General features: G+C 36.9%; 2 protein-coding genes, 3 long non-coding RNA genes and 3 pseudogenes across 12 annotated transcripts in view; 5 read left to right on the forward strand and 3 right to left on the reverse strand.

Moving 5' to 3' along the window:
• Positions 1-11,975: 11,975 nt before the first annotated feature.
• On the reverse strand, positions 11,976-15,278 carry LOC148768544 (uncharacterized). 2 transcript variants are annotated; one of them, XR_016033144.1, is made up of 4 exons: positions 14,955-15,278; positions 14,182-14,341; positions 13,358-13,454; positions 11,976-12,320 (listed from the first exon to the last, which is right to left on the reverse strand). It is a non-coding gene; the product is annotated as an uncharacterized LOC148768544 (long non-coding RNA). The 2 variants fall into 2 exon arrangements; XR_016033143.1 differs by having other exon boundaries at positions 14,932-15,278.
• A 2,332-nt stretch (positions 15,279-17,610) lies between these two features.
• LOC148768545 (uncharacterized) lies at positions 17,611-21,222 on the forward strand. 5 transcript variants are annotated; one of them, XR_016033148.1, is made up of 5 exons: positions 17,611-17,830; positions 17,948-18,098; positions 18,206-18,406; positions 20,299-20,369; positions 20,918-21,222. It is a non-coding gene; the product is annotated as an uncharacterized LOC148768545 (long non-coding RNA). The 5 variants fall into 5 exon arrangements; XR_016033149.1 differs by having other exon boundaries at positions 18,267-18,406; positions 20,918-21,221; XR_016033146.1 differs by having other exon boundaries at positions 17,948-18,406; positions 20,270-20,369.
• Positions 18,675-19,175, reverse strand: LOC148768546 (uncharacterized). Its single transcript, XR_016033150.1, has 2 exons — positions 18,920-19,175; positions 18,675-18,856 (listed from the first exon to the last, which is right to left on the reverse strand). It is a non-coding gene; the product is annotated as an uncharacterized LOC148768546 (long non-coding RNA).
• A 1,905-nt stretch (positions 21,223-23,127) lies between the features above and the next one.
• On the forward strand, positions 23,128-24,661 carry LOC105969596 (uncharacterized; annotated as a pseudogene). Its single transcript, XR_016033151.1, has 3 exons — positions 23,128-23,550; positions 23,773-23,838; positions 24,004-24,661. The product of XR_016033151.1 is annotated as an uncharacterized LOC105969596 (transcript).
• Positions 24,662-25,284: 623 nt separating this feature from the next.
• On the forward strand, positions 25,285-28,828 carry LOC105969595 (F-box protein At2g35280). The gene is made up of 3 exons (XM_088821911.1): positions 25,285-27,715; positions 28,026-28,191; positions 28,301-28,828. The coding sequence occupies exons 1-3, from the start codon at positions 27,573-27,575 to the stop codon at positions 28,697-28,699; spliced, it is 708 nt and encodes a 235-aa protein (XP_088678037.1). The 5' UTR covers positions 25,285-27,572; the 3' UTR covers positions 28,700-28,828.
• Positions 28,829-30,360: 1,532 nt separating this feature from the next.
• Positions 30,361-33,511, forward strand: LOC148768547 (conserved oligomeric Golgi complex subunit 7-like; annotated as a pseudogene). The gene is made up of 6 exons (XR_016032973.1): positions 30,361-30,532; positions 32,273-32,361; positions 32,433-32,563; positions 32,621-32,722; positions 32,796-32,969; positions 33,296-33,511. The product of XR_016032973.1 is annotated as a conserved oligomeric Golgi complex subunit 7-like (transcript).
• A 31,497-nt stretch (positions 33,512-65,008) lies between these two features.
• LOC148768548 (uncharacterized) lies at positions 65,009-69,266 on the reverse strand (annotated as a pseudogene).
• A 2,284-nt stretch (positions 69,267-71,550) lies between these two features.
• The window catches only part of LOC148768549 (uncharacterized), a 1,014-nt gene continuing 475 nt past the window's right edge, over positions 71,551-72,089 (forward strand). Inside the window, exons 1-2 of the mRNA XM_088821256.1 lie at positions 71,551-71,919; positions 72,040-72,089. The exon at positions 72,040-72,089 is cut by the window's right edge and continues 475 nt beyond it. Coding sequence (XP_088677382.1) covers positions 71,551-71,919; positions 72,040-72,089 — 419 coding nt within the window. The remainder of the gene's footprint in view (positions 71,920-72,039) is intronic.

The raw sequence follows: 72,089 nt of genomic DNA on the forward strand, positions 1-72,089 counted from the left end.
ACTAAAGAAGCGTTTGACCACCGCTCCAATTCTGTCACTACCAACGGGATCGGGAGGATTTGTGATTTACAGCGACGCATCCAAACTCGGACTAGGTGCCGTACTCATGCAAAATGGAAAAGTGATAGCTTACGCGTCCCGCCAGCTCAAGGAATACGAGAAAAATTATCCAACTCACGATCTGGAGCTCGCAGCAGTAGTCTTTGCACTTAAAATCTGGCGTCACTACCTATACGGCGATAAGTGCACCGTTTACACCGACCACAAAAGCCTGAAGTATTTCTTCACACAGAAGGAACTAAACATGAGGCAGCGAAGATGGCTCGATCTAGTTAAAGACTATGACTGCGAATTCCTATATCACCCCGGGAAGGCGAATGTCGTAGCAGATGCTCTTAGCCGGAAATCAATGAACGCCCTAGTAGTTGAATCAGATTTCCGAGACCGCGTGAGGACAGCTCAAGATCAGGACCCCCAACTTCAGAAAATTCGCACAAATCTCGAAGCAAACCCAAATTTCCGAATTTCCAAAGACGGATTTCTCCTATTCCAAAACCGCACTTGCATTCCCGACGATGCCGAAATTAAACGACTCATATTAGCCGAGGCACATCAGACCACATATACATGTCACCCCGGGTCAACCAAAATGTACCAAGACCTGAAGAAACTATATTGGTGGCCGAGAATGAAGAATGATATAGCTCGATTCGTTGCTCAATGCCTCACCTGCCAACAAATCAAGACTGAACACCAACGACCCGGAGGATTACTTCAATCGAACCAAATTCCCGAATGGAAATGGGAAGTGATAACGATGGACTTTGTTCAAGGATTCCCAAAGACCCAGCGCGGATCCGACTCGATTTGGGTAATCATCGATCGGCTAACCAAATCAGCCCATTTTCTTCCAATCCGCAAGACGTTTAGCCTAGATAAACTCGCAGAACTCTATATGCGAGAAATCGTCCGACTCCATGGAATTCCGACGGCTATTATTTCGGATCGAGACCCACGGTTCACCTCAAAGTTCTGGAAAAGTTTGCACGGAACTCTTGGAACCAAGTTATCGTTCAGCACAGCCTTTCATCCTCAAACCGATGGCCAGTCGGAACGCACGATTAAAACCCTCGAGGACCTACTTCGAGCCTGTATACTCGACTTTGGAGGCAACTTGGAATCTCGACTACCGTTGATCGAATTTGCATATAATAATAGCTTCCAATCATCAATCGGAATGGCGCCCTACGAAGCACTTTATGGACGCAAGTGCCGATCTCCCCTTTACTGGGATGAAGTTGGGGAGAGAAAACTTCTCGGACCCGATTTAGTTCAACAAACGGTGAATCTAGTTCGAGACATCCGAGAAAATATGCGAGTTGCCCAAAATCGACAACAAAGCTACGCTAATAATAGGAGGCGAGATTTGGAATTCGAAGTCGGAAGTTTAGTATTCCTAAAAGTAGCCCCTTTTAAAGGAATTTTGCGATTCGGAAATCGAGGCAAACTATCTCCGCGATATATCGGACCGTTCGAAATACTCGAAAGAATAGGCAGTCGCGCTTACCGTCTAGCACTTCCGCCTAACCTATCCCGAATCCATAACGTATTCCACGTCTCCATGCTTCGCAAATACATTCCTAGCCCCGAACACGTTCTCAAGACCGAACCTATTGAGCTAAATCCGAACCTTTCCTACGAAGAAAAACCCCTCCGAATTCTCGACTCCAAGACCAAGACACTCCGGAACCGCGAGATTCACCTAGTCAAAGTGCAGTGGCTCAACCACACACCCGAAGAAGCTACATGGGAACGCGAATCAGAAATGAGAAGTCTCTATCCCGAATTATTCGGGACAGGTAACAAATTTTGGGGACAAAATTTTTAAAGGGGGGAAGATTGTAACACCCCACGTGTTCAAAACACGATAATAAAACCTCTAGTCACGTAAATGCCAGATTTTCCAAAATAGGGCTATACGTGAATTATTGATATCCGAATTATTAGATATCAAATTTATTACGTGACCTTATGTGCCTATGTGTTTCGGCTATTATGCATGCACATTAGGAATTATCATACTATATAATATATATGTATATATATATGTGTGTGCCGTGTATGTGTATATAATTAGGGGTGGATTATAAATTAATTTGAAAATAAATAAATGATTAACCTAAAGCCTAGCCTAACCCCTATTAAGACCACTCCTACACTCCATGTCTAGCATGCCTACTTAGAAGGCCAAGAGTCCCTTCTCCCTCACCATTTCGGCTGCAACATACCCCCTCTCTCTCTCCATTTTTGCCTTTCTTTCTTCACCTCCGAAACCACCATTCCCACCGGCACCACCAAGCTTGAACCCCTCTTCAAACTCAGCAAGATATTTATCAAACCAACCATGAGAATTCCCTATCTCACCCTTGCACTTGAATACTCAAAAAATACTATAAATACATGGTGCCCCTTCACAAATGAAAACACTTCTCACCTAGAAATCTACACGGTATCTTTCCACATTAAGGTAGCTTGGTTAAATCTGCAAGCTTGAAGAAGGTAAGACTCCGCCATTTTCAAGTTCTCCCACTTCTTCTTCTTCTTCGTTTTTCCCTTTCTAACTTTCGGTTTTTCCTTGAAGGCTCCCAAGAACCTTTCCCTTTTCATCTAGCCTTTATTTCTTTTCTATTTTTGAGGTAAGGAATCGAAATCCTTGCTGCAAATGGAGGTATCAAAGTATCAAGAACAAATTTCGAAATTAATTAAAAGACACCCCTAATTCTTGTTTTTGTGTTAATTCTTGTATTTACTTGTTCCTTTTCGTTAGTTCATATGATTTATGCTATTGCATGTATGATCAGAGGTCTTAAATGGAAGATTGAGTCGATTACCTTCATAGATGTTTCGGTTCTTTCGAAAAATTGTGAAAAAAAAATTGAATTTGGAAAAGTTTTGGGGTTGCATGTGTAAATCGGCATATTTTCGGGTCAGATCTGTAATTTGTGAGAAGTCAGATTCATATAAGTTTCAAAAATGATTTTTAGCATTTATTGAACTGAAATTTCAGAATTGGGGAAAATTTTTAAGAAAAGAGTAATTTTTGAACTCTAGTGGTCTTGCATGTGTGGATCTAAAAATTTTGGGGTGAAAAATGGAATTTTCAAAGTTGCTGCATAAGTTAATATCTTAACTTCGTTTTCTGCATATTTTGAATAAAGATTTCGAATTTTTGGGGGATTTTCATGAAAAGGTGGATTTTGAAATCATAGTGTGGATGCATGTGTAATTTGAAAGAGTTTTGGGGTAAATCTGTAATTTTCGAAGAATTGGTTTCACTTAGAATTCCAGGTTTGTTTTCCAGCATTTGGTAAAGGGTAATATTCAGTTTTAAAGGGGTTTTACTAAAAAGGGAATTTGTGCATTTTAGAGGTCTTGCATGTCTAGATCTAGAAAAGCTAGGGTGAGTTATGTAATTTCCGGAAATCTTGCATCAAATCAATTATAACTGAGTTTTTCTGCATTAATCTGAATATAAGTCAAGTTAAGAGTCGATTTTCATGAAAGTATGAATTTTTGGAACTTTAGGGTATATTGCATGTGTGAGTCTTGAACTTTGGGGGCAGAACTGTAATTTTCAGAAGTTCAGGGGTGTTGTGCTGAAAACCGAGACCTCCAAAATTAATATGGTTCCTTGATCGTAGAATTTAATTGAAATTAAGTAGCTTAAGGAAAGATAGAAGATAGGTTGATCCTTAATAAGTTTGTGTTATATTCTTTGATGAATATGTGTGAATACACAATTTGATCATGGTTAGTCTTTTGTGAATTATGCGTTTAATTGTCACTTGATTGATATTTGTGATGTTTTGTGACTTCTATATTCTTATGGGCTATTGTGGAATATTGATAACTTTATGCACTCAACCGAATTTCTTAATACTTCGGCCGTGCCATTTTGTAATTAAATGAAATAAATTGGGGAATTAATGAAATACTTAGAAAAGATGAGAAAGGATACGGGGGGCCGGTATTCCAACCATAGATACTATAGTTGAGTGGTTTGATTCCACCAAAACGGGCTCAGAATAATCTTCTCGTGTTCTAAGTAAAGAAGTTGATTTCTCATCGGATCCGATAAAATGAAGATTTCTTATGTTTCTATAGCTAATGAATTATATGTACTTGAAATGTAAATTGTGTTCATTATTGTTGCACTCGTGCTATTATTATATAGTATATGTAGTACGACTATATTTTTAAATTCTTGGTATCTTTCGATAACCTTACTGAGCTTTGTTAGCTCATATAGATATTCTCCGTTTGCAGGTACTAGTACTACTCACTCCACCGGATTGGACTAGTCGACGTTTCGAGAGGACGATTTCCGGGTTTTTGGTTCGTATGGAGGATCTACTTATAATGCTTGTAGTGCTATCTTTTGTGTACATTGTCCTTAGGACAATTACTATTTCTATAGTAGCTCATGTGTATTATTATCCGTGGTAGAGGAGACTAAATGCTCCGAGTGTGTGGGCCCCTTTTTGTTAAACTATGGTCCACTTATTAATATGTAGTTTTAATTATGGACTTTAACTCTTTTCCTATGTTTTATCAAGGTGACACCACATAGAAGTCTATATTACGAAATTATTGGGTAATTAGACGTATACTCCACCATCCCACTAAATCACTTCGCCGAAACATTTTTCCGAAGCCGTCTCCATCTTTAAATCCCGAACCTCAAAGAAAATAGTAATACTATGAAATCGGTTTTCTAAACCCCTTACCCACATACCCAATTACTTATATAATACCTTCAAAGCTTCCGTGCATGGCAAACCCTCTCGGTTTGCTATACGTATACTAGGGGGTGTCACAGACATGGTATCAGAGCAAAATTTGTAGAAACTTTATACGAGCATCGAACCGGAATTCGGAAACCTCGAAACGAGAAGACTCATCCAGTCCGGTAATTATGTGCATATTTGTGTTATATATTATTTTCTGTTGTTCTAAAAATATTTTGCAACACACACACTAAGACATGGCAGGAAGACCATCTCGGAACACCGCCGCCACAAATAATCTCCCAGACACCGCTAACGTTATTCTCGGTCTTTCCAACCTTATCCGCGAACAAGCGCAGAATCATCACGATCAGATTCAACAACTCCTTCAAAGCCGACAAGCCCCACCTACGCCTCAAGCAAATCCCCAAAGTCTGTACGAACGATTCCTTCGCATGAAACCCTCTGAGTTCCACGGTGGTCCCGACCCGGTCGTAGCCGAGGAGTGGATCAAATCCTTGGAGGTGATCTTCGATTACATGCAAATGGATGACCGTGAACGAGTGCACTGTGCCCTCTTTTTACTTCGCAACGAAGCCCGGAACTGGTGGGAAGGAGCTAAAGAAGGCGTTGAACTCGAGAACTTGTCATGGGAAGCATTCAAAATTCAGTTCTTCGAGAAGTACTTTTCCAAGGACGTTCGGGCCAACAAACTCAAGGAATTCTTGGAGCTCCGCCAAGGGAATCTTACCATGACCGAATACGTTCGATTATTCGAGCGAGGGTGCTTGTACGCCCCATTCATCGCCAAGGACGCCGAAGAAAAGAAAAACCACTTCACAAGGGGGCTACAACCTGAAATCCGAAGGGATATCCGCATGTCCGACGCCACTACCTTTCGCCAAATGGTGGACAAAGCACTAACCGCCGCTCAAGACGAAAGTGAAATTCAACAAGGGAAGCGACCCCAGCCACCCACGCCACGACCTTGGAAGAAGGCCAATTTTGGAAATCAAAAATTCAAGGGAAAGAAGGTCCAGGATTCGAGCCCTAAACCAGTAGCATCAACAACCAAGCCAACCTGCTCGAACTGCGGAAAGGCTCACTTTGGGATCTGCGTAAGGGATACCGAGCTGTGCTTTCGATGCAAAAAGCCCGGACATAAGGCGAGAGACTGCCCCAACGCTCAAACGCGAGTCCCAGGCCGTACGTTTGCCATGACCCGGGAACAAGTGCGTCAAGATCCGACGATGATCGCAGGTACCGTCCTTATACTTGGAGAACCCGTGTATGCTTTGATTGATTCTGGTTCTACACACTCCTTTATTTCCACCAATGTGTGCGTACGTCCTGGATTAATACCAACTCGAGTGAGCCACGAATATCGCATCTCTATGCCCTCGGGCGAAGAAATGATCACCGACAAAATAGTGAAGGATTGCCCTATTCAAATTCAATCTCAACCCATGAGGTTCGATCTCATCGTACTAACAATCGAAAACTTCGACCTCATAATGGGAATGGATTGGTTGACCAAATTCAAGGCCCAAATCAACTGCGCCCTAAGGACCGTAAGCTTTTCTCTTCCAAATAACACCCTATTAGAATTTCAAAGCGACGCCGAAATTCAAATTCCCATAATATCCGCAATCAAAGCCACCAAACTCATCAACAAAGGACATATCGGCTACCTAGTCGACCTTCTGGAGACTAGCTCAAAACCTCAACCGGTGATGTCCGAACTTCCCGTTGTCCAAAAATTTCCCGACGTTTTCCCCGATGATCTACCCGGGCTACCGCCCGATCGCGAAATCGAATTCGAAATTCATCTTATTCCGGGAACAGAACCAATCTCAAAGGCTCCGTACCGCATGGCTCCGGTGGAACTCAAAGAATTGAAGAATCAAGTTCAAGAGTTACTCGATAAGGGTTACATCCGCCCCAGTCACTCTCCATGGGGAGCCCCGGTACTATTCGTTAAGAAGAAAGACGGATCTTTCCGCCTTTGCATCGACTATCGAGAGCTGAATAAGGTGACCATAAAGAATAAATATCCGCTACCCCGCATCGACGATCTATTTGACCAACTTCAAGGGTCGTCCGTCTTCTCCAAAATCGACCTCCGGTCAGGTTACCACCAGCTGAAAGTCAAAGAAACAGACATTCCGAAGACTGCTTTCCGAACGCGGTACGGCCATTATGAATTCGTAGTAATGCCGTTCGGGTTAACCAACGCACCAGCCGCTTTCATGGACCTTATGAATCGAGTTTTTCATCAGTACCTCGACAAGTTTGTCATCGTGTTTATCGATGATATTCTTATATACTCCAAGACCCAAGAAGAACATGCCTCTCAATTACGAATAGTACTCCAAACACTCCAAGATCATCAGCTCTACGCCAAGTTCAGTAAATGTGAATTTTGGCTATCCCGAGTCACTTTCCTTGGCCACATCATCTCCGTTTGCAGGTACTAGTACTACTCACTCCACCGGATTGGACTAGTCGACGTTTCGAGAGGACGATTTCCGGGTTTTTGGTTCGTATGGAGGATCTACTTATAATGCTTGTAGTGCTATCTTTTGTGTACATTGTCCTTAGGACAATTACTATTTCTATAGTAGCTCATGTGTATTATTATCCGTGGTAGAGGAGACTAAATGCTCCGAGTGTGTGGGCCCCTTTTTGTTAAACTATGGTCCACTTATTAATATGTAGTTTTAATTATGGACTTTAACTCTTTTCCTATGTTTTATCAAGGTGACACCACATAGAAGTCTATATTACGAAATTATTGGGTAATTAGACGTATACTCCACCATCCCACTAAATCACTTCGCCGAAACATTTTTCCGAAGCCGTCTCCATCTTTAAATCCCGAACCTCAAAGAAAATAGTAATACTATGAAATCGGTTTTCTAAACCCCTTACCCACATACCCAATTACTTATATAATACCTTCAAAGCTTCCGTGCATGGCAAACCCTCTCGGTTTGCTATACGTATACTAGGGGGTGTCACACACACACACTTTGAATATATTGAAAGTAGTTGACGATTGATTGTACGAAGGACACGTGTCAAGTACATTCATAATAAGGAAGCTTGTTTACTTCTTTTCTCGTGTATTCTTGTAATACTGTTTATATAAGTATTTCACCTTTGAAGCCGGTCCACAAGTATTTACTTGCCAGATATCAAATTTTGTGTTTACTATGTCAAGTGTTATTTCACCCCATACGACATCTTTGTTTTTTTCTTTCTCTTTTTTAATTACGTACTACGAATTCAGAGTCATTAATTATTTCAAAGTAAACTCCGAGGACAAGAAAAAGTTAACCTCAAGTATTAATCATGATGAAAAAATTATTTGAACATAATGTATATATATTCATAATAAGTAATTTTATAAAAAATCACATGTGGGACAATTTTGGTATCTTTAAAAGTTTCAATGGGCATAGTTGGAACAATAGAATTTTGAACTTCGAAGGTTAGATCTATTGAATTTATTGTCAAAATTTTGAGGTTTAACGATTTCTTTTATTATTTTTTAAAATAATTAAAAGTCAAGTAATTTTAATACCAACAAAAAAAAAAATAGTAGTAGTATTAGAAGAACAAGAAACACCGCACACAAATTTCAATCCTAAATCAACAAGGTAAGTACATATATTCGTTCTAGTAAATAAGGAAAATAAATAATTAAGGCGTGCCCAACATGGAAGTATTGTGACACATGCAAAATCCTACCATATATATATTTGCATATATGGTAAATTACCAATTAATAACTATTTTATTTCCTAATTAGTTCAGGTCTCTATCTCTGAATCATCTATATAAACACCTTCAACTTCTATCATAATAAATCACGAAAAAGAAGAAAGAAGAGAGAAAAAAAAACTATAATCAATCACACGCCTTAAGGATTATTAATCCAACAATCATAAACACCATGACAAAAAATCCGAAGAACAAGAAGAGAAACACTAAAGCTGTTTCGAGTATGTTCGATAGCATTCCCCATGAATTGGTTTCCGAAGCTTTAAGCCGAGTTGCATCGTCTTCCATCAAGGACATCTTCAATGCCAAATTAAGGTACGTTAATATAATTAACTTCAAGAAACTTACAACTGCTTGTCTTTACAACGACTTGGGGTTTTCGGATTGTAGGCACGTATTCAAGAACGTTACTTGTTCTTGGCTTATAGGTTTCCATGGTATGATTGGAACCTCGTCTAGCGATACATGTTGATACACGTACATATCTTCGGCGATTTCATTCAACATCTTGCAGCTGTGCCCAAAAAAAATTATGTTTAGAAAAATTAAGTATCTAAGGTATCGAAGATGATAATTACACGCACAAACACACACCGCTCACGATTATATCAATTGATAATTAATAATCGAAAACTCGATAACCCACATAATATCTGGATTTAAAATTTCAGTTTATAAGAATTGGTTGAGATCGAAAAAAAATTTAAACATCTAAAAAAAAAAAAAAACAGGGAATAGAAACGAAACGAACGAAAATAAATCAACGGTCGTAAAACCATAATCATGCAAGAACATGTTTCTTGAAGTTAATTATATTAACGTACCTTAATTTGGCATTGAAGATGTCCTTGATGGAAGACGATGCAACTCGGCTTAAAACTTCGGAAACCAATTCATGGGGAATGCTATCGAACATACTCGAAACAGCTTTAGTGTTTCTCTTCTTGTTCTTCGGATTTCTTGTCATGGTGTTTATGATTGTTGGATTAATAATCCTTCAGGCGTGTGATTGATTATAGTTTTTTTTCTCTCTTCTTTCTTCTTTTTCGTGATTTATTATGATAGAAGTTGAAGGTGTTTATATAGATGATTCAGAGATAGAGACCTGAACTAATTAGGAAATAAAATAGTTATTAATTGGTAATTTACCATATATGCAAATATATATATGGTAGGATTTTGCATGTGTCACAATACTTCCATGTTGGGCACGCCTTATTTATTTATTTTCCTTATTTACTAATACGAATATATGTACTTACCTTGTTGATTTAGGATTGAAATTTGTGTGCGGTGTTTCTTGTTCTTCTAATACTACTACTATTTTTTTTTTGGTATTAAAATTACTTGACTTTTAATTATTTTAAAAAATAATAAAAGAAATCGTTAAACCTCAAAATTTTGACGATAAATTCAATAGATCTAACCTTCGAAGTTCAAAATTCTATTGTTCCAACTATGCCCATTGAAACTTATAAAGATACCAAAATTGTCCCACATGTGATTTTTTATAAAATTACTTACTATGAATATATATACATTATGTTCAAATAATTTTTTCATCATGATTAATACTTGAGGTTAACTTTTTCTTGTCCTCGGAGTTTACTTTGAAATAATTAATGACTCTGAATTCGTAGTACGTAATTAAAAAAGAGAAAGAAAAAAACAAAGATGTCGTATGGGGTGAAATAACACTTGACATAGTAAACACAAAATTTGATATCTGGCAAGTAAATACTTGTGGACCGGCTTCAAAGGTGAAATACTTATATAAATAGTATTACAAGAATACACGAGAAAAGAAGTAAACAAGCTTCCTTATTATGAATGTATTTGACACGTGTCCTTCGTACAATCAATCGTCAACTACTTTCAATATATTCAAAATGTGTGTGTGTGTGAGAGAGAGATTGTTAAAAACCATGATGTATCCGAGGCAATAAATCTTCCATTACATCTTCCAATCTTGATTGAATGGATGCCTTCTCCCCTTTATTAATCCCAGTGCTAATTTCCTCCAACACCTTCACTACTTCAAACATCCTAGGCCTTCCTTCCGGTGAAAAAGCAACGCATTCCAGCGCTATCTGCAGCAACTGTACTATTGCCTCATCAACATTTTTATACCTCAGAATCTCCACATCAAACACTTCGTCACTCCATTCTTCACGAACAACCAATTGAACCCACCTAACCAGTGAGACGACATCACCTTCTTCATTCGTGTGCTGAGCTGGCCTTCCCGTGGCAAGTTCAAGCAGCAAAACCCCAAAACTATACACATCGCAAGCTTATGACACGTTGCTCGTGTCATTCACTTCTGGGGCAAATTGTCCTAAATTTCGCACAACTGACCTTCTGATAGGCTCCACCAGTTTTGCCAATCCAGCATTCGCTACAAGCCCGTATTTTTTACTGTTTAGGAATATGTTTGACGATTTTATATTTCCATGCACAAATGAAATCAACAGATATTCAAAAAAGATAAATATTATCATTTGATTGAGAATTGTAACATATTCGTAACCTTGACATTCAAAAAAGATAAATATTATCATTTGATTGAGAATTGTGACATATTCTTAACCTTGACAGGGCCAAGTACAATCGACCATGTCTAAAAACAGTCATGGGAACAGTCATGGGAAGGTATGGTCCGACATGTGAGATAGTTTGAAAATTTGAATAAATTTCTAGATTCTCAAAATTTTAGAATTAGAATCGGAATCAGTTTTGTACTTCCGAAAAGAATAATTATTCTTTTGGAAAAGGTTAATTATGATCCATAACATCTGTCTTTCATCCCTAAGAGCATATGTTGTATCAACTACCAAATTAAAAAAAAAAAATTGCATTCAGACTATAATCTAAAATTACAATTTGAGTAAAAATTAGAACAAATCTCCAACCGTTGAGAGTAAATTACCAATCGAGGTAGACCATGTGGTTTTGTAAATGAGTATTTTCTTGAATCTGACGGCTCTCTTACTGAAAGGAAACTAAAGATCAAGAAACTGAATTTTTCATCGTCAAGTTAAGAAAACTCCACCTTTTGAAAGAAAACGACTTCCAAATGCGCCTCTGGTTGCCGTCGTTTTTTGTAACAAACTTTCCCCCCCCTAAAATCCACACCAATGAATCAAAGAAGACCAAGCAGCCCTCTACATTTCTACCATTCTTCCATTTGAAACATTAGGCAAGAAGTGGAGTTGAGAACCGTTCCTATATCTAATTCATAGAAACTATATAATTATGATTCACACAACACATAAACATACTACTCCGGTACTCCCTGAAAAGCAAACACCAATCCAACTTCAATATAAGTATCATTATTCAGCTAACGTATTGAGAAAGTAAAAAATATCAATCTATAAATACAATATACAAATACTGTGATGGCAAACACCAATCGAACTTCAATATCAAAACCAAAACACATTCTGATTAGTGTGTTATGAAGAGGAAACAAATTAAGTAAGGACTACCATAAACCAATATTTAGAGTTGTATCATATAAGCGACTATTACATACCTTACATTCATAAAATAGGTTTAAAATTATCAATGTCATAATACACACACACACACACAAAAAAAAAAAAAAAGGAAACAAAAATAGGATCATGTCTATTCAGTTCTTCTCAAGTTTGATATTCTTCACTACCTTAGTAGTCGACATTTGCGTAGCTCCACCATCTGACAAATTGCAGGAATCGTGGTATCATCATCACATATAAAACCCTAAACAATGAATAGAAGTAATGTTAAGTTCATAAAAAATTTGCATAAAAAAATACATATATTGATTTAAATACATATATTTGGAGATTTAACATAGAAACTCAATGCCAAATGATAGTAGCAGGAGAAAATAATGTTAAATGCATGGTTTGGAAATGACAAAAGAGGCATCACAATCACCAGGTTTGTGAAAAAAAAAAAAAAAAAACAAATGATGGATGCCCAACAAATACAATACAATTTGGAATCTTTTCGTAAACAAAAATTTCGTTAAAAAAACATGTTTTCCAAAAGCTTTAAATTGTTATTCTCTTTTAAACGAACACGAAGATGAGATCAAAGAATTGTGCGGACAATATTATAGAAATAAACATAGAAGTCAAGATTTTTTGCCTTTGAAATGTTTTTATTGTTAAAATGAGAGAAAACTCAAACAGACTCACACAAATATGACCTCTCTACAAACCGGCCACGGAGGAAAAAAAAACACACACCCATAAGAGACCGAGAGAGATAAAAGAGAGACAAATACAGAGACAGTCAAAAATAAATTTAAATACATCAATGAAGTTAATGAAAACTGGATCAATGTACACTTTATAATAACTCAATTAACCCCTGCATTGAACGTTATTTATCACCATCGCTAGTAAAATCGTAACATCACCACACAATCCATGAACCATTTGAATTCACACAATTAGTCTGAAGTGAAAAAAGCACAATATATATATATATATATATATATATATATATATATATATATATATATATATATATATATATATATATATATATATATATATATATATATATATATATATATATATATATATATATATATATATTATATTGGATGTAGAAAAACCTGAAGATGCTTAAGTCCATACAAAATGTTAAATAACAAAAATGCATATTCTTGAACGTAAAGATAAGATGTGCATGTGTAAAACTTATGAATGGGGAACAGTTTTAACAACTGAAGTTGTGTCAATGAAGTCGTTACCAGTAAAAGAATGTGTCAATGAAGTCGTTACCAGTAAAAGAAGCTGACTACATTAGTTTGTTGTTATGATGGAATTACACTTTTAACTCTGGTTCGCTATAACCATACTGAGGTTCATCCCGTTCCACCTGTTATTGAAATAAATTTAGAGTTTAATCAGAAAGAGTGCCAGTAATTCTGACCATATATCAGTAGAATTGAATTAAAATCCAGTGCTTTATCTATTTCAATAACCATGCTATCAATGACAACCTGCAAATCCAACATATAAAATAATTGAGAATTGGCAGTGTGAAGAATCAACATAACTGAACAACATTTGGCATAAATTGGAAGACACAGAGCAAATAAACTGATTTTAAGTGACACAAAGATGTAAACACAGGTTAACCTAAAATAACGTCCAAAATAAGAATTCCTATAAATACTAAACACTAAAAAAATTCCCTGATTTCTAAGATCTCTACATTTTGCATGATGTTATGGCAAAAAGGAACAATAAACATCCACACAACAATTGAAATATAGAAACTGAAAGATTTAACCAAGAAACTCAGCCGTAGACAGAATTATTGCAAATGCATCTTAAGACAGTAACTTTGATGAACATATATACACCAACTATCATTTGACAATTGTCAGGAAAAACTCCAAACATGTTACTGTCCAACATTGGATGTATTTTTTCTATTATTCAGCAAGTAGTTAAAACATTCAGACTTTTTTCTTAAACTGGAGAGTTCTGCCTAAATTTTATTGCTTAATCACATTCATATTATTTATTAAATGCGGGGGAATTGCATATTCTTTCATTCTTGTTCCTTTTCTTCCACTATTCATAAACAGATTATTTACCTATGGTACTGATTCTTCCGCGTCTGTCAGAAAAGGATAGTACTGTTATTCTAGTCTTGCTCATTAATACTTTCATTCTTTGCAACTTGTTGTTCCAAATCAGTTGAGGTGAAATCTGCCATTGATGAGGTCTCTCAACCATTTATGATCCGTGGGTGACCTGAAATTAAGAACAATAATTAACAATCAGCAAACATCCAACAGAAAATGAATCGAAGTCGAGAAGATTCCCTATAGTTTCAAATATTGCAAAAGAAACAATACAATCAAAAATATACATGTTTCTTTTGCAGCAGCAACAATAACACGACTTTTCTGAATCCCACATAAATCTACATCACCAAGTTCAATTCCAAGCACAAAAATCAACATTTGTAATGTAAGAAACGAAATAATCAACTAAGAAATTCCAAATATTAAAATTTTAAGCAAATATGGGGTTATGTAATGTATTTCTTATATGACATTTGTAAACTCATGTATTTCTTACGAATCAAAATTTCACATAACGTATAAACTAAGAATCCCACCAATTGATATTCAAAAAAAAAGAATCAAAATTAAGAAGAAAATAACTGAAAATCCAAATTATGTTATTTCCCCAAGTGAATCATGAAGAAGACAACGAAAAATTAAAATACATACTGTATAGGCAAGAAATCCTCAAATGCCTTTGCACTGAGCGGCTGTGCAAAGGCTCATCCCACTCCCACTCCTGGACAAATTCTGAAAAATTTGCAAAAATTATACCTAGCCGTTGGAGAACAACTTGCCTTGGGATAGTGTGATGAAAACTGATCCATTGACGACTTGGGACTTGGCTCCGGCTAAACCCAATCAGATGGATGGAATATACGGCGGTTGTATCAGATGGATGATACAGAAATCAGAGGAGAAAGAAGTTATGGGGAGAAGTTTCTTTTAGGCGTGGCAGATGAAAAACCGCAAAAAAATATTATTAAAAAAGAATCCTTAAGACTATAAAAATTACAAAAACTGCCCTAGGGTTGCCTAGGTTTTGAAACCCTAAAATTGCCAGGTGTCAAAATATTAGACCATGGGATTGTCTTTTTATATATATATATATAGATTACCAATTAACATGCGATGCACGGTAAATACATATTTATATTTTTCTTCAGTGAAAGGTATATATTTCTAATTGAGGATCGAATAAAAATATGAACATATATATGCGTATAATATTTTAATAACTTGGTAAAATATTTCAGCAACCTGTAAAGCATCATAATCAGAATACAACATATGATTTTTAACATACTAAAACATACAGTTAATCATGAACAAATAACTATAGAATGGAGAAAAACAAAACTTGATAAAAGCAAATGAAACTTATCAGAATGGGACGTATTCATTGTCTTAACTTAAAAATTTAATCTCTTTGTACATCCATTAGTAATAGTCAATTCCGACCACAACATCCATAGATGTCTAAAATATGTTGTTATAATTATATATGTCTAAAATATATGTGTGCACTCCTAAAAATTAAAATTGTTAGTAGTTAGCAGAAAGATTCTTAGGAATAATAATAGCACAAAGTGAAGACCTGCCAGTGCGTCCAATAACATATCTCTGTCAATAGTTGTGGACCATATTGCTCCATTGCCTACTCCTCAGTTCCAAACTGTTCACTTTCTTCAATAACTACATTAATCATGAAAATATGCTCACCCGATTTCTCATTGAGTGGCTCGTCTTCGTTTGCCTTTAGCGAAACTTCCTACATCAACAATCGTGGAGCCTGTTTCTGATCCAAGGCCGACAACCCTTGAGTGAATCTTGGTTTCCATTTCTAGAGAAGACCTTGTTTGTGCGGTGGAGCTTGAAATGAGGTTCAATATACATAGACACAAATAAAATTTTAACAACAAAAGGCTTCTTACTGGTACAAATTAAAATCGAGAAAAGAGATATTTGAAGATTAAAACCGACAAATTCAAAATACTCACCATCGTTTCTATCTCGAACTTCTATTTCCTCCATTGAGTTCATGAATTACAAAAAAAAAAAAAAAAAAAAAGAAACATTCAGAATATTAGCCCGTATCAAAATTTCAAACAAATTAAAATGAAATCTTAGCACTCTCTAAAAGTAGCAAATCTTTGCATACTCCATTCTCTCGATGAAGAGGCCCTATGGGGGTTTCTCGGTGGAGAAAATTGGAGTTAATGGCTAGACATTAAATCCAATTTATTCCACCATAACAACATACCTTTAGGAGTCTAAATATTAGAAAGACTACATCCCTATGCAATCTCCTTTTCGACCTTGAATATACAGGGGTTGGATAAAATTCGTTGCTTCACAAAATTGCTATATCCTGAGTTAGTTCAAGCAAAATAGCAATCACAGAGTTATCGTTTGAATGGTAAATTCAAAAGTATATTTACGTGGAACAAAGAAAGGAGGCACGGGAAAGATGAAATCTGAATAGAAAAACAAAAGCATAGCAAGTGATCAACTGATGTTGAATATACCTGCAAAATTATTGTATAACAGAAGATTGTATAAAGCTAGATAATCGCAACGGTTTAATCTTAGGAATTTCTCTTCTCGTATTTTAAGAAAATCTAAAAGCCTGAATTAAGAAACTTTCCCCTCATTGCTATTTAACTTGTACCGACTCATCCATAACAAAGGACTTGATTACGAAAAATGAAAAACATTCAAATTGAATACCAATAATTGACAGAATCCTTACAGAAAAGAAAAAAACAGGCATTTTTTAGACTACATAATTAGTTACAATACCATGCTATCCATTCACAGCCTGAAAATAACCATGCTAAAACAGTTGAGAAGATGTTAGAGAAATAAACGCTTAGAGAACTTTGTGAACCCGTGGCAAAAAATTATGGCAAGAAAACGACAAATAGAATCGAAGCAAAACTGAAATATAATGTGATAAGAAATTCCAAAGACAACAATTGTCAGAAATCCGAATCCGACAGCATCCCACTAAACACAGATTGATGGACAATAAAATTAAGCGCATTGAATTAAACTTGAAGAGCAGAGGAAAAGCGACCTTGTACACGCCTTCAACTCCCCAGATTTCTTTCCACTTCAAGTCGATCATCCGACGTCGACAAAATCACGAATTATGCATAACGTGGAAAACATGGAAAAAAGAAAACCGGCCATTTGTTGAAGAGAGGAGATGCAAACGTGATTGAGGGAGAAGTTTTCAAATCGTGGAAGTTTTTGAACAGGAGATGAGTTTTAATATCGTGTGGAGATTTTATTTTGAAAAAACTGCCAAACACTAATAAAACTGACCGATTAAAATAACAAAAACGCCATTAGAAAACCAAGAAATTACCAGAAAGGCCTTAGGGTTTTAAAACCCTAAAGAGTGCCACGTGTCGACATATTATGCCAAGGATTGTCTTTTTATATATATTGATCATTTAGGACTTTGTACCAAGCATGTTGGAGACCAAATATACGGAGACATAGGATAAGTATCAGAATCTTTATTGCTATCTACCTGCTTAATGCAATACGTCACAGCAAGAACAGCCCACGACATCATTCCAAATCTGCAGTTTGTAAAAACTTTGATATCAAACTTCTTGCCAATACGAGGATACAACTCCATTCCCTGCAAAAGAAAAGGAGGGTAACAATCTCTAATTTAGCACATGAATTCTACAAATTCGGCTTCTAAATTCCACATTGTTATCTTTTAAGAAATATATACCAAAAGTTCACTTATTAAGTTTCTTTATTCAAACAGGTAGTGTTCTGCATCCAATTGTTTCTATAATCAACGAAGATCATACGTAAATGGGGTTTTTCCAATTTCGGATTTGTGAAGACAGACAAATGCGTTAAATTGGAGAAATATTCCCATTCTTGCATAGAGAAGAAATAGTATTTCAATTCAGGTTAGTTTTATCTCAGTCAAAAAAATTAAAATTTAAGCATAAGAATTTTCTCTATAAACTTAATGTATACGTGTGTGTGTATATCTACAATACTCTGTTCTTGAAAGTGTCTCTTCATTTACTACGTAACAAACGTTCTGAGGCTTCATGTGAATGATATTGAGAAAGGAGGGCCGAGAGCTCCTCCGAGAAACAAGATGGCGCTTTACGAACAACTCAGCATTCCGTCTCAGAGATACAGTCGTTCGATGCTTCCGTATACAGCTAATAGTAATAGCCCTGCCAATTTGGTGTCTCCTTCGAGCCAGGTGAACATATCACTTTGCAAAAAAATAGTACTGTCAATGCTGAAAAAACTCCACTGAGTTAAAATTTGGGTTTTTTGCAAAAACCACCCATGTGTAATCTTGAATTGCTGAAAAACCCCTCGTGTTAAAAATATTAGCACAAAACCCCCTGTGAAAAATAGTCAAAGCCAAAAAAGACCCTACGAGCTCGATGTGTTATACACTCGCGCTTTGTGCGACTGGGCCTCGTGTTTAGGAACTAGAAAAACCTAAATACCCTTTAAATCAATTTTTGAAATTTATAAATTTACCCAAAATATTTTTCATAAGCTTAAAATGAAGTTTTCAGAATTTTCAATTCAATCCCCACTAATTTCAGAAAAGCCCTCTCTCCAAATTGCATAGAACCAAATTGCAATTTTCATAATTTCTCAAAACTTCATCATCTTCTTCCCCTCTCCTTCAGATCTGCTGCACGCCAAAAAAAAAAAAAAACAAACAAACAAACAAAAACCACCGATTCATCTTCATAACCTGCCATTTGCAACAAAAGTTGCTTCCTCCATCTAAACCCGCCGGAAGAAAAAAGCACTTCAAGCACAAAAAACACAGCCCCAGTGCAATACACACACACACAAAACGTAACTCGATCCAACATCTTGATTTACAAGAGATACGAAAGACCCATCAAACATAAAGCATATTTTCTTTTGGGGTGGGAAGGCAGGTGGGGATGCGGCGGCGGTGGTGCGGCCGTGGTGTTGGTGATGCGGCCGTGGTGCAGACATGGTGATGCGGCGGTGGTGCGGCCGTGGTGGTGGTGATGCGGCGGTGGTGCGGCCGTGGTGGTGGTGATGCGGCCGTGGTGGTGGTGATGCGGCGGCGGAGGGCTCGATGGAAGAATTGGGTTGCGGCAGTGGTGCGGGCGTGGTGGTGGTGATGCGGCCGTGGTGGTGGTGATGCAGCGGAGGGCTTATGGAAGAATTGGTTGCGGGATGAAGACGATGGGCTGGGTGAATTTTCTTTTTCTTTATTTTATTTTTCTCTTTGTATTTTATTTATTTAATTGAAATATAAACTATTAAAAAAGATGAGGGTTACTTTAGTCATTTCATAAAAGTCAACTGCTAATTTCGAAATAAGGGCCAGTGTGCTTTGTCAATGATAATATATGGGGGTCTATGCTAATATTTTTAACATGAGGGGTTTTTTAACTATTCAAGATTTCACAGGGGGGTCTATGCAATTAGCTCTTAAAATTTTGGTACAAAATGTGATATAATAATTATTTTCCGGATTTTTTTAGCAAAAAAAATAAAAAATAGTTAATAATAAATAAACAAGAACAATTTCTACATCCACATACAGTATCGTGGAATTATAAATTTTATTTCTTTAAATAATGAATAATGAAAGTGGGATTTTTTTATGTTGACACTTTGAAAAGACAATCTATGTCAGAATATGTTAACACGTGGCACTTTAGGATTTCACAACCCTAGGGCAGTTTTTATAATTTTTTGATAATCCAAGGGCTATTTAAGAAAAAAAATAAAACAATTTTGTGTCCCCATCTCCTCCCAAACTGTTTTAATTTGTTTAGTAATGAGTTATGATTTTATTTGCTATAGTTTAGGTTTAAAAAGGAGTATTCTGTTGAAGTGAGAAATTAAATTAGTATTTTGACATGTAATTTCAGTTAAATGCTATGTTTGAAATTTAATTAACCTATGTGGAATCTGGACATAGTATGTTGAATTTACATTTCCATGAAAAGTTTGAGTGACCATTTCACTATAGTGACGTCCAATACTTTTTCGATGTTTTTTATTGCTTTCTTTCAAGGTCCTTTTAATTTATCAATGTCTTTTATCTTTCTCACAGCTTAGCTTTATTATTTGGTATAACTGCAGGTTGTATAAATCATTTCAATTTTCTGACAATTGAACATACAAAAGCAGCAGGGAAAATCAAGTTTTTTCGGGTATGAATTTTTTAACTTCCGCATGTTTTTTAAAAGCAGTAGAGAAAAGCAATAGGGTTCTTATTTTCAATTATTTCTTCATATAAGATATGAAAGTGTGTGCACTAATGTGTTCCGTGCAATGCAATGTATATGTGTGTGATGTACTGTGTTTATGTTCGTGTTTCTATTTCGTAAGGGCAGATTTTAGAAATGCATCTCATTGGATTTTTTTTCTCATTTCTTTAAGCAGTCAGTCTGGATTTTAGCTTCATAAATTTTTTTACCGTATTTTAGAATTTTTTTACCGCATTTTAGAGTTAGTGGTAGTCTTTTTAAGTGTTTTGCTGCAGTTAGATGATTCTTTTCCGTCCGCCACATTCATATCCGTAGTAGGATTGTTAAGTTGGCTTCAGTATGCTGTCTTATAGGTTCTTTAATTGATAGCCAAGAGTTTTGGTTATGCCATCTTATGTTTTGTTACCACCCTCCCCCTTTTCAACATACACAAACACACACTATTTTCCTTCAAATACTATTAGTTATATTTTATGTTGCTTTTCTTGCAGATGATAACTATTAGTCGCTTTATCAAAATTTTCCCCCATATAAGGTTAGTGGATCGACCATGCACTAGATTTACGACTTTATGTTCTTCCGAAAATCTGGGTCTTATTATGATTATCGATCAATCCCGCTTTATGGTTTTTTAGGTCTCCAAAGGTTTTCAGATTTGAAATTTTTTGTGGTTATTATGATTTCACTGTTTGCACTTGGGTGGGAACTATCGAATACAAAAAACAAGTTCTTATTTTGTTATAGAAATTTTAATTAAGGGAATGGAGAAATTCTTTTGTATTCTTAGTGAGGTTTATGCTCATTATAATTTCTTGGTTTTCTAATGGCGCTTTTGTTATTCAAAATAAAATCTCCACACGATATTAAAACTCATCTCCTGTTCAAAAACTTCCACGATTTGAAAACTTCTCCCTCAATCACGTTTGCATCTCCTCTCTTCAACAAATGGCCGGTTTTAGCTTCATAATTTTTTTTACCGTATTTTAGAATTTTTTTACCGCATTTTAGAGTTAGTGGTAGTCTTTTTAAGTGTTTTGCTGCAGTTAGATGATTCTTTTCCGTCCGCCACATTCATATCCGTAGTAGGATTGTTAAGTTGGCTTCAGTATGCTGTCTTATAGGTTCTTTAATTGATAGCCAAGAGTTTTGGTTATGCCATCTTATGTTTTGTTACCACCCTCCCCCTTTTCAACATACACAAACACACACTATTTTCCTTCAAATACTATTAGTTATATTTTATGTTGCTTTTCTTGCAGATGATAACTATTAGTCGCTTTATCAAAATTTTCCCCCATATAAGGTTAGTGGATCGACCATGCACTAGATTTACGACTTTATGTTCTTCCGAAAATCTGGGTCTTATTATGATTATCGATCAATCCCGCTTTATGGTTTTTTAGGTCTCCAAAGGTTTTCAGATTTGAAATTTTTTGTGGTTATTATGATTTCACTGTTTGCACTTGGGTGGGAACTATCGAATACAAAAAACAAGTTCTTATTTTGTTATAGAAATTTTAATTAAGGGAATGGAGAAATTCTTTTGTATTCTTAGTGAGGTTTATGCTCATTATACTAGATTATATTGACATTCATCTGGATATGAGTAAACTGCACCATTAGTAATTATTGATTACGATGAAGCCTATCAAATATAAATGTGCTTATATAGGAAATTTTGGGTACCAACGTTCCCTTATGAATTTCGAATTATGTGGAAATTTACGTATTACAGTGCTTATGTATGAAATTTGGGTAACAAAAACCTCTTACTCACATATTTCAAATTATGTGGCTATTAGGTGTTATATTTATGCTTTATTTAATGATTTAACTATATCTACCATGCTTATGTATGTATGTGGATTTTTGTCATTATTTCAGTATCATAGTATTTTATATAGAATTTGAAGCAACAGCTAGCAGAAGTCATTCAGGCTTACGAGGTTCGGACTAAAGTTATTAGGCAACAAAAAAGACGTGCAAATGAAGAGGAAATATTCCATCTTCTGATTCTGCCTTATTGTAAACATATGCTCAGCTATTTTAAGAGTTGGTCTATAGTTATGTCTTATTTTTAAACTTAATTTTTTAAATATTTGGATAATGAGCTTAAAAGCTATTGGTACGCATCATGAGATCCCGTTATGTTTTATTTTTTTTTAAACAATATTCTAAATGATTATGAATACAATAAGGAGGTTGAAAAAAAGGGTACTAAGTGAAGAGAGAACCTCAAATGGATGGTTGTAATTGTCCAAACAAGGATCATTTTTTCTTAATCCAGCATTATCTTTAGGTTGTTTGTAATTATCTCAAATAAGAATCTAATTTTGTTTACATGTTATTTACATGTAATGGTTGATTTGAATTAAGCATTTGTTTTTATTTTGTTGTTATTGTGTTATTATTTGCACTGATGATGAAAGTACATTGAAGAAAAGTAGTTGTATTATTTGGTTATGACAATATTTTGTATTTTCAGTTGGAGATAATATAATTTGTTTTACTTCATATAACTATTATTTTAATGATCATTAACAAAATTCACTCGATAGATTATCCTTTTCTTTTCCGGATAAAACTCCATGGGTTTTTCTAAAATTCTTAAAATTACTTTTTCCCACTCTATTCGATTATGTGCCATAATATAACACAACATTATTCACTATATTCACCGTGCAACGCTTTGGTTTATTACTAGTTTCTAATTAAAACCCAATCCCCCGTCTTCTTCATTTACACACAGTACACGCACTGAAAACCCTCAACGGAGCCCTAAAATGGCGTCCATCACATCACTCTCCGTGGAAATGGTCGCTTCATTTCTCGGTTTCGCCAAAACCCAATCTTCGCCGATTTCCTCTATTCATTCCTCCCTTTTCTTATACAGAAACAGACCTAATTTTTTTGCTCAAAGCCGCAAGTTTTTTACCAGTACCACCTATGGCGGTTCGAGGTTTGTATATTCGGAGCGGCCGAGTAAGCGTTTTTCCCGCCGGTTCGCCGTATCAGCTGCGGCCACGTCAGCACCGGAGACTGAGGGTTCTGATTCTGTGACTAAAATTCCTCCGGATAATAGAATCCCGGCCACCATTATAACTGGTTTTTGGGCTCTGGAAAGGTTCTTTTTTACTCTAATTTATGCTTTTTTTTTCGTTTAATTGCAAATTAGAAGATGGGTTTTATCGATTGTGTTCAATTTTGCAGTATATGCTAAACTGAATTTATGATAAATATGGTTTTTTTTTTCTCTATGTTGATTTCTGATAATTTTTGTATTACAGCAGTGAATTTTGATTCTTGACTAATATACCCTCTCACTTGTGTTTTAATTGCTTGACAGACAACTTTGTTAAACCACATATTGACCGCCGATCACGGGAAACGTATTGCAGTCATCGAGAACGAGGTATAATGCCGTCTGTGTAATCGGCTCGACTAATTGGAAATGTCTAGATTCTTGATGGGATTAAAAGATTCAAAAAAAAAAAAAAAACTTATTTGGAGTCGATTTAGAGTGTGGTTGTAATAACTTTCTATTGCCTTGTTCGGGTGTTTTTTTTCTTTCTTTCAGTTTGGTGAAGTTGACATTGATGGCTCTCTAGTTGCCGCAAAAGCTGCTGGAACTGAGGACATTATTATGCTCAACAACGGGTGTCTCTGTTGCACCGTGAGGGGCGATCTTGTCAGAATGATTGGAGAATTAGTTAGTCGAAAGAAAGGAAAATTCGATCATATTGTTATCGAGACAACAGGTAATTAATATTGATTTGATTACTAGAAATTGATTAGTTTTGCTACGAGTATCTTTTCCCCCTCGAGAAGATTCCCTATAGTTTCAAATATTGCAAAAGAAACAATACAATCAAAAATATACATGTTTCTTTTGCAGCAGCAACAATAACACGACTTTTCTGAATCCCACATAAATCTACATCACCAAGTTCAATTCCAAGCACAAAAATCAACATTTGTAATGTAAGAAACGAAATAATCAACTAAGAAATTCCAAATATTAAAATTTTAAGCAAATATGGGGTTATGTAATGTATTTCTTATATGACATTTGTAAACTCATGTATTTCTTACGAATCAAAATTTCACATAACGTATAAACTAAGAATCCCACCAATTGATATTCAAAAAAAAAAGAATCAAAATTAAGAAGAAAATAACTGAAAATCCAAATTATGTTATTTCCCCAAGTGAATCATGAAGAAGACAACGAAAAATTAAAATACATACTGTATAGGCAAGAAATCCTCAAATGCCTTTGCACTGAGCGGCTGTGCAAAGGCTCATCCCACTCCCACTCCTGGACAAATTCTGAAAAATTTGCAAAAATTATACCTAGCCGTTGGAGAACAACTTGCCTTGGGATAGTGTGATGAAAACTGATCCATTGACGACTTGGGACTTGGCTCCGGCTAAACCCAATCAGATGGATGGAATATACGGCGGTTGTATCAGATGGATGATACAGAAATCAGAGGAGAAAGAAGTTATGGGGAGAAGTTTCTTTTAGGCGTGGCAGATGAAAAACCGCAAAAAAATATTATTAAAAAAGAATCCTTAAGACTATAAAAATTACAAAAACTGCCCTAGGGTTGCCTAGGTTTTGAAACCCTAAAATTGCCAGGTGTCAAAATATTAGACCATGGGATTGTCTTTTTATATATATATATATAGATTACCAATTAACATGCGATGCACGGTAAATACATATTTATATTTTTCTTCAGTGAAAGGTATATATTTCTAATTGAGGATCGAATAAAAATATGAACATATATATGCGTATAATATTTTAATAACTTGGTAAAATATTTCAGCAACCTGTAAAGCATCATAATCAGAATACAACATATGATTTTTAACATACTAAAACATACAGTTAATCATGAACAAATAACTATAGAATGGAGAAAAACAAAACTTGATAAAAGCAAATGAAACTTATCAGAATGGGACGTATTCATTGTCTTAACTTAAAAATTTAATCTCTTTGTACATCCATTAGTAATAGTCAATTCCGACCACAACATCCATAGATGTCTAAAATATGTTGTTATAATTATATATGTCTAAAATATATGTGTGCACTCCTAAAAATTAAAATTGTTAGTAGTTAGCAGAAAGATTCTTAGGAATAATAATAGCACAAAGTGAAGACCTGCCAGTGCGTCCAATAACATATCTCTGTCAATAGTTGTGGACCATATTGCTCCATTGCCTACTCCTCAGTTCCAAACTGTTCACTTTCTTCAATAACTACATTAATCATGAAAATATGCTCACCCGATTTCTCATTGAGTGGCTCGTCTTCGTTTGCCTTTAGCGAAACTTCCTACATCAACAATCGTGGAGCCTGTTTCTGATCCAAGGCCGACAACCCTTGAGTGAATCTTGGTTTCCATTTCTAGAGAAGACCTTGTTTGTGCGGTGGAGCTTGAAATGAGGTTCAATATACATAGACACAAATAAAATTTTAACAACAAAAGGCTTCTTACTGGTACAAATTAAAATCGAGAAAAGAGATATTTGAAGATTAAAACCGACAAATTCAAAATACTCACCATCGTTTCTATCTCGAACTTCTATTTCCTCCATTGAGTTCATGAATTACAAAAAAAAAAAAAAAAAAAGAAACATTCAGAATATTAGCCCGTATCAAAATTTCAAACAAATTAAAATGAAATCTTAGCACTCTCTAAAAGTAGCAAATCTTTGCATACTCCATTCTCTCGATGAAGAGGCCCTATGGGGGTTTCTCGGTGGAGAAAATTGGAGTTAATGGCTAGACATTAAATCCAATTTATTCCACCATAACAACATACCTTTAGGAGTCTAAATATTAGAAAGACTACATCCCTATGCAATCTCCTTTTCGACCTTGAATATACAGGGGTTGGATAAAATTCGTTGCTTCACAAAATTGCTATATCCTGAGTTAGTTCAAGCAAAATAGCAATCACAGAGTTATCGTTTGAATGGTAAATTCAAAAGTATATTTACGTGGAACAAAGAAAGGAGGCACGGGAAAGATGAAATCTGAATAGAAAAACAAAAGCATAGCAAGTGATCAACTGATGTTGAATATACCTGCAAAATTATTGTATAACAGAAGATTGTATAAAGCTAGATAATCGCAACGGTTTAATCTTAGGAATTTCTCTTCTCGTATTTTTAGAAAATCTAAAAGCCTGAATTAAGTAACTTTCCCCTCGTTGCTATTTAACTTGTACCGACTCATCCATAACAAAGGACTTGATTACGAAAAATGAAAAACATTCAAATTGAATACCAATAATTGACAGAATCCTTACAGAAAAGAAAAAAACAGGCATTTTTTAGACTACATAATTAGTTACAATACCATGCTATCCATTCACAGCTTGAAAATAACCATGCTAAAACAGTTGAGAAGATGTTAGAGAAATAAACGCTTAGAGAACTTTGTGAACCCGTGGCAAAAAATTATGGCAAGAAAACGACAAATAGAATCGAAGCAAAACTAAAATATAATGTGATAAGAAATTCCAAAGACAACAATTGTCAGAAATCCGAATCCGACAGCATCCCACTAAACACAGATTGATGGACAATAAAATTAAGCGCATTGAATTAAACTTGAAGAGCAGAGGAAAAGCGACCTTGTACACGCCTTCAACTCCCCAGATTTCTTTCCACTTCAAGTCGATCATCCGACGTCGACAAAATCACGAATTATGCATAACGTGGAAAACATGGAAAAAAGAAAACCGGCCATTTGTTGAAGAGAGGAGATGCAAACGTGATTGAGGGAGAAGTTTTCAAATCGTGGAAGTTTTTGAACAGGAGATGAGTTTTAATATCGTGTGGAGATTTTATTTTGAATAACAAAAGCGCCATTAGAAAACCAAGATATTACCAAAAAGGCCCTAGGGTTTTAAAACCCTAAAGAGTGCCACGTGTCGACATATTATGCCAAGGATTGTCTTTTTATATATATATAGATTTTATTTCCTAATTAGTTCAGGTCTCTATCTCTGAATTATCTATATAAACAACTTCAACGTCTATTATAGTAAATCAGAAAAAAGAACCGAAGAAAGAAAAAAAAAATAATAATCAATCACACGCCTGAAGGATTATTAATCCAACATGACAAGAAATCCCAAGAACAAGAAGAGAAACACTAAAGCTGTTTCGAGTATGTTCGATAGTATTCCCCATGAATTGGTTTCCGAAGTTTTAAGCCGAGTTGCATCGTCTTCCATCAAGGACATCTTCAACGCCAAATTAAGGTATGTTTATATAATACAACTTCAAGAAACATGTTCTTGCATGATTATGGTTTTACGTCCGTTGATTTATTTTCGTTCGTTTTGTTTCTTTTCCTTTATTTAAGATGTTTAAATTTTCTTTTCGATCTCAACCAATTCTTTATAAACTGAAATTTTGAATCCGGATATTATGTGGGTTATCGAGTTTTCTTTTATTAATTATCAATTGATATAATCTTGAGCGATGTGTGTTTGTGCGTGTAAGCATCATCTTTGACGATACCTTGGATATTTAATTTTTCTAAACACAATTTTTTTTTTTTTGGCACAGCTGCAAGATGTTGAATGAAATCGCGGAAGATATGTACGTGTATCAACGTGTATCGCTAGACGAGGTTCCGATCATACCATGGAAACCGATAAGCCAAGAACAAGAAACATTCTTGAATACGTGCCTACAATCCGAAAACCCCGAGTCGTTGTATAGACAAGCAGTTGTAAGTTTCTTGATTTCAAAAAATTAATTACCAACGAACTTTTTCGAATTAGTTAAGTTATATTAATCAAAATTTAATTAATTTTTCTATTTTTTTAAATCTTTTTCAGCTCGACTACTTCAACAAAACGAATCTGGAATCAACGTGCATGCACTTACAGAAGGCGGTGAAAAACGGCCACACAGGCGCTCTGTACGTAACCTGCATTGTTTTACTATTCAGTGGGAACGAAGAACTCAAGCAACAGGGCATCAAGTTATTGGGGAACATGAAAAAGACGAATGGATTGAAGAGAAGGCTTCGAATTTGCCGCAATAATTTGAATAGCATTCTGAAGATGATTTGGGTGAAGAACCCGGTTTTGCTGGAGCCGCCGGTTTGCTGTACAACACGAGATCAGCATCACAGGAAAAGTCGATGGTCTGAAGTAGAGGAAGATGTCACGTGCGAGGCTTGTGTTGCTGATCAAGAGATTAATTTACTTAGTGGTAGATACAATTTTGTTTAATGGTTTGATTTATTAGCAATTATCTGTAAGGTAGCTAGTGTTCATTGTTTCAATCGATGAATTCAAAACTTCAACTTAGTGATTTTCTAAATAACAATAAATTCACTTGAAAGCTATGTGATTCTTCCATTGTAGCCTATTTCCGATTTCCCGCTGATTCTCATTCGAATATTTTCAACTTTAAAATAATTTTTTCATTCCAATTTCTATTTTTTCGAGATTATTTAGACCGTTCCAATATATGATCCAACTTTGGTTACCGAATAATTCCTAAAATTCCGATTTCTTCTTAATATTTCAACTTATGTCTGCAAAATTTCCAAATTCGATTGATTTTGATCCAAAACATTTCAATTAAAAAAAAAAAAAATTTTCATTCCAATCTTCGAAAACCCGATTTTGCCAAGTTACGTGTGGTAGTTTTTCACTTCCAAATAAAGAACTAATTCCAGGATCCGTCCCGTTTACACCACTGCATTTAGAATGAACTTAGCTCCATATTTGGAGCTCATTTATGTGTTTTTCGATATTAAAAACAACCGAACATACCAAAATACTAAGAGAAAACAACCGAACATACCAAAATACGAAGAGTAAATGCACATCGATTAACAGTAAATCAGTAAGAGATTATTTAAGCAAAATAATTCAGCAGCTAAGCGCATAGTCTCATATACAGATTCCAGGAAGGAAGACTTTCAGAACTCCATTCTTCATCTCCGCCTTGATACCGTCTGTCCTGTAGATCGATTCTGCCGGTGTACCTCCGGCCAGATCCATCTTCCTCGGATTCCTTCTTGTCCTCACCTTTGATAACAAGTGTGTTCTGCTCCACCGAAACCTTCACATCTTCCTTGCCCAATCCAGGCATGTCCATTCGCAGATGAATCCCTTCGTCAGCTTCCTTTATATCCCAATTCCGGCGAAGGCCGGAATTAGCATCAGGTGACTCGATGTATTGGTCTATCATGTTCAGAACTTGGCTCAAGTTGCTTCGTCTCGAGAATGGATCAAACACCCCTGTATATGTAAGTAAGTAAAATCAGTAATATATAACTCGAAAGGGAACTGGTAACTACAGTTTGATTTATGAATTAGATCGAACTTGAGATTTGTTGCGCGTTCAATCCATTTTCAGATTCAACAAGGCACTATTTCACATAAATTGTCCAGATGATTCCTTCACCACACAATTAGCTCTAAACATCTACGGCGTGCTGATATTGTAAAACAATGCAGCAGAAACATATTTCACAACCTAACTCCACATCATATCAAGTAACCAACGTAAAACGAAACAGAATGTCGAAAATACGAAAACCCACAAGTAAACACGGAATCATGGGGTGAGAGAAACAACTACAAGCGAAAAATGATTTAATCCGATTTCAGTTCCGATAACCACTATCATACACAATGTAGTTAGATAATTCCTTCACCATACAAGTAAATCGAAACATCTACAGCTTGCTGAGATGTAAAAAATGCAACAGAAACATATCAAAATTCACAAGCCAACGATATAGAATAAATAGCATGACAAAAAATACAATACGCAGCGTACACAAAGAAATGTAGTGAGAGAAACAACTACCAGAGAACGGAGAGTAGGCACGGAGATCTGGGCGATTTAATAAGCCTTACTTTTATATTCTTATTATTATCGGGTCTATTTTATCAGTTTCAGAAAACGCTAATGCGATTTAAGCAGCAGATCTTCCTCCAGAAGACGAATCGAAAATGATGGTGGATCTGAGCTTGTTCTCAGAAGAGAAATTCGACCCGAAAAGATGGATAAACGGGGCGGTTCAGCAGAGTGATACGATCTCTCGAGTATCATAAATATTAAAGATAATAAAACCCTAGAATCCTAATCTAACTGGAAAAGATAATTACCTATACTAATTAAATACCTAATAATCTCCTAACCACTACTAACTCACGGCTATATTCAATCTAATTATACTATGCTAATTAATTAATAATAAAATACTAACTAAACAATTAATTAAATAATATATTAAATTGTATTTCGTATCAAACCACCCCTCTTGAAATGAACCTTGTCCTCAAGGTTCGAGTCAATTTGCGTTTCCACCTATGTTTGACTTCATCGACTTGCTTCCTGATTGACTCCGACTCTGACTCCGAAAAACATGATGAACGATCAAGATCTTTACCACACTGTTTATGTTGATCGAACGAACTCCTAAAGGCTTTTGGAAAGATTCTCAATATTTTTCCCGATAAATAAGCCTCTTCAATTACCTTTTCAAATTCCGGTTCATTCACAATCACCAATTCTTGTTCGTCTTTTTTCCTTTCAACATCATGGAAATCTCCCAATATCCATTGTAGTTCTTCATTCTCATCTTTGGTTAATTCCTCATCTTCGTCCCAAATTACCTCAGTTAAGACGAGTGATTCTTCGTTCTCCTCCTTGGTTGGTTTCTCGTCTTCATCCCAAATTACTTCAACTGAATCCAATAATTCTTCTTTCGGCGAACTCACAAAAAATTGGGGCTCTTCGAAAAAGTCATCATCGTCTTCTTCCTCTCCCTCCGACGATGGGCTTGGCAGTGGCGGTGGTGGTGATGGCCGTGGCGGTGACGGGCAGCGGTCCCTTCGGCTTTTGTGATGGCGTTGACGTCGTCCTTGACTTTGTTCGAGCAATTTCTGAAAATTAATCCGTAATTTCTCTACGGATTTCTCCAATCGCTCTAACCGTCTTGTTTCAGACATCGTGATTTTCACAAAGTTTTGATGTGATCTCAACTTTGCTCCAGCGTAGCTTTGATGTAATCGCTGCCTTGCTAACGAAGCGTTGGTGTTAATCGCAACTTCGCTCTGATACCAATTGATGCGATCTCTCGAGTATCATAAATATTTCCTACGAAACGTAAGATCTATTCTTTAATATTTTTCTCTTCATAATAAAACCCTAGCACAAGACGACTATTTAAAGATAATAAAACCCTAGAATCCTAATCTAACTGGAAAAGATAATTACCTATACTAATTAAATACCTAATAATCTCCTAACCACTACTAACTCACGGCTATATTCAATCTAATTATACTATGCTAATTAATTAATAATAAAATACTAACTAAACAATTAATTAAATAATATATTAAATTGTATTTCGTATCACAGAGCTCCTCCCGCCTGCTCTTCCTAAAAAAGGTACTCAACTCCTTTATTAGTTATCTCCAATAACAGCATTTTTACTCCCTTGGCCCATGTTAATTAAAATTGTTTTGCAAATGCCGGCTTGATTGAGCTAAAACAAGAAATATTTTGAATTTGAGTACAATGTACAATAAAGCTATTTTATAGCATAAAAAAATGACTGGTGACTTTCATCTTCACATTTTTCGTATCTCCTATTTTATTCATGGTACCGGGCAATAGGTAAACCGTAAAAGACAGTAAGTGGAGTGAATGAATGTCACATCAAAGAAATTTGTTTAGTGGCTTAAAATGATGCTACTATGTGCATAGTTTATAACTCTTAAAGTTGGAGAATGCAATGAAAAATGTTTATGTTGGTGAAAGTTTGGTGTTGACATAATTTCTCTTTGCAGGCTGAGGGATCCTCTGCAGTATCAATCGCAACCCTTGCCAAGGTTGATACAGTCAAGCGGAGGATGGAAGCTGCAGGTTGGATCGTGTTTCAGACCTCCTTGTTTGGGATTCAGCTGTATGCCATTTTTGTCCTTTGTTTCTTTTTGGTTCTGTCAAACAGGATGCTGCCGGCTTGACGCAGCTAAGCTCGACTGTGGAAGATGTTTCAGACCTCCCACGTGCTGCTGAAACGCTGGCTAACATGAGGCATTCATTGTCTGACTGCTGTCGGGGAGGTATATATATATTTTTAAAATTCCAAATCAATTTAGCATGCCATTGCAAATTACCAGGTTGCGGAATTTGCTAATATCAGGAAGCAGCTTCAAGTGCTAGAAGACAGACTGGACTCAATGGTTCAACCTCGTTTAACAGATGCATTGAACAACAAAAAGGTAGCTTCCATCATCATACTTATTTAAAGATGAAAATTTCTAGTTTTGTTTTACAAGTTGACTGGGGAATCAGGTTAATGTTGCCCAAGAAATGCGGGGAATACTCATTCGGATTGGGAGATTTAAGTCTCTAGAGAGTTATTACACAAAAGTCCACCTCAAACCCATAAAGAAGCTATGGGAAGATTTTGAGTTGAGGCAACAGTCTAATAAACTTGCAAATGAGAACCATTTGGTTCACAGTCGGGTTTGCCGATAATTTCATTCTACGATGAGTTGCTGCTATATCTCGAACAAGAATGGAAGTGGTACTGCCTGTGTAGACTATAACATTTTTTTACGGTCCGTATGTGATGTGTGATGCTGATGCATTTGAGAATGCCTGCTTCTTTTTATTTCTAAAGATTTTCTTATGTGCTTTTCAATTGCTATACCTTTTTACATGTGAAAAAGATATACTTGAAAAAATTATTTTTTTTATTTTTTGATATCATTTTGAGCTCCAGAATATAAGTCCCGATCCGCCTTCCCCTTTCACTTCCCTTTCTGACTTAGTTATTGTGATCGGGAAAGATAAAAGAAGGTGCAATATATAGCAGTGGTATTCCCTTTCTTGATGTCTTATCGCTTCTCATTTCAGGTATATTAGACATCTTATCAGGCGATTGTGTCAAAATCCAGACTAAACATCTAGAGGCGATTTGCCAGGAATATTCAACATTTGTTTTCTCAATCAGATCTTCATATACCTCCCATTCGAAACTTTTTAATCAATTGAGGATTAAATAAATGTTCGAATATAATTAGATATGGACAAATGGAGTCTGGTGGAATTTCAAGTCTTGATCTTAGGTGAGTTAGTACTCGTAGTTGAACTCACCGAAACAGTTAGAAGAATGGAACAGTCCATCCCACAAGTCATTCTACTTCTAGCCGACAGCCCCAGCCAAGCCACCAACCACCTCCGATGACTCGATTTCCACACTCGATACTACAAGCTTCTCGCGTTCCATACCCATAGTACCAAAAGGCATCTCGCCCCTTTTAACCGGATCTCGAATTTTAACTCGCAAAGATTTTGATTTACCCGAGTTCATTACCATGAAAATATTTTTCCGACAAAATACTCAACCGGGGGAAAAACTTCTACTCTACCACAAAAAAATACAAGCAAGAACACAGAAAAAACCCCAAAAATTAAAAATACTTACCCATATTTATTTGCGCACAAGAGATAGAATATACTTCTCTCCCCCGTTAAAGGACTCTATTTATTTGGCACGGATATAATATTTAAGTATATATATCTTCCTGCCAAATAAACACAATTACCCTTTTTTATTATTACGAAATAATCCTACATTCACGGAAATAAGTCAAATTCCGACACATTTAACTCTCGACATGACCCGACACCCTTTCGACAAGTCTCCCGCCTCGACTCGAGAGTTAGGGGGCTTAATGATATACCTAATTGGGGCCACCCAATGGGCCCATGATTCATATCTTAATTGGGCCCACTACACGAAAGCCCAAACACCTTCAAATAAGGCTTGAGTCCGACAAAATAAACCCAACTCGATTAACGTCATATAAATAGAGGTTTTTACCCATTTGTTAAGGTACGTTCCATTATTCACTATTATCCTAGAGCTCATATTCATTATACTATCTCCACGATCCGGACATCAGACTTGAGCGTCGGAGGGGTTTCCGCCGGATCAACCCCTGGCTTAGTTCACGTGTGTTAATTTCGCAGGGACCTCAGGACCATCTAATTGGCAAGCTACTGATCCGCTTTGCTCCCCCAACTCATTTCACACTCTATCCCCGGTGATCTAAGTATTTAGCATCATCATTATGTGATACTGAAAAAAATAAGATGAAATATATTAGATTTTAAATTTTAAATAAAGTGTTTACGTTTACTAAAACTTTTCATGTGATACTCTTCCAAACTAATATCGTAAAAACACTTCTAAAAAAGGGATTTGACAAAATAAAATAGAAATAAGATATGCACTAGATTTTGAATTTATAAAAATAAAATATCCTACATTTACTAAAATTCGTCATGCATTTATCACCGTCCTTTATCAATCATCCGCCCTTTATCAATCATCTTCCAACCGTAGAAAAATTAAAGTCTCATCTTGGTTTATAAAAAATTATGTCCATAACCTAATCAAATTTGAGCAAAATACAAAAAACCCGTGTATAATTCCATAAGGCCAAAAAACCCCCAAGAGAAAAGTTATGTGGTCAAAAACTCCATGTAATCAGCAGTCAAAGTCATACACCCCCTCCCTTTCGTTCGTGTCATTCACGCGCTATCTATGTATACAATTATTTTGTGTGAAAAGAGAGGTTGTAAAAGGCGGTAATCGGGTCGGAGGCGGATAGGCACTACCTCACGATTAATCGGTGCGACGGTGATTAATCGGTGATAAATAAAAAATAAGTCGGTTTTTAAAATTTAATATAATATATTTCTAGATATTATTTATAAACACTCAAAACATATATAAAAAGATATTTAGAAATGGTTATATCTCCATTATTTATATATCTTAATAACATAATAAAACTTTAATAATAATAAGATCGTAATACAATGAAAATCCTTATAAATACAAATAAAACGCAATTGTTTTGAATTTAAATTTATTTTTGATCAATGAAAGCATGTATCATTAGATTCTTTAACATAAATATTAAATCATAAACTCATTTTATTATTAAAATCCCAACTTTTGTTTTTTTATTAAAAAGTAATAAATAAAATAAAAATATATTTTTGATCGGATTTTGTCACCAAAGTTTGATCCGCCTCCAAGGTTTGACCGCCTCTCACTGTTGGTGGATAACCTACACACAAGTGCACATATCGTACAAGTAATAAAGTGGATTTTTAAGTCCAAGTATCGATCCCACAGAGAATATTTAATTATCTAATCATAGACGCTAAGTTCTACCAATTGCTATCAAGCCCTCCCTACGCAGTCGAAAAAAGATTAATAAACTAAAGTAAACTAAAGCAATTAAAAAGACAAAAGCAGGAAACAAATAAAAACGAAGATTTAACCAGAGAAAGCAAGCCTATGATTTTATTCTTCACCCTATGTGATTATTATTCCCCCAATTCCTTCAATTATGCAAGTAATTAACTAGGATTATTAACCTGAGATGCTAAATTAACCATAACCCGCTTCCGCGTGTATTACGATTCTAATGCTCTAGATTCAATTAATGTATTCCTACGCAATTAATTCTAGAACACAACATTAACCACAAATCTCAATAATGGCTACCTAAGAGATTAACTATATTCTTATGTTAATACCACAAAGGCTCTTCTACCACAGTTCTAATTATTAACCCGATCTTCCGATTCATGCGATTAACAATAACACAAAATCACATAAGGTGATCAAATTCATGCACTTAATAAAACAAGTAGAAGAAATAATCTGGAATTAAAACTTGCATAAAATCATAGAATTGAGTTCATAAATCCCACATAGGGTTCCAAATAAAATCCTAGAAATAAGAAAATTAGCTACTCATGATTAAAATAAGAATGCAAATAAAATTAATCATAAACGATAAGTCTATGCTTGGAGTCTTCAAATTCTTCGTCTTCGTTATTGCTTTGTTGCTCTTGAAATTGCGTAAAAGATGGATCCCCAATTGTGTGCTTGGCTTGGTCTTATATAGGGTGGAAAATTTGGAGAAGAAGGTAGTTTTCTTGTGCAATTAGGATTCCTTTACTGAGTCTTTTTGTAATCTCGGACGACCGTCCCGAATTTTGTACTAAAACTTGGACGGCCGTCTCAAAACCAGAGATTGCTTCTACTTCTCAGACGGCCGTCCCAGATTTAAGTGTAAATCTCATAAGGCCGTCCCGGGCTATATTTCTTAAGTTTTTTAATTTCTTCACTTTTGGCCCATATTTTCTCTAAAATTGCAGTTTTTACCCCATACTTTTCCAATTCTTCAATTTGTACCTAAAATACAATAAATCAACTTTTTAAGCACCAATTATCCCTAAAATACACCAAAAGCTCCAATTAAAAGGTACGACTAAGTGTAAAAATATACACTTAACACTCACCACCTCAACCCGCTTCGGACCGCCTCAACCCGCCTAAAACCGCCTCACAGGTCAAAACTCGAATTTTCAAACCTTTACACCAAAATCGTAAAGTTTAAGACCGCCATCACCTCGTAGATCGATTAATCGGCCGCCTATGCCAATTTCTAGAATACTGGTGAAAAGACATAAGTGTCCCTCTGAATCTCTCTCAATTTTTTGTGTTCCATTAAAAAAAATAGAAGAAAAAATATATACTAAATATAAATTAATTAATTAAAAAAGAATAAAACAAAAAAAAAAAAAAAAAAAAAAGAAGAAATTTGGAACACGAAAGATTCCTCAGTTACTCTTTTCAACTATCAAAAGTGGAGTTTGGCTCATGCTTTTTGAATCCTTTACACATGGAGCATGATCACAAACGTGTGAAAGACTCCTCGTATAGTTGGGAATTCTTGTGAAAAAGATAGATGAGCTATAGTGGTTTTTTTTTTTTTATATATATTATTAAATAAGTTGTTGCACTAGGATCTTCACATCTACAAGAAATATAAGCCCAATATCCAAATATGAGAGAAGTCAATACCGATGATGATCTAAAATAATCACGTTACATCTTTAAATGTTCTTATAGGTGTTGTAACATGCAGTAAAACACTCTACATAGTGTTCATGCCAAGAGATCTTCTATGTTCAGAAATACTCTCATAGGCAAGAGTTGTAGTAAATATATCTGCTAATTGATTTTCCGTGGAGACATATTTCATGTAGATAATGTTCTTTTCAAATATATCACGGATAAAATGATACTTAATATCATTATGCTTAATCCATGAGTTTTGGACAGGATTTTTGAAAATGTCAACGACACTAGAATTATCCAGTACATGATCAATGTATCACTAGATATGCCTTAATCATTTAACATTTGCTTCATCAAAATCAATTGACCACAAAACAATCATTTATAACATATTTTGATTCAGCTGTGGAAAGAGAGAAACACTTTTATTTTCAGCTGAACCAAGATACCAAAATACGCCCAAGGTAAAAGCAAGCTCCAGATGTGCTCTTCCTACCATTAATGTCACCAGCCCAATCAGATGCACTGAACCGTATAAGATTTGTATGTGCATCCTTAAAATATTTGATTCCTAAATCTAGAGTGCTAGCAACATACCTGGTGATTCTTTCAACAACCTTCAGATGAGTCACCTTTGGATTTGCCAGATATCTTGCACATATGTATACACTAGACACCATATCAGGTGTGCTTGCTATTAGATATAGTAGACTTCCAATCATGCTTCTGTACAAAGTGGTGTCAACACAATCAGCAGCATCATCTTTTGAGAACTTCTGGCTTGAACCCATATGAGTTTTCATATGCTTCGCGCTTTCCAAATCAAATCTTTTCACAAGATTAGTAGCATACTTATTTTGGAAAATAAAAATTCCATTGTTTGATTGTTTGATTTGCAAGCCAAGAAAATAAATCAAATTTCCTACCACGCTCATCTTAAAAGTAGTGTCCACAGAATGACTTGTTGGGGATCGTGCATGTATACGCAGCGGAATTTAAATTTTTTTAGATCGAACTAGTTTTGATTACATGCACAACCTAATCACATAGTCAACGTACCTTAACGCTTCCGCCATACATATGGTAATTATCGATTTTATTAAAAACATGTAAAATAAAAAATTATAAAACATGCTTGTTCATCATTCAATAAAATCGAAACACGTAATCACATATTACTCATGCTCATAAATTAAAATTCAAACATGATCTAATCAATCTACGAAAGTTTCGATTTAATTACCTCTTGTAGCGTGAGATTTCGACGAATCGAAACCTAGAACCAAACACGTACAAGCTGCAAATTACCAATCCTCGGGGCTGCAACTCACGGCTGGAGCAAACTGATCCAGCAGGCGGCGGACGGCGGCGCGTGGCAAAGTCAGCGGCGGCGGCGCGTGGATGGTGCAGCGGCGCGTGCGGCGGTGCAGCGGCAGTGCGTGGATTCCGTCGGGGCAGCAGCTCCTCTCCAATTAGGTTTCACCTCGTATTTTTGACCCACTCGAACTACAGCACTAGATGTAAACGAGTTAGATAAACAACAAGAATAAACGAAGGAGTAGAGAGGAGAAAACCGGCGACTATCGGCGACGATCGGCGGCGGCGCGGCGGGGCTGCAACGGCCGAGAGGGCTGAGCGGCTAGGGCTTGGACGGCTAGGGTTTTGGTGCAAAAAAAATCTGATCTCAAACTCTTGTTTGAGGTCTATTTATACTAGGGTTTTCAACCCTTGTGGGTTTAAGTCATTGGGCTTGAACCACTGATGCATTAAGTGTTGGGTTTCGGGCACGCATACGCAGCGGAAAACAAAAATTTTGTGCGAATTAAACGACTTTAAAACACACAAGTACATGCCCGATAAATTAAATCAATTAATTGCGTACCTTTGCGCTTCCAGCGAAATTAAAAACAACATACATGCTAATAAATTTAACCGAACTTAAATCAATTAACATGCTCGCGTTTAAACCAAATAACATGCTTGTAATGATCTAAAACGATTACACATAATCACATAAAATCATACGAAACAAACATGAAATCATAGTCTAAACCTAATCGAAACGAAACTAGGGTTTCGTGGATTTACCTCTTGACGCGTGAGGTAGGAGCGTTTAATACGTCGAGATTGCTACGGAAACCAATCCGTACAATCGGGGCAGCAGCGGTGCAGCGGCAGCAGCGGCGCGTGAGGTCACGGCGGCGCGTGCGGTATACGCGCGGCTTCGGGGCGGCGCGTGGGGCAGCGTGCAGCTTCGGCTCGTGCGTTGCTCCTCGATTCTTCGATCTACGATCTTCCTCCTCTCGGATTTCACCTCGTATACTTCGATCTACTAAAACGTGGCACTAGACACGAAGTAGTTAGAATAAAACGGAAGAAAAAGAGAAGGAAAAACAATACCGAAACAATCGGCCAATGAATGGCCGATTCCGGTGAAGCTCCGGCGACGGCGGCGCGGTGGCCGAGGAGAGAGGGCCGAGAGAGAGAGTGTGTGAGCGGCTAGGGTTAGGGTTTTGAGTTGTGTTATGTGCAAGACCTATAAATCAAGTATTTATATGTCTTGCATAAAACCCTAACGGGCTTAAGTTGGACCGGGCCCAACAGCTTAAGTCCGTTAGTACTTTCACTTGCTCGTCTCTCTTAATCCAATGACCGAAAAATTGCAACGATTACATTTTCGGAATCATTATAATTTCCTCGTCATTACGAGTGCCATCTTTCATTTTCCAACTTTCCAAAAGTGGAAACCCTAGTTCAGTGCACTTTCTAAATTTGGAAACTTCCCGATTTAGAAAGTTCACTAATACGTTCGCCTATTCTTTTCCTTTTCTTATTCTCATTCATAATTCCAAATTACGAATGTTGGACTCAATCGTATTGACTTCCAAATCATGCAAAGATAAACTATTTTATCTCTGACCGTTTATTCAAAGATCTCATGTGCACGAGCAGTGTGACCCTCGATGGTTCAGGTGTAAGCTAGCCGTGGGCCCACAAACCTTTGTGGTCAAAACTCGTCCCCTTCGAGTTACGACTAAGATGAAGCTCGTTTCACCTCAATCACCCAACGAATCAAGATTGGCGTCTAGCAACTACGCGTCATGATTCCCTAGATACAAATGAAGTGCCTGCAAGAACCTTCAGATATAGTTAACGTACAGTACGGTCCCTTCGATTCATATGTCCCGATCGAACTAGAGGCATTGGTTCATCGAGACCTCTTTATATGTTCGATGACGGTGCGATCGTTCCAAGTGTTGTAATCCTTACGTGCATGACTTAGAGAATCGAATTCTCTAATCATCACTTAGTCAGCTCTGGCCAGAGACTTAGAATGATTACAAACTTTCAGAACACACAGGACATCCAAGACTATTCTAGCGATCGAATCCCCGACTACAATGCACAGACCTCCCACTAGATTTCGGACTGCACGAACACTGGCCCTTGGGATGGTCCTCGGTGGAACTCAGGGACAGGTCACGATACAGCTGGTCCTCTAGTGAAGTCACGGTGATGTCTAGGTCATAAGGACTAATGGTGTACAACTATACCATAGATATCTCTACTCGATTATTGGGAACCACTTAGAGATTTCTAGGGTGAGGGAGTTCAGTGAACTCGTCAACTTACGAGCACCCACTTATGCATGCCAATATCACAATACCGTTTACTGATGAGATGCAGTACACATACACTAAGTGCTAGTCTTAATGGGAAAGGCCGATATCCTCATTCGTGGCGTAACCCTTCGACTAGGAACACGTTTAACAGTTATAATACTTAAGTAAATATCTCACGATCCTAACGATCAATTACTAGTACTTGTAATAACTGTAAGGACTATATCTATGCTTGTGACAAAGGGACAAAGATATAGAATGCCAATGTGTTTTATCATTAATACGAATAAAGGTTCGTTTATTACAATAATAAATACGAAAGACCACAGCCACAAGTTGGCTTGTTGGTCACCTACTCTAACAATCTCCCACTTGACCTAAAGCCAACTACCCATAAACCGCAATCCCATCGACTCTCGATGTTTCTCATGGACCGATCTTGGTAAAGGCTTCGTGAAGGGGTCTGCAACGTTCTCTTCCGAGGTGACTCGTTCTACCTTAACTTCACCTCTGTCAATGATCTCTCGGATCACGTGATACTTCCTCAGAATATGCTTCGACTTCTGATGAGATCGTGGCTCCTTAGCTTGTGCCACGGCTCCGGTGTTATCACAGTACAACGGTACTGGATCACTAGCATCAGGAATGACACCCAACTCTTGGATGAACTTCCTTATCCAAGTCCCTTCTTTTGCAGCTTCAGACGCTGCAATGTATTCCGCTTCGGTAGTGGAATCGGCCGTCGTGCTTTGCTTGGAACTCTTCCAACACACGGCACCACCATTAAGCGTGAATATAAATCCAGAATTCGACTTTGAGTCGTCCACGTCCGATTGAAAACTAGAGTCAGTGAAACCCTCTAATTTCAACTCGGCACCCCCATAGACCAAAAATATATCCTTAGTCCTTCGCAAGTACTTGAGGATATCTTTCACGTCTTTCCAGTGAGCCGGGCCGGGGTTAGACTGATATCTGCTTGTGACACTCACAGCATACGCGATATCGGGTCTCGTACATAGCATGCCATACATTATGCTTCCTATGGCAGAAGCATAGGGCGTCCTTTTCATCTCTTCGATTTCACTAGGTGTTTGGGGACACATAGATTTCGAGAGACGAACCCCATGGGACATTGGCAAGAATCCCTTCTTGGATTCTTCCATGCTAAACCGTTTCATAACGGTGTCTATGTACAGGCTTTGGGATAAGCCAAGCATCTTTCTTGCTCTATCTCTATAGATGCGTATTCCTAATACATAAGATGCTTCTCCCAAATCCTTCATTGAGAAACGTGTGGACAACCATGCTTTCGTTTGTTGCAACATTCCTACGTCATTCCCAATGAGTAGAATGTCATCAACGTAAAGCACTAAAAATATCACTGCCCTCCCACTAACCTTCTTGTATACACAAGGTTCCTCCGGATTCTTCTCAAAATCAAACTCTTTGATTGTTGAGTCGAACCTAATGTTCCAACTTCGGGATGCTTGTTTCAATCCATAAATGGATCGCTGGAGCTTGCAAACCTTTTGCTCACTTCCAGAAGATATGAAGCCTTCCGGCTGCGCCATGTAAATTTCTTCCTTAATATCTCCATTAAGGAAGGCGGTCTTCACATCCATTTGCCATATCTCGTAGTCGTACCACGCAACTATGGCCAGCAAAATCCTAATGGACTTCAGCATCGCGACTGGCGAAAAGGTTTCCTCATAGTCAACACCTTGCCTTTGAGTGTATCCTTTTGCTACCAATCTAGTTTTATAGGTCGATACCTTTCCATCAACTCCAATTTTCTTCTTATAGATCCACTTGCAGCCTATAGGAACAATTCCTTTGGGTGGATCTACCAAGGTCCATACCTTGTTGGAGTACATGGAGTCCATTTCGGATTTCATGGCAGTTAGCCAATGTCCCATGTCCGCATCCGATACGGCCTCATTGTATGTTCTTGGATCTCGTCCAAGATCAACATGATCTTCATCATTTTCGAGGAGGAATAACCTATCCGGCATTTTCCGAACTCTTTCGGATCTACGTACCGTAGGTTCAGGAGGTATATTAGTGGTTTGTTGTATTGGTTCGTTTGTTTGTTCTTGCGTTTGAACTTCACTTTGTGGTTCTTGAACTACTTCAAGTTCTATCATGCTGCCCTTTCTATCGGATAGAAACTCCCTTTCCAAAAAGGTGGCATTTCTCGAAACAAACGTCTTTGCTTCTTTGACATAATAAAACTCGTATCCCATTGAGTCTTCGGGATACCCCACAAAATAGCACAAGTCGGATTTACTATCTAACTTATCTCCCACTAATCGCTTCACATAAGCGGGACAACCCCATATCCTAATATGTTTGTAATTGGGTTTCTGGGAATGCCAAAGTTCATAAGGTGTGGATTTAACTGCTTTGGTGTTAACTCTATTCAGCAAATACGCGGCAGTACGAAGTGCATGACCCCACAAGTATGCCGGTAAGTTTGTGAACCCCATCATTGATCGAACCATATCTAATAAAGTTCGATTCCGACGTTCGGAGACTCCATTAAGTTGAGGAGTTCCCGGTGGAGTCCATTGGGATTGTATCCCATTCTCTTTTAGATAGTCAATGAACTCGATGCTCAAGTATTCTCCACCACGATCGGATCGCAGCTTCTTAATACTTCGTCCGAGTTGCTTCTCTACTTCGTGTCTAAAATCTTTGAACCTTTCAAATGTTTCAGACTTGTACTTCATGTACACATACCCATACCTAGAATAATCGTCGGTAAAGGTAGCGAAGTAGTTATATCCACCCTTCGCACTAACACTTAGTGGACCACATACGTCTGTATGGATCAAATCCAAAAGACCCTCGGCTCGTTCCATTTTCCCTTTGTAGGGTGACTTGGTCATTTTCCCTTTAAGGCAGGATTCACAAGTTTGTAGTGATTTCACGTCCTCCAATGAGAACAATCCTTCACTGACAAAATCGTTCATCCTTCTTAAAGAGACATGACCTAATCTAGCGTGCCAAAGTTGTGTGGGGTTTTGATCTATCTCCTTACGTTTTGCTGATATAACATTAATAGGTATTTCATTTGGATTTAGTTCATACAAGTTGTTTAATAGTCGTCCTTTGCAAATTAAATTCTCATTCTTTTGTATAATGCAAATCGAATTTCCAAAAACAAAAGTAAAACCTTCAATATCTAATACAGGAATAGAAATAAGGTTTCTAATGAGCGACGGAACAAATAAACAATTGTTCAAAACAATAGGAAAACTAGAATCCAAAACATTTAAGTAAATTGTGCCAATGGCTTCAGCAGCAACTCTTGCTCCATTCCCCATCCTTAGGTAGGTCTCACCCGCTCTAAGTCTTCGACTTCTTGTCATTAGCTGCAAATCATTGCACAAATGTGAGCCACAACCCGTATCCAATACCCAAGAAGAAGAGTTGACAGACAAATTTACGTCAATGAAATACGTACCCTTTTCAAAACCTTTCTGCTTTAGGTAAGCCTTGCAGTTGCGGCGCCAATGTCCTTTCTTTCCACAGTGATGGCAAGCATCATCAACTTGCTTACCAACCTTTGCTTTGGGGCCCCCACTACCTTCACCCACTTCGAACTTGCTGTTTGGGAAGGGAACTCTTTCCTTTCTCTTCTTTTGGAAAGAACTCTTCTTTCCAGAAGTAGCAGCAATGAGAACAAACTTCTCTTTCTTAATGGTGGACTCGAAGCTGACCAACATGTTCATTAACTCATCCAAGGGAGGATCTAGTTTGTTCATGTTGAAGTTCACTATGAACGATTCATAGGAGCTAGGAAGAGACAACAGGATCAAATCCAACGAGAGCTCGGCCGGGAGGGTGACATCAAGATTCACTAGCTTTTCAAGGAGAGTGATCATTTTGAGACAGTGCTCGTGGACCGAAGTCCCTTCGCGCAGTCTCGCTGTGATCAACTCCTTTGTAGCAGCGTACCTCGATGCCCTAATATTCTCACTATACATGCTATCGAGATGAGCCTTTATATCGAAAGCATGCAAGTGAGACTCATATTTCCTCGCAAGCGCGGGCTCCATGGCGGCTATCATATAGCACCTAGCATGAGTGTCATCTTTCTTCCAAACTTCATAAGTTTCCTTTTCAGCATCAGTCGCTGTGGCAGGTATAGTGGCGGGAAGCCTCTCGTTCAAAACATAGAGACGCCCCTCAACAGTTAGCACAAGCTTAAGACTACGCAACCAATCTAGGTAATTAGGGCCATTGAGTTTATTGTCGAGGATTGACATTATGGGATTCTTAGACATAATTATCTGAGACATATAGAGAAGAGGATTATTAGAGATTCGCGTTAAATGATTGTTACAATTAAATGTTTGGACTTATGTTATTTAATTGTTCTCCCACTAATTTTATCGAATTCCACTTCCCTCTAGTAGACAAACGAGAAAACTGATTTTTCTTAATGGGCTTTAGGTCCAATAGACAAATATAACCCGTAGTTAATCTAGCCCGATTATATTTGCCCAAAGGTAGATCACAATCAATCATATCCACAATATGACCCTAAATTAATTTTCCTCACACTTGATAATGACCTAAGTTAATCTCGCGAATATCAAAATCGTCGTGTGTCAAGTCTAACCTACCAATCAAAGATGCTCATAGAACTCGATTATGCCAAACTAATGCAGTCCCTAGTTAATCTAGCCGACCACGTTAATTCAACATAACCCTTTTCTATGGCTACCTTCATCACTATGTCAATTGAATTACAGCTTACTCTACCATAGCACTCCCCGCTAACACGGCTTACTGCACTATAGTAAAGGGCTACACATAATCCAACCGTTGGCAGAAGGAAAGAAATAACTCAACAGATTGGGTTATTCTTTATAGCTTGAAATGATTCTCAATTAGATTAAGAATGAGGGGTTTTATTAAAAGTTTTATCTCATCAGAAGGTTTTGGATTGGTCTATGTGATTCCTACATCTATGTTCTCTAAAGGTATATGGAAACGCATATTGTCCTAAGAGGAACATACGACCTAATTTCATAATTAATTACATTAATTAATTATCGGATTTTTCAAAATAATTATAGAACCTCAACTAGCATAAATCATTCAAATAATGTTGAGGTACTAGTAATTAAGTTGAACTTATAATCAATATTATATATATGTTCTATTAATTGAAATCAATTTAACAATTTAAATCAATTTAATTAATCTAACACCTATTTACTAAAATAGATGATTGTCGATCCAATTATCTAATTGGGATTAATTGAAAATAATTTTCCAAAAATTAAAATCAATTTGTTTTAAGTTTAATTTTAGAAATCTGAAATAATTTTTTTTTTTATTTTTTTATTTTTTATTTTCAGTGGACCGGTTCGGCCCAACCGGTCTGACCGGTTCGGACCGAAGCGGTCCGGTTCTGCCCGGTCCAGCTGACCCAAATCAGTGGGCCGGGTCAGTCGGACCGAGAACCGGTCTGACCGACCCGAATCCACGTGGATTCGGTCAACTAGATCGCACACAACCATCGAACCGGCCGGTCCGACCGGTTCGATCCGAACAATTAAAAACCGACATTTTTAAAACAATTTCAGATCCGATTTTCCAATTTTAAACAATTTTAAAGCTGGAAAAATTCTAAACAATATTTCAAAAATATTTTAAACTTACGAAAACTCCCAATTACATAATACAACAATCACTACTTTAATAAATCGAACATGCATAAAATCATAGCATATTATACAACGCAATTAATTACGCAACGAGCTCTGATACCACTGTTGGGTTTCGGGCACGCATACGCAGCGGAAAACAAAAATTTTGTGCGAATTAAACGACTTTAAAACACACAAGTACATGCCCGATAAATTAAATCAATTAATTGCGTACCTTTGCGCTTCCAGCGAAATTAAAAACAACATACATGCTAATAAATTTAACCGAACTTAAATCAATTAACATGCTCGCGTTTAAACCAAATAACATGCTTGTAATGATCTAAAACGATTACACATAATCACACAAAATCATACGAAACAAACATGAAATCATAGTCTAAACCTAATCGAAACGAAACTAGGGTTTCGTGGATTTACCTCTTGACGCGTGAGGTAGGAGCGTTTAATACGTCGAGATTGCTACGGAAACCAATCCGTACAATCGGGGCAGCAGCGGTGCAGCGGCAGCAGCGGCGCGTGAGGTCACGGCGGCGCGTGCGGTATACGCGCGGCTTCGGGGCGGCGCGTGGGGCAGCGTGCAGCTTCGGCTCGTGCGTTGCTCCTCGATTCTTCGATCTACGATCTTCCTCCTCTCGGATTTCACCTCGTATACTTCGATCTACTAAAACGTGGCACTAGACACGAAGTAGTTAGAATAAAACGGAAGAAAAAGAGAAGGAAAAACAATACCGAAACAATCGGCCAATGAATGGCCGATTCCGGTGAAGCTCCGGCGACGGCGGCGCGGTGGCCGAGGAGAGAGGGCCGAGAGAGAGAGTGTGTGAGCGGCTAGGGTTAGGGTTTTGAGTTGTGTTATGTGCAAGACCTATAAATCAAGTATTTATATGTCTTGCATAAAACCCTAACGGGCTTAAGTTGGACCGGGCCCAACAGCTTAAGTCCGTTAGTACTTTCACTTGCTCGTCTCTCTTAATTCAATGACCGAAAAATTGCAACGATTACATTTTCGGAATCATTATAATTTCCTCGTCATTACGAGTGCCATCTTTCATTTTCCAACTTTCCAAAAGTGGAAACCCTAGTTCAGTGCACTTTCTAAATTTGGAAACTTCCCGATTTAGAAAGTTCACTAATACGTTCGCCTATTCTTTTCCTTTTCTTATTCTCATTCATAATTCCAAATTACGAATGTTGGACTCAATCGTATTGACTTCCAAATCATGCAAAGATAAACTATTTTATCTCTGACCGTTTATTCAAAGATCTCATGTGCACGAGCAGTGTGACCCTCGATGGTTCAGGTGTAAGCTAGCCGTGGGCCCACAAACCTTTGTGGTCAAAACTCGTCCCCTTCGAGTTACGACTAAGATGAAGCTCGTTTCACCTCAATCACCCAACGAATCAAGATTGGCGTCTAGCAACTACGCGTCATGATTCCCTAGATACAAATGAAGTGCCTGCAAGAACCTTCAGATATAGTTAACGTACAGTACGGTCCCTTCGATTCATATGTCCCGATCGAACTAGAGGCATTGGTTCATCGAGACCTCTTTATATGTTCGATGACGGTGCGATCGTTCCAAGTGTTGTAATCCTTACGTGCATGACTTAGAGAATCGAATTCTCTAATCATCACTTAGTCAGCTCTGGCCAGAGACTTAGAATGATTACAAACTTTCAGAACACACAGGACATCCAAGACTATTCTAGCGATCGAATCCCCGACTACAATGCACAGACCTCCCACTAGATTTCGGACTGCACGAACACTGGCCCTTGGGATGGTCCTCGGTGGAACTCAGGGACAGGTCACGATACAGCTGGTCCTCTAGTGAAGTCACGGTGATGTCTAGGTCATAAGGACTAATGGTGTACAACTATACCATAGATATCTCTACTCGATTATTGGGAACCACTTAGAGATTTCTAGGGTGAGGGAGTTCAGTGAACTCGTCAACTTACGAGCACCCACTTATGCATGCCGATATCACAATACCGTTTACTGATGAGATGCAGTACACATACACTAAGTGCTAGTCTTAATGGGAAAGGCCGATATCCTCATTCGTGGCGTAACCCTTTGACTAGGAACACGTTTAACAGTTATAATACTTAAGTAAATATCTCACGATCCTAACGATCAATTACTAGTACTTGTAATAACTGTAAGGACTATATCTATGCTTGTGACAAAGGGACAAAGATATAGAATGCCAATGTGTTTTATCATTAATACGAATAAAGGTTCGTTTATTACAATAATAAATACGAAAGACCACAGCCACAAGTTGGCTTGTTGGTCACCTACTCTAACATTAAGCCCATTCCCTCGTCGACCTCGTTTCTAATAAACGATCGTTCACAAAATTATAACAAAATTATATTTGTGACGAGCTCAAAGTCCTCGTTGATACGAGTGCCTCTTCGAAATTTCCAATTTCCAAAATTGGAAACTTCCACTTCAGTGGACCTGCTAAATCGGGAAACTTCCCAATTTAGAAAGTTCACTAAATTCCGCATTTCTCTCTTTCTCTACGTTTATTCCGATTCGCAATTCTCAATTACGAATTTTGGATTCAATCATATCGACATCCAATCGTTCAAAGATTAACATATTAATCTATGCTTGTTGTTATCAAGGATCTATATTACACGAGAAGTGTGACCCTCAATGGTTCAGGTGTATGCTAGCCGTGGGCTCACAACTCTTTGTGATTCGAACAACACATTGTTCTTATACGAACTCCTCCCAAGAGTCCCGATTAGAGTAAAACTCATTTTACCTAATCCCCGATCAAATCGGTGCCCAACGAATCAAGATTGGCGTCTAGCAACTACGCATCATGATTCCCTAGATACAAGTGAAGTGCCTGCAAGAACCTTATGATATAGTTAGCGTACAGTACGATCCTTTCGCAGCACATGTCCCGATTGAACTAGAGGCACTGGTTCACCGAGACCTCTTATAAAGTTCAATAACCGTGCGAACGTTCTAGGTATTATAAACCCGTTCGTGTGCGACTTAGGGAAACACATTTCCCTAATCACCCCACTATCAACTCTGGCCAGAGATTCCTTGGATTATAAACCGTCAGAACACACAGGACATCCATGACTACTCAAGCGCTCGAATCCCCTACTACAATGCACATACTTCACACTAGATTTCGGATTGCACGAACGTTGGCCCTTGGAGTGGTCCGCTATGGGACTCAGGGACAGGTCACGATACAATCGGTCCTCTAGTGAAGTCACGGTGATGTTTGGGTCTTAAGGACTAATGGTGTACAACTATATCTTAGAAACCTATTACTTGATGAATGAGAACCACTTATAGATTTCTAGGGCGAGGGAGTTCAGTTAACTCATCCAGTATGAGCACCCACTCAAGTATGTCGATGTCACAACACCGAGGACTGATGAGACGCAGTACACATACACTAAGTGCTAGTCTCAAAAGGGAAAGGCCGGTATCCTCATTGTTGGCGTAACCCATCGACTAGGAACAAGGTTTAACAGTTACATTACATTGCTGAGTTATCTCACGATTCTACTAGATCAACTCACAGTAATAGAGTAACTCGTTAGGACTATATCTATGCTGCTTGCATGGGATAAGAGATATAGAATGCCAAATGTAATATTTTATTATTACAAACGAAAAACGATTGTTTTATTACAATAAATAAAATAAAGACCACAGCCACAAGTTGGCTTGTTGGTCACTTACTCTAACAATCTCCCACTTGACCTAAAGCCAACTACTCAAAAATCTAAGTCCCATCGATTCTCGATGTTTCTCGTGGACTGATCCTGACAATGGCTTGGTGAAGGGATCTGCAATATTTTCCTCCGAGGTGACTCTGTCTAGCTTGACTTCACCTCTCTCTATGATCTCTTGATCACATGGTATTTTCTCAACACGTGCTTCGACTTCTGATGAGCTCTTGGTTCCTTAGCTTGCGCTACGGCTCCATTGTTATCGCAGTACAGCCGTACTCGATCGCTAGCGTTTGGAAATACACCCAACTCTTGGATGAATTTCCTAATCCATGACCCTTCCTTTGAAGCATCTGATGCTGCAATATATTCAGCCTCGGTGGTGGAATCAGCCGTCGTGCCTTGTTTGGAACTCTTCCAACACACGACACCCCCGTTGACTTTGAATATATACCCCGAGTTTGACTTCGAGTCATCCACGTCCGATTGAAAACTAGAATCCGTGAAGCCTTCTAATTTCAACTCGGTATCCCCATAGACCAAAAACAAATCTCGAGTTCTTATCAAGTACTTGAGAATGTCCTTCACAGCCTTCCAATGGGCTGGGCCGGGGTCGGACTGATATCTGCTTGTGACGCTCACAACATACGCAATATCAGGTCGTGTACACATCATGCCATACATTATGCTTCCTATAGCGGATGCATAAGGTGTCCTTTTCATCTACTCGATTTCCATTTGCGTTTGAGGACGCATGGATTTCGAGAGACGAACCCCATGGGACATTGGCAAGAATCCCTTCTTGGATTCTTCCATGCTAAACTGTTTAAGAACGGTGTCTATGTACATGGATTGGGACAAGCCAAGCAATCTCCTCGATCTATCTCTATAGATCCGTATTCCTAATACGTAGGATGCTTCTCCCAAATCCTTCATCGAGAAACGTGTGGATAACCATACTTTAGTTGACTGCAACATCCCCACATCATTCCCAATGAGTAGTATGTCATCAACATAAAGTACAAGGAAAGTCCCTGCACTCCCACTAACCTTCTTGTAGACACAAGGTTCCTCCGGGTTTTTCACAAATTCAAACTCTTTGATAGTTGTGTCGAACCTTTTGTTCCAACTACGGGATGCTTGTTTCAATCCATAAATGGATCGCTGGAGTTTGCAAACATTTTGCTCATCTCCAGAAGATATGAAGCCTTCCGGCTGCGCCATGTAAATTTCTTCCTCAATGTTCCCATTAAAAAAAGCGGTCTTCACATCCATTTGCCATATCTCGTAGTCATACCACGCAGAGATGGCCAGCAAAATCCTAATGGACTTAAGCATAGCAACTGGAGAGAAGGTTTCCTCATAGTCAACTCCTTGCTTTTGAGTATAACCCTTCGCTACCAATTTAGCCTTGTAGGTCGATACCTTTCCATCTACTCCAATTTTCTTCTTATAGATCCACTTGCAGCCTATGGGAACAATTCCCTCGGGTGGATCTACCAAGGTCCATACCTTGTTGGAGTACATAGAGTCCATTTCGAATTTCATGGCATTAAGCCAATGTCCCTTGTCTGTATCCGATACAGCTTCGTTGAAAGTTCTAGGATCACATCCTTGGTCAACTTCATCAACGAGGAATAACCTATCGGGCGCTCTCCGAACTCTTTCGGATCTACGCAGCGACGGTTCAGGAGGTATATTAGTGGTATGTTGAATTGGTTCATTATCTGATTGTTGTGCTTGAACTTCAGTTTGTGGTTCTCGAAATTCTTCGAGATCAACTACACTGCCCTTTCTATCCGATAGAAATTCCTTCTCAAGGAACACGACATTTCTCGAGACGAAAACCTTTGCCTCGGAAACATAGTAGAATTCGTATCCCATGGAATCCTCGGGATACCCCACAAAATAGCATAGGTCGGATTTTCTATCCAACTTATCTCCCACTAGCCGCTTCACGTAAGCGGGACAACCCCATATCCTAATATGTTTAAACGTGGGTTTCTTGGAGTGCCAAAGTTCATACGGTGTGGAGTTAATAGCTCTGGTATTAACCCTATTCAGCAAATACACGGCAGTTAGGAGTGTATGACCCCACAGGTATGCCGGTAGCTCGGTGAACCCCATCATAGATCGAACCATGTTTAACAGTGTTCGATTCCGACGTTCGGAAACTCCATTAAGTTGAGGAGTTCCAGGAGGAGTCCATTGAGACAGAATCCCATTCTCTTTAAGATAGTCTATAAACTCAGTACTTAAGTATTCGCCACCACGATCGGATCGTAGTTTCTTAATACGTCTACCGAGTTGGTTTTCTACTTGGTGTCTAAAATCTTTGAACTTTTCAAAAGTTTCAGACTTATACTTCATTAAGTACACGAAACCATACCTAGAATAATCATCGGTAAAGGTAACGAAGTAGTTAAAACCACCCCTAGCACTAACGCTTAGTGGACCACACACGTCTGAATGGATCAAATCCAAAAGATCCTCGGCTCGTTCCATCTTCCCTTTGAAGGGAGTCTTGGTCATTTTTCCTTTAAGGCAGGACACACAAGTTTGAAGTGATTTCACGTCCTCCAAGGAGAACAATCCTTCACTTACAAATTTGTTCATCCTTCTCAAGGAAATATGACCCAGTCGAGCGTGCCAAAGTTGTGCGGGGTTAACACTTATATCTTTTCGTTTTGCTGATATAACGTTAATTTGTATTTCACTTGGATTTAGTTCATATAAGTTGTTTATAAGTTGTCCCTTACAAATCATATTTTGATCCTTTTGTATAATGCAAATTGAATTTCCAAAAATAAAAGTAAAACCTTCATTATCCAAAACAGGAATAGAAATAAGGTTTTGAATAAGTGACGGAACAAATAAACAATTATTCAAAACAATGGAAAAACTGGAATCCAAAACAGAAAGATAAATCGTCCCAATGGCTTCAGCAGCAACCCTTGCTCCGTTGCCCATTCTTAGGTAGGTCTCACCCACATTAAGCCTCCTACTTCTTGTCATGAGCTGCAAATCATTACAAAAAGATGTGAGCCACAACCAGTATCCAATACCCAAGCAGAAGATTTAACGGACAAATTAACTTCAACTAAATACGTACCCTTTTCAGAACGTTTCTGATCGAGGTAAGCCTTGCAGTTGCGTCGCCAATGGCCCTTCTTTCCACAATGATGGCAAGCGTCATCAACTTGCTTGGTGACCTTGTCATTCTTCCCTCCGCTCGACTCGCCCTTCTCAAGTTTCTTGCTCGGGCCGAAACTCCTTTCTTTCCTTTTCTTCTGGAAAGAACCTTTCTTCGCAGAAGGAGCAACTAGGAGAACAGATTTCTCCTTCTTGATCGTTGACTCATAGTTGACCAACATGTTCAACTACTCATCCAATGGTGGATCGAGCTTGTTCATGTTGAAGTTCACTATGAACGATTCATAAGAACTAGGAAGGGATAGTAGGATCAAATCCACCGAGAGCTCGGCCGGGAGGGTGACATCAAGGCTCACCAACTTCTCAAGGAGAGTGATCATCTTGAGACCGTGCTCGTGGACCGAAGCCCCTTCACGCAGCCTCATGGTGATCAACTCCTTGGTAGCTGAGTACCTCGATGCCCTAGTATTCTCACTGTACATGCTTTCAAGATGATGCTTGATATCATAAGCATGCACGTGAGACTCATACTTCCTCGCGAGCTCTGGCACCATGGATGCTAGCATGTAGCACCTCGCATGGAGGTCGTCCTTTTTCCATGCCTCGAAAGTGGCAGTCTCGTCAGCAGTAGCAGTCGCAGGAAGAGCAGCGGGGGGACGTTCATTGAGCACATAGAGACGCTCCTCGACTTGGAGCACAAGTTTCAGATTGCGAACCCAATCCAAATAGTTTGGACCAGTGAGTTTGTTTTGGTCGAGGATTGAGAAAAGGGGATGTTTGGACATTGTTGCTGAGAAAATTTTAAGAAGATAATAATTAGAGTTTAGTTCGTAATAATCGTTACAATTAAAATTTTGGACTTTTATGATTTAATTGTTCTCCCACTAATTTTATCGAATTCCACCACCCTCTAGCAGACAATCGAGAAAACTTATTTTTCTTTAATAGGCTTTAGGTCCAATAGCGCTAATGGTGTCATGTACAACGTGTTCTCAAATAAACACGATTAGTAATATGACAAGCCGTGTTTAAAGCTTCAAAATGGAAGCATAAACATAACACGGGCATTCATAGAAAAACGTATTGAAAGTTCATGAAAAATACCATTTTAAGCATAAAATGGACCCTATATAACTTGCACAAGTGTTTATGAAACTTTGTAAGAACATCAAAAGAATCAGATTTTTCTTGCAAAAAATATATCCATGCCAACTGTAATTTATCCGATCAAGCAATTATATTCTCAACAATGCCGACTTCCTTGCTCCTGCATCAGTTATCATGGCGTTCATTTTATTTGTTTCATTAATCATGACATTTTCCGATTTCATAAACTTATTTTTTATTCACGTTCTTCCGTTTTTTAACTTTTTACATGTTATTTTTCAGGCTCAAAGTTCTGCCGTTCAAGTTGGAGTCCGTAACATACCAATCTATGGACAACATCTTTTCATTGTCACTGTAATCTTTTATCTGATAACGATCGTCCTAACTTTCTTCTTCTTATGTAAATGCATATTTCATTGCTTTCATAGGCAATGTCACTTTCTTTATTTTTATTTTTTTCACATATTCTTTGTTATTCGTTGTAATTATATATTTTTTTTTTAAAAAATTATTTCTCTGACATCTTTGTAACTATTTTTATTTTTCTAATCATTATTTTTTCTTAACTCTGTTTGTTATTCCCCCTTTCTTTGTCAATGACGTCTTAGTAAAAAAAAGATTTTTTTTTTATTTTTTTTATTTTTTTATTTTTTTTATTTTTTATTTTTTATTTTTATGTTTCTACGAAACCGCTACTGAGATACCTTTGTTTTCCTCTTCAAATTATAGATGACTTTTCACTTAATATTTTCTTCAAATATATTCATTTTTAGTGACATGTGTTTAATTGTTATTATTATTATTATTATTATTTTTTTTTTTTTTTTTACTTTTGGAAGAATATCACCAGGAAGAAATACTAGGTAGCTATTAAAATTTAAGCATATAAAATTTTTAGGAGTTTATATATTTTCCCAAAGTGTTAGTAAGCTTACAGGCTGATAAAAAATAACTTACTCCAACTTTTCATTAAGATCTTATAATGAGTGAAAATAACTTATAAGTTTATTATCCAAACAACACTTTAAATATTTATTATAAAAATAAGACGTAATAATTTAGCAGCTCTTAAAACAACTTATCCGATATAAAAACTTATTAATTGTTTAAGATAAATTTAGCCAAACGGGTTCTTATATTCATATAACGTTATAGGTGGGTAGAAATTTAATTCATATAATATCAAATTATACCGAATCAAAATTTGATAAAAAAATATTTATTTTAATCATTTATTAATTTATCAATAATAAATATAACTAAACAAATCATTCTGGATTACGTTCATACGGAAACAAGAAAATGTTTTTGAAACAGGTAAATTAGAGCAGGGAAAATAGAATAAATAACAAATACGACAAGAACACTTAATTAAAAAAGAAACATCCAATTTTTATGTCTTGCAAATGGATCCACCATTTAAACTTATTTGCATATAAGGAAAACTCTTTTATATACAAAAATTACCCCAACTACTTGCAATCTTAATTCAACTCCAATTTCAAGATTTACACCTCAATTTCATCAATTAACCAATTTTGACTTTTATTATAAATTTGAATCCAATTTTGACCGCCACCGCTGGTCAGCTGCCGTTGACCGCGGGTCTACAGTGTTAACTGTTTTTTTGAAATTGTTATCCAGTCAGTCATTCGCCGTTAACCTTTTTTTTATAAAACATTTAAAAAGAAATATTTTCATTAATATTACCGTCTTGACCTGCAATATTGTTGTCTCCGTCTATAGTATTACTGTCTCTAACCGCAATATTACTGTCTCATGCAGTGATATTACTGTTCGGGATAGTAATATTAGTAATGTTACTGTTTTGGCGTTTAATATTACTGTCTCGGACAATAATTTTGTTGTTAACACAATAATTTAGAGAGAAAATAATATTTTTTTTTAAAATCAACGCCGGAGACTGAATGTCAACAGCGGTTGACCGACTGAAAAAAAATTCAGAAAAGACAACGCCAGAATCCGGTGGCGGAAAAAAACAGACTAGAAAAAATCGAAAAGTCAACGTCGGAATCCGGCGGCAAATTTTTTTTTTTGAAAAAAAAAAGGTTTTGAAAAAAAAAGTCAAAATTGAATTTTTGTGGTCAAAATTGATTAAATTGGGGTACAATAAAGAATTGGGTATGAAAGGTCTAAATCTCTCTAACTGGCCGTTCTCTCTCTATATCTCTATACGTCTAAATCGACATAATTTGTATGCAAAACCCATCTATTTTCCACCCTATCCTCTTTCAGGAAACAGGATCAGATTCATCTCCGTTCTCGTAATACGGGCTCATCGTTCTGGTCTACGACTCTGGCGAAAGCTCGACCGGTTGCGCACCGCGGAAGGCTGGGTTAGGGGATTTGCCAGAGATCTGTGTCACGTCGGTGCTGGTGTACCTGGACCCGCCCAAGTTTAACCGGATGGCGATGATGAACCAGGCTTTTAGGGTTGCATCGTCTACGTATTTCGTTTGGGAGTCGAAGCTGTTGGCACCAGATTTCTGTTAGTGAAGATAGAAGAAATCCGCCATAGTGGGAACTAAAGATTGGCAAAGATTTGTTTTCCATGTTTATTTTGGAATTAATTAGAGTCCTATTCTTGTAATAATTTTATTAGGACTTAGATTTATTTCCATGTATTATATAATAGTTAGGTATATTTTGTACTTATCTAGAATAAAAGTAGAAATCGACTAGGATTCTATTACCTAGTTAAATCGATTTCTTAGGGCCCAACTTAGGTTTAGGGTGGTGATTTAGTGCCTATATAAGGCCCTCAATCTCATATGAGTCCTATGGAGCTTTAATAAGAAAACTCTCAGCATAAAAGCTTTGAAGGGTGCAGCCCTGTCGGCACATCAGGTGTGGCAACAGAACATGTTTCTTCTACCAGGCCATAAAGAAGATCGGCGTTTCGGGAGAAGTGCTTAAAAGATCGCGGGAGACGTCGATCTGTCGTTTGAAGGGAGTTCAACATTGGAGGAAGTCCAAGAGTGCGGATGGAGGAATTGCTTTGATTATCAACAAGTTCGAGTCGTGTGGAAGAACGGCATATTACATAGAGAGGGAGTCTTTAGTGTTTTTATTAAGTCCTATTAATGTACACTTAAATCTGAACTAGTTTTGCATGTCCTCGTGGATGTAGGGTACATTTGTATCCGAACCACATTAAATTCTTGTGTTCTTTATTCTGCTTTTAGTAGATTAGTTACTGTGACAAAACAAGAATTCTGTTACCACATCTAATGTCGTAACACGTAATCTATCTCAACATAATGAGTGGATTTTCATAGGCACAAAAATCAACAGAAGCTATCGTTGAAGTATGGAGATGTTATTGAGTATGGTTGGATGAGAGTGTAGGCACAAAGATGAGTTAAAATGATTAATCCCAAAATTGGATTTTAGTGATTTTGTGAATAATTGAAAAAATAATATTTTTGAATAGAGAAAGCAATAAGACTAGTGTTTCGTGGATGGACAAAATACTTCTCTTTTTTTATTTGCTTGTCTTACTTACGATATCTCTAGAAGTCCATCTTTATATTGAGGAGTACATTAAATCTTATAATAAATTACAAGATGACTCTTAGACTAACAACTCTTCTAATTCTAATTTAATACATTAGAAAATCAAAAGACAATTGCCTAGATACATCTAGAGAATTGCTCTTCAAATTCACATTTATTCCAACATTGAATCCCCACTTGTTCGGGTAAACAGCATAAAACTCCCCATGTGTTAAGGAAAACCTACGCCAAACCCCTCTGTGTTTTTTATCTTGCGTAAAACCCCCTTGTGTTTCATTTTACTTTGCACGAAATCTCATTTTCCGTTAAAAGTTAACACCGTTAACTATAGAGGGGATTTTATGCAATTTTTGCATAACATAGGGGGGGATTTAGTGCATATTTTATACAATACAAGGGGATTTTATGCAAAATTAATTTATTCATTTACAATTTTCACATTATTTTCTTAAATTTACTCGAACACGTTTATTTAGTTACAATATGAAAAATATAAATTTAATAGATGTGGCGAGTATTTAAAAAAATCAATTTTTATATGATTTAATTTATTAATATATTTAAGAATTTTGAATTTTTAAAATATATAATTAATTTATTGGAATTATCATCTATTTTTATAATTTATTCTGGATTAATTATATGTGAAAAGAACATAAATAATTTGAGCATTCGTTCCATCTTCCATCTCGAATATTAATTTTTTTGGATTTCATATTTTACGTTAATAGATGTATTCGACTTAATTAAAGAAAATAATTTGAACTTTAAATGAATAAATTAATTTTGCATAGACCCCCCTTGTGTTGCAAACTAGGGGTGGAAATCGGACGGAATGGATCGGAAATGCCTTTTTTCGGAAATTTTCCAATGTTTTTCGGAAGTAAAAAAAAGGTTCCTATTTTCTTTCCAAAAAAATCAGAATTTCAAAATCCATTCCAATTTCGGAATACCTCGGAATCGGTGGAATTTCGGAATTTTCAGAAATTGTATTAATTCTTAATTTTTTGTTCCAGAATCGGAAATAATGGTAATTTTTAGTATTTTTTTTAATATTTTCGTAATTATTCGGCAAAAGGCAAGAATCCAAAGCAAATGTCAGTAAATAAAATGTAAACACTTGTAAAAACAACATAATCGGTTCCGTAGTTCTTGCAAAACATGAATAGAAAAACAATTCAAAAATACAATATATATATATATATATATATATATATATATATATATATATATATATATATATATATATATATATATATATATATATATATATATATTTCGGAAATACAATCGGATCGAAAATCGGAATTTCCAATATTTTTATATGTAATTCCAATTCCATTCCAAAAATAATCGGAAAAATCGAAAATTGGAATATCGGAAATCGGAATGAAAAAAAGTGTTCCAAATTCGGATATTTTCGGATCGGAATTGGCGGAATTCGGAAATTCCGTTCCAATTTCCACCCCTATTGCAAACCCATGCACCAAATCCCCATATGTTATGCAAAAATTGCATAAAATCCCCTCTATAGTTAACGGTGTTAACTTTTAACGGAAAAAGGGATTTCGTGCAAAGTAAAATGAAACACAAGGGGGTTTTACGCAAGAAAAAAAACACAGGGGGTTTGGCGTAGGTTTTCCTTAACACATGGGAATTTTATGTTGTTTACCCCCACTTGTTCCATCATTCATTCCACACTTATTCCAACATTGAATTGCCACTTATTCCAATATTGAATTCACATTAAGTCCACTTATTCCAATATTGCATCCGTAAATTGAATTTGCTTTCGACTCCCAACCTTCAACATTATTCGAGAAAACGCGACATCCAAGTAGCTTAGTGAAAATATCTGCAAGTTGTTCTTCACTTTTACAATACTCAAGAGTGAGTTTACTTTCATGAACAAGTTCCCTTAAAAAATGAAAACGAAGACATGTGTTTTGTTCTTACGTGAAGAACATGATCTTTTGACTTTCAAGATACAAATAGCCGAGCTATTATCACAAAAGAGAATTGGAGGCCCATCTTGCTTGAAACTCAAGCTTTCGAGAATTCCTCTCACCCACATAATTTGACATCCGGCGGAAGAAGCCGCGATGTACTCTGTTTCGGTTGTAGAAAGGGCCACAATTGGTTGTTTTTTCGAACTCCAAGAAATTGCTCCACTTCCAAGATTAAAAACGTAACCGAAAGTACTTTTAGAATCATCCATGCTTCCACCAAGATCACTATCTGTAAAACCAACAAGTTTAACATAAATATTTTTTCATAAAAATACCATAATCAATGGTTGCTTCGACACATCGAAGAATTATTTTCGCCGCCTCCCAATGATTTGAATATGGCTTCTCCATAAACCTGCTAATCAAACTTACACCTAACATGATATCGGACGAGTGGCTGTAAGATACATCAAGTTTTCAATCAAACTTCGAAACATGGTTGTGTTCACCAATTTTCCTTCACCATATTTCCTTAATTAGATCGTAATGCAATGAGTTGACACCGGATTTGAGTTCTCCATTTTGAAAATTTTCATATTTTCTTTTGCATATTTTTCTTGAGAAATAAAATTCTCCGTTCGATTGTTCCACATTAATGCCAAGAAAATGATGCAATTCACCTAGATATGTCATTTCAAATTTCTTCATCATAGAAGTTTTGAATTCTGCCAATATCTCAAAATCATCACCCGTGAAGATTAAATCAACAACATAAAGACTCACCACCATAAAACCTCCGTTAGAATTCCATTTGGTGTAAAGAGTATGCTAGAAAGGACAACGTTCAAAACCAAGTTTAATGAAATAATCATTTATTCGATCATACCATGCATGAGGTGATTGCTTCAATTCATAGAGAGCTTTCTTGAGTTTGTACACCTTTTCTTCCTCGCCTTTTTTAATAAATTTGGGAGGTTGCTCAAGATAAATTTATTCTTTAAGAAATCCGTTCAAGAACGCTGATTTGACATCCATTTGATACAACTTCCAACCATATTGAGCCGCACGAGAGAATTAAGCGAATTGTATCAAGTCTTGAAATAGGAGCAAATACCTCATTGAAGCCTTCTCCTTCTTTTTGCTTTTATCCTTTTGCAACAAGTCTCGCCTTGTATTTGTTCATGCCACCATCAAGATTGGTTTTTGTTTTGAACACCCATTTCACATCAATAGGGGATTTGTGTGAAGGTAAAGATGTGAGCTCCCGAGTTTCATTATTTTCAATCGCCTTGATCTCCTCGTTCATCGCTTGATTCCACTTTCTTCTTTTGAGGCTTCTTTAAAAGAGATTGGATCCTCTCAAACTCCTCATTTTTCTTGGCGGGGGTGATGGTGAATTTTGTGGAGACTCGTTTTCACCATCATTTTGTTGCATTGCTTGAGAATCACTTTCTTCGTCTCCAAGGGTCGGCCAAGTTAATGATTCTGAACTTTTTGAAAATTTATAAGATGATTATTCATCAAAACGAACATCCCGATTTATCACAATTTTTTTCGTTTGAAGATTGTAAGACTTGTAAGCTTTTGACCTCTCACTGTACCCAGTAAAAATGCATTTTTCAGCTTCATCATCGAACTTGGTCCTCATAGCATTTGGAATATGTGAGTAAGGAAGACAACCAAATATTTTAAGATGAATAACATTTGACTTCTTACCATACCACATCTTATTTGGAGTAGAATTCTCCAAGCTCTTCGTTGGTGATCGGTTGATCAAATAAACGGCACAAGCGACCGCTTCATCCCAAAACTCCAATTGAATATATTTCGTTTTCAACATACACCGAACCATATCCACGATTATTCAATATTTTCGCTCCGCCATGTCATTTTGTTGCGGTGTATATTGGGCCGTCAATTCATGTCTAATCCCATGGATTCGACAAAATTCTTCAAATAAAGAAGATAAATATTCTCCGCAACAATCACTCCTAATTTTTTTTAAAAAGAAAAATTTCTCAACTTGAATTTTAAAATCTTCGAAGCATGAAAGAGTTTTGGATTTTTGTTTCACAAAATAATCCCAAACTTTTCTTGTAAAATCATCAATAAACACTGATTACCACTGAGAGAAGGAACTCAAAATGGTCCACAAAGATCAATATGAATGAGCTCCAATGGTGATATGGATTTACAATTTGACTTGGAAGGAAATGCCTCTCGGTGTTGCATCCCCATTAGCATTCTTCACAAATTTCGTCCATGGCTTTAATGTTCGGCAATCCTTGAACAATTGCCTTGTTTGATAACTCCTTCAAAATTTGGAAATTAAGATACCGGAATGGGTCATGCCACAACTTTGAAACGTCATCCTTCACAGTTAAATGGCATGAGGCTTCAAAAGTATCAAGTTTGATCCGAAAAATATTATTTCCGGTCATACCGATATTTGCAAGGTGTTGATCCTTCTTTTCTTAAAATGCAAGTGAAGTCGTCGAAAAACATGTTAAAACCTTTCCTCATCAAGTGACCAACACTTAGCAAATTACTTGCCAAGTTAGGTACATAGTAGACCTCGGTCATTATTTCGGCTTTTCCGAATTTTGCTTTGAAGACAGTTTCTCCAACACCTTTTAATGTGTAGGTGTATCCATCTCCAAGCGTAACTTTCCCATGACAAGATTTGAGAATATTTTTTTGTTCCCCGTCATTTGGTTACTCGCACCGCTATCCAAATATTAATATTTTCAAAGCTGCTGTTAGATGCAATCAATAAAGTCTCCATATTTTCGACTTTATTTTCATGCAAATAACCAGCTTCTCTTGTCTTTTTTCTTGATATTTTTCCCAAGTGTCCCGGTTTATGACAAAAATGACACTCTATGTAAGTCCTTGTACCTTTATATGATCCTCGTCCTCAGCCTCTTACTCTTTGAAAATTGTTCGGAAAATATTTCTCCTCCTCTTTCGCCCCATCATTTGATTTGGCTTGTCCACGGTAATTGTTGTAAGAGTATTTTCCTCTTCTTACTTGGCCACAACCTCGGCCACGTCCACAGAACGATCCACGGCCTCCCGTGAATGTAACTTTGGATTTTAATGCTTGATCGGAGAAGAGATTTGAGGACTTCTTTGAAGGATACTTGTTTTGTGCGCTTCCATTTGTCCTTGTAGACTCTCCAACGCCATTGATGAACGATCTTGTGACTCTTCCATAGCCACAATAACATGATCAAATTTCACAGGCAAACTTCGCATATTTTTTTTGACAACCCTTTGGTTTTCCATGAATTTGCCATTTGTCGCCATTTGATTTACAAGAGAGGTGATTCTTATAAAATATTCAATATTTTTTCATTTTCTTTCATCTCTAATTTTTCAAATTCAGCTCGCAGTGATTGTAAACAAACCTTCTTTACTTCATTTATCCTGGCATAGGTTATTTTTAGAAGTTCTCATGCCTCCATGGAACTATCCGCCTTTGTTAATCTTTCATAGACGGGAACTTCGATTGCTTAATATATTTGAAAATTAGTTTTTCGATCTTTTTATCTCTCGCTTTTCAATGTTTTCTTTTGTGCATTCATCAATTGATCCTCATTTTTGGGAGTCTGAACACCGTCTTCAACAACGCTCCAAATGTCTTGAGATTCAAGACAAAGCATCATTAGATTACTCCAATAATATAATTTTTCTCCATTGAAATGAGGTATAAGTGAAGCAAGGTTGGTGGACATTTTTTAAGATGGATCTGATGCCAATTTGTAGGCACCAATATGAGATAAAATGATTAATCCCGAAATTGGATTTTATTGATTTTGTGAAGACTTGAAAAAATAATATTTTTGAAGAGAGAAAGTAACAAGGCTAATGTTTTGTGGATGGAAAAAATACTTCTTTTTTGTTTTCTTGTCTTACTTACAATCATCTCTAGAACTCCATATTTATAGTGAGGAGTACGTTATCTTCTAATAAATTACAAGACGACGCTTAGACTAACAACTTTTATAATTCTAATAACTAGTATTCTTTCCCGTGCGATGCACATGATAACACATTAAAAATGAAAGAACAATTAATTTAATACGTGATAGTAACAACTATAATAATATATTATACTATAATAATAAAATTTATTAGTGATATTTAAATTACAATAACAACATCAACATTACATCAATATTCATACAAATTTGATAATATAAACCTATTCAACAACATATTATATAAAATCAAATTTCCTAATATGAAATTAATTGTTAAATAAATGAATCAATTAATAAAGAAAAAAATAATTTAAAACAAAATCGTAAAGGAAAAAAATAGAAATTTTTTTATTTTAAAGAAGCCATTAAAAGGAACGTTGAATAATAAAGAAATATGCAAATCGTTGCACTAGGATAAGAACGAAAAAGACAAAGAAAAATATAATAAATAAAATTAATTATGAAAAAAAATACCAAAATTACCTTAGGGTTTCTTAGGGTTGCCCTAGCGTCATAATATGAAATTAATTGTTAAATAAATGAATCAATTAATAAAAAAAAGATTCGTAAAGCTAAGGAAAAAAATAGAAAAAAAATATTTTAAAGATGCCATGAAAAGGAATGCTGAATAATAAAGAAACATGCAAATGGTTGCAATGGGATAAGAACGAAAAAGACAAAAAAAATATTAAAAAAAATTAATAATGAAAAAAACTACAAATCCTTAGCGTTTCTTAGGGTTGCCCTAGCGTTTCTTTCTTTTATATATAAGATACATAGGAAATTCAAAAGACAATTTATTGAGGTGCAAACAATGTCCCACATCGGTTTAATATGCGAAAGATCACTCATTTATAAGGAGGGGATAGCAACTCCTTTTGGATAAACCCAAGAGCAAAACCAGTCGGGCTCGGCCCAATCTGGACAATATCATACCAATGTGGAGTTTGTGCTAACGTCACATTCCTGTGGAAAAACAAAGAACTTGGAACTTGTAGTTAGAATCACTAACTACACAAGGGTAAAATATTGTAACAATCTAAGATTTTTTTTTTCTTATTTAACCATAATATGTTACTTTCGATTTCTGTTCCTTGAAGAATTTCAAGTTGAGGCTGTTTTGTTTGTGTTCTGATTCATGTTGTTTGTTAAATTAGGGGCTCAAGATACAATTATTTCCAAGAAATCGAGTCGATTAACGTTTCTTGTCATTCAAATACGACATGTTGGTGTTATTTTGACACATTACATTGTTATTTGGAGCCTAAAAATATGTATTAAATTTGAGGTGTTGACTTGGGACGGTCAAAAGGCGACGAAGCAGTGTTACTTGAAGGAACATGTGAGGTGGATTCATATTATCATGCCGGAGATTTTGTTGTAGCTAATACTTGCAGATCAATTCAAGTCAAATTTTCGATTGCAGCGTCTTTAATTGTGATCCCATCTCTTTTATCATATATTAGGGTTATGTAGAACAGACAAAAACATATTGCGCAGTAAAGAAATTATGGTCAAGACTTGTGTATGAGACTGACTCTCTATCTCTCTCTCTTGTTCCAAATACCTACTCGTCTCACTGTTCAGAGGGGCATCGATATGGCATGTATTTTTGGTTCTTGGCAGCATTCTTCTTCCTCTTTTTCTCAATAAAAGATTCGAGTTTGCTGGACTTCTGATAGAAAACAATTGAAAAAAACCATAGCCAAATCTGGCGAAATAGTAACCGAGAGGGTCTAACAAATTTACTGTTGGAAATTTTGAGTGTTAGACTCAATTTTGGTTGATTATTTAAGTGGATTAAATTTAGTTTCTCAAAATTAAATGAATGAGAAATTAATAAAATCCCTTACTATAATAAACGGAAAATAAAGAGAGTGAAATGCCACATTGAAAAAGATGGAGGTGTTAAAACACCTATTAAATTGAATATGTGTGTAGTTAATGTGAAAACGTGTGATACCTTTTCATGAAATTATTTTCCTAAGAGTTGTGACTTGTGGTCATAACCTTTCAAAATTTATAAATAGATTCCAAAATCCACCATTTGATAAATTCATTAATTTTGACATGGAATTCAATACATTAATTGAATTCACTTCTCATCATAGCATCTCATTGTATATTGTTGCATTATCAAGTCCATTTATTTGTGTCTTATAAAGTCATAAACGTCGTTTTGTTCGCCGTGTTCCAATAATTGGTGTGCTACTTTGTTGGAATTGAAATAGTCGTTGTATCTTAGGAGACGATTGCCGTAAACCGAGAGCACTACACGGGGCAAATTTGTCTTCAGGGGAAAGAATCGAGTTCTTGCCTCGACTACATTTTTCTTGTCAAATTTCTGTCCAAATTTTGTTTGTTCCCATTTCAAAATACACACACCCAAATAACATTTACTATGATACAATTATTAATAGTTGGTATATATACCTCGAGTTCCTTGTATTTCTCGATAAGATTTTGCTTTCGAATATCCGTTGCAAGAAAAAAACAGAAAAAAAGCATATGATTTGTGTTCCAAATTCTTGATGCAACCAAAAAGCAGACGAGATATAGAGTAAAAGAAAAGAGGGAGGGCATTACATTTTTTCAAATAGTAATGTTGTTTTCCTTTCTTTGCAACTTCCCTCTCTTTCTTCTTATGCTCGGCCAAAATATCATTCTCGGAACGCTTAGGTGCAGCTGACTTCAACTCTTTATCCTGGAATAATCAGATAAGAAGGTAAATAAATAAATAAATAATTTTATTTTATAATCTTATAATGTGAAAAAACATTGCTTACAATCCGAGATATCTGATCCTTTAGTTCATATACTGCTTCTGGATCTTTGACTTTCTTCATTTGTTTCTTTAGTTCCTACATATCCAATACAACAATGAATGCAGACAGCGGACTAAGAAAATATGCGAATATTGAATTGAATGGTACCTGTTTCAGAAGGAAGTGTGTTTTCATAAATAAAATTATATCTCTTCTTGAAGCTACATTAATAACAGAGTATGATGTCAAATCATAATCTTGTGTTATTTATTACATGCATTCATTGAAAAAAGAAGTTTACCCGTCGTTGACATTGAGTTGTCCACATAATGACTCAAAACGAGGGTCCCTAACCACCTGAACACAAAGTATAGAGAAATTTTAACCAACCGTAATTATGAGATAAAATTACAATAACTTGTACCAACAAACATAATTCATAATTCTTATCGAGGTAAAAGAAAGTAACTTTTTTGGAAGTTGAATAACTTTCCTAAATCTGTTGAAAGGTTTTTTTTTTTTTTTACTTTTCTCCATTGGCCTAAGAAAATAAAAAAATAGAAAATCAAGACCCACATTTACATTAACCAACAGGAATTGGAAAAGTAACAAAAAAAAATCGGTTTTTATTGACTCGACTGGTTTTTTGATCAGAATTGCGGTTTCTGTAAACCATGTCAGACCCATCGGACCTTGATCTTCAAATGTAACAACCACTAGCTCCCGTTCTATTTCACCCTCCTATACGAATCCAAACTTTTTAATCTATCATATAATAAAAACAGATATCTAAAGTAAATAAGACTAGGTACCATGGATGGATTGGTGAGGCCACCGGGGTTTAGTGGAACCGGAACGGGCAATATATATCGGACGGAACGGCCTAGAATGTGGTTCAACAGCTTCTGGCGGACGGTGCTCGTGTCGTGGTGTAACTGTGTTCTTCAATTGATTAGGGCTGCTCACGCCCACAATTTTATATTTCTTCTCATTTCACTTTAACTTTTCAACTTACTAGCTAAATATTATGATTTCTGGCATGTAATTTTCCGACTTTCATGCCTCCTAAATCTTGAAACAACAAGACTTTACTATATGCGCATCAATATAAAAAATTAAAGTAAATGAAAGAAAGACCGAAGTAACTAAACTAGATAAATCTATGCGCATGTAATTAAATTAACAGAAAAAATTAAATCGATTCTCCATATATATATACTTGCTAATTTATCGAATAGTAGAGGGACTCAAAATCTGGCAAATTGAAAATTTCTCTCCATTTCAATGCAAAGCGAGCACGGATAAGTTTCCCTTGCACATAGTTTTGCAATTCGGAGAAACACGTCGCCGCACTCCATTCTTTTCAATTTTTTTCATAAATCTCCATGCCTACTTCCTCCAAATCTCGTTCCCAAAACGTTCTGAAGGGTTCGTCTTTGTCTCCACTTTCTCTCTCCATTAAAATCTTCCACAGACACCCGATGACTTTCATATCCCATGCCACCATGTCGAAGTCGCAGATGTTTCTTGGACGACAAATACGAAACAACCCATTTAAAAGAGGTGAAAATATAGACGAATCATCGCATTTCAATTTCACTTCTCCACTACAACAAGCTTACTACGAATTATGAATTGTTGTTCATGAACAATATGCCAGGGAAAATATATATAATGAATGACTAGACAAGGAATAGTCGATTAAATTAATGACTTGCGCAGTTCGTTTAGCTTGATGAACCACCAAGAAGAAGAAGCATCGGCCGAATGCACATATATGTGTGAATCCACTCGTTCAGAGTGGTTGCGAAAGAGATGGATGGGACAAAGTTTCCTCCATATTCAAAAGATTTTATTTTTGGGGCACTAATAAATAGCTCGATTACTTTGAATCTATCACAACGGTTGAGAAACAGACGTTTGAGATTTGGGAATTTACACGATGACAAGTTGTCCGGCAACAATCTGACACCACCTTGACGTAACTCGTCAAGATAACGAAAATCTGCACCTTTGTGAAACAAAAGCTTACTGTATGTAATGAAGATGGTTTCAATAGATTGGTGACATATTTCAAAGCTACAGCGTTCCCCATTTGCTACGCGTAAGTTAAAACATTTATGAATAAAATTCCTTGAGATGACGAAGATTATGTACATTAATGTCTCTTAGCCCCCTCACAATTTTCAATTCCCATCGTTTCAGTCGAAGGGCAGTTTGAGATTATCTTCTGAAAAACCTCTTCGCCCTCAATGTCTATTTTTTCGAGATGAAGTGTTCGTAGATTCTTCAAGAGTACTACCCTTTCAATAGCCTTTTGGTCCAACTTCAATCTATACATGATATGCCTATTGGGCCAACCCAATGGACCTATATTTACTGGGCCACAGGCCTAGTATAAAAGCTACTATTACGGAGGCCCAATCACCTTCAAATAAGTTTTGAGACCGATAAATTGGTTTTGACCCAATCAAGGAAGTATAAATATAACTTAATTTCATTTAATTAAGGTACGTTCTATTATTCAATCAATTCAACCACTCTTATTCTCTTTACTATCACCGACTATCCGCATGTCTAACTTGAGCGTTGGAGGGGTTACCGCCGGATCAACCCCCGGCTTAGATTACGTGTTTTTTGTTCCTAGGATTCTCATGTCAATTAAGGTGTCTCAGGACCATCTAGCTCGTGAGCACGTCATCCACGTTGTTCTCGCAACTCCTTCTACTCCAATACCGAAGGTGATCTAATTATAGCATCATCATTATGGCGCCATCTGTGGGAATGCATACAAGATCACGTAGCGCGCATGATGCCCCTAAGTCATCCTCTCAAAGGGAACATGACACTACCAAACACATCCCACCTCGTGGAGGCTCTGCCTTGCTACTTCTACCTCGTGATTTCCAGGTAAATCCCCATCGAGATCCACCTCATGATGACCAGGTAAATCCCCATCGGGTTCCACCTAGTGATGCCCGGGTAAATCCCCCTTGGGATCCACCACTTCCTGCCACGCGAATGGTCCAATTAACCAAAGAGGCGCTCCAACATATGATTATGGAATATTCTACTCGCGATGCGACGGAAGCAGTGGCTCAATACATCGCCACAACAGGCGCAAACACTCCCCCTGTGAATCCGTCAGTGGCACTGCCACCACCTCAAGACAACGACCACCGCATAAGTGCGTTGCATCATCAGCATCCACCCCGGACCCAAGGTCCCGGATGCAACAATCCACCAATCAGAGAGGAGCACAACCCAGGTGACAACAACCGCGTTCGCCTCCAAGGGGTAACGCGTCTCCCCGGAGAGCTCCTCCAATGAATGAAGGGGAAGAAAAGATAAACAACAGGGTATCTCATGTGAACTCTCTCCCCCAACTAAACAACCCAATCGGTGGAAGAGCACCGGCTCCAGTTAGATGCAGTCCTTTTACTATGGACATACTCAATGAGTTAGTGTCTTAGGCAGTGAAAGTTTCAGGCTTACCTTAATGCGAAGGAACTACTGACCCACATAAAAATATTGAGAAGTTCAACGCTATGGCAGATTTATACGGCCCAAAAGATGGGGCAATGTGCAAGATGTTCTGCCCAACTTTTTCCAAGAGGGCCATGAATTGGTTCAACTCCTTGCCCACGGGATCAATCGAAACTTTCTCTCGATCATCAGAACGCTTCACCAACCAATTCGCCATCAACAAGCGTATGCTAAAACCCCATCACACCTCTTTTCTGTCGTCTAGAGAGACAACGGAGCACTCCTCACCTACATCAAGCGTTTTGTAGAAGTTGTCCATGAAGTTCCCAATGTGGGAGAAGAAATGCTATCAGGAATGATGCAGCAAAACCTGAAGCCAGGTAGATTCAAGGTATCTATCGCCGGAAGACCTCTAGTCAATTTGGAAGAACTATTGAATCGAGCTGAAAAATACATACGAATAGAGGAGGCCTCTACCCACGTACCTCCTAAGAGGAAAAAATAAGATGATCGACATGATCCAAGACGACGAGAAGATCGACGTCCTCCACCAACATCTCAAGGCCAATCATCAAACTCAAATACCCTGTTCGCGGCACTTAACACCCGCCTCACCGAAATCCTTCTTGTTATATAACAAAAACTCAAAAAGGTCTTGTAGAGCCTCCACATCCCATGCAGCCCAACACAAAACGAGAAAGATCAGACCGCTATTGTCGATTCCATAATGATAAAGGACATACTACCGAGGAATGTGCATAACTCAAATTGGCGATTGAGAAATTGATCAAGCAGGGGCACTTAGGCAAATACATCGATAAACCCCGAAACAAGCGGCATGATGACATCCTACATCGAGACAATAATCGAGATCAACAACAACGACGGGATCAGGGGGTCATCGACGCGACCAAGACAACAATGACAATCAACCCACACGGGTAGTCATTGCCTTTATCTCATAAGGACCAGCAGGTGGGGACTCACAAAATACGAGACGCACCCTCGCCCGATTAGCGCGCATGAATCAAGAACATGCATCTTCGTCCATGTCTGTCTACCAGATACGAAGACCTGATCATAGCATCGTCTTCAATTTCTCCGACTAAGGAGGTCCGATTGAAGTTCATCACGACGCCATGGTAATCATATCCTCAGTGGCCAATTTCTTAGTGAAGAAGATACTAGTCGACAATGGGAGCTTAGCCAACATCATGTACACTCACGCGTTTAAACAACTAGGAATTGACAACGCCCGATTCAGATCCGTAAGCACTCCACTAAAACGATTCACAAGAGAAGATGTATTCTCCGATGGAGAAGTAGAAGTACCCATATCCCTTGGAGATAGTCCATATCGAGTGACGAAGATGGTGAAATTCTTGATGGTTAATAAACCTTCTCCCTACAACATCATCCTAGGGAGACCTAAGATCCGCGCTTTGGAGGCGGTCTCATCCTCCTTTCACCAAAAATTGAAATTCCCCACCTCTTACGGGATGGGAGAAGTATTTGGCGATAGATGACTCGCTCGAGAATGCTATGCAAGAGCTCTATGTGAGCCATCTAAGAAACCTAAGCCTTCAGGAAGGGGAGACGACAACCCGAAGCACGACAAGCAGAAATAGGTTAACGCGGTCATCGAAGCTGATAAAGAAATCTTAATCAGCGTACTTGA

Source organism: Erythranthe guttata, chromosome 8, assembly GCF_056151865.1.
Source record: "Erythranthe guttata isolate IM_541 chromosome 8, IM_541, whole genome shotgun sequence".
In the NCBI taxonomy this organism is placed as follows: domain Eukaryota; kingdom Viridiplantae; phylum Streptophyta; class Magnoliopsida; order Lamiales; family Phrymaceae; genus Erythranthe; species Erythranthe guttata.

Bases quoted from the DNA above. Each gene is read 5' to 3' on its own strand.
- LOC105969595 (XM_088821911.1), top strand. From the start codon at position 27,573: ATGACAAGAAATCCCAAGAACAAGAAGAGAAACACTAAAGCTGTTTCG. The intron at 27,716-28,025 runs GTATGTTTATAT...TTTTTGGCACAG, and splicing joins ATCTTCAACGCCAAATTAAG to CTGCAAGATGTTGAATGAAA. The intron at 28,192-28,300 runs GTAAGTTTCTTG...AATCTTTTTCAG, and splicing joins CGTTGTATAGACAAGCAGTT to CTCGACTACTTCAACAAAAC.